General features: G+C 40.5%; 2 protein-coding genes across 8 annotated transcripts; both read right to left on the reverse strand.

The window, feature by feature from the left end:
- Nucleotides 1–1,272: 1,272 nt before the first annotated feature.
- On the reverse strand, nucleotides 1,273–38,430 carry LOC134212944 (serine/threonine-protein kinase TBK1). 7 transcript variants are annotated; one of them, XM_062691322.1, is made up of 6 exons: nucleotides 38,348–38,430; nucleotides 36,813–37,932; nucleotides 36,462–36,741; nucleotides 36,326–36,401; nucleotides 1,595–2,221; nucleotides 1,273–1,529 (listed from the first exon to the last, which is right to left on the reverse strand). In XM_062691322.1, the coding sequence occupies exons 2-6, from the start codon at nucleotides 37,924–37,926 to the stop codon at nucleotides 1,413–1,415; spliced, it is 2,214 nt and encodes a 737-aa protein (XP_062547306.1). In that variant the 5' UTR covers nucleotides 37,927–37,932; nucleotides 38,348–38,430; the 3' UTR covers nucleotides 1,273–1,412. The 7 variants fall into 7 exon arrangements, with proteins under 7 accessions (XP_062547306.1, XP_062547300.1, XP_062547301.1 ...); XM_062691316.1 differs by having other exon boundaries at nucleotides 38,209–38,416; XM_062691317.1 differs by having other exon boundaries at nucleotides 36,813–37,968; nucleotides 38,209–38,416.
- An 11,528-nt stretch (nucleotides 38,431–49,958) lies between these two features.
- LOC134212949 (mitochondrial inner membrane protease ATP23 homolog) lies at nucleotides 49,959–52,042 on the reverse strand. Its single transcript, XM_062691332.1, has 3 exons — nucleotides 51,630–52,042; nucleotides 50,277–50,583; nucleotides 49,959–50,203 (listed from the first exon to the last, which is right to left on the reverse strand). The coding sequence occupies exons 1-3, from the start codon at nucleotides 51,911–51,913 to the stop codon at nucleotides 50,003–50,005; spliced, it is 792 nt and encodes a 263-aa protein (XP_062547316.1). The 5' UTR covers nucleotides 51,914–52,042; the 3' UTR covers nucleotides 49,959–50,002.
- Between the last annotated feature and the right edge of the window lie 3,070 nt (nucleotides 52,043–55,112).

Consider the following 55,112-nt stretch of genomic DNA (forward strand, 5'->3'; position numbering starts at 1 on the left):
CGTGGGCTCTTTTCGTGCCTATTGTTCAACATTGCGTTAGAAGGTGTCATGCGGAGAGCCGGGGTACGATTTTCAACAGATCCAGTAAATTTATTTGTTTCGCGGATGACATGGACATTGTCGGCCGAACATTTGCAAAGGTGGCAGAACTGTACACCCGCCTGAAACGTGAAGCAACAAAAGTGGGACTGGTGGTGAATGCGTCAAAGACAAAGTACATGCTTGTGGGCGGAACCGAGCGCGACAGGGCCCGCCTGGGAAGCAGTGCAGTGTTACGATAGACGGGGATACTTTCGAGGTGGTCGAGGAATTCGTCTACCTTGGATCTTTGCTAACGGATGATAACAATGTTAGTCGTGAAATACGAAGGCGCATCATCCGTGGAAGTCGGGCCTACTACGGGCTCTAGAAGAAACTGCGGTCAAAAAAGATTCGCCACCGTACCAAATGTGCCATGTACAAGACGCTAATAAGACGGGTTGTCCTCTACGGACAAGAAACATGGACAATGCTCGAGGAGGACTTGTAAGCACTCGGAGTATTCGAAAGACGGGTGCTTCAGACCATCTTTGTCGGTGTGTGGCGGTGAAGAATGAACCACGAGCTCGCCCAGCTCTACGGCGAACCCAGTATCCAGATGGTAACTAAAGTCGGAAAGGTGCGATGGGCAGGGCATGTTGCAAGAATGCCGAACAACAACCCTGCAAAGATGGTGTTCGCTTCCAATCCGGCAGGTACGAGACGGCGTGGAGCGCAGCGAGCGAGGTGGGCAGACCAGGTGCAAAACGACTTGGCGCATTCGAGGATGGAGAGATGCGGCCTCGAACCGTGTATTGTGGCGTCAAATTGTTGATTCAGTGTTATCTGTTTAGATGTAAACTATTTTTTCTTTGGACCGATTCCGAACAGAAGGGGTTTATTTGCACCAACCATATGTCGAGATGGCTTCGCTAAGGGAAATTTGTTGCTCGCTAGATGCTTTAGTCATAGATATAATAATTCTGCGTAGAGAAGCGTTCGGCAAGGTCGCTCGTTTACTATGCATAACAGAGCGCCGTTTCCATAGTACAGTAATATTATCAGCTAAAATGACGTCGCCCAGGTTTTTTTTTAATCTTTATTAAAGTGTTTTTTTTAACGTCGTCCAGGTGATCTAAAGACTGTCACAGTTTTCCGTATCGGAATGCCTTGAGATCGTCAGTAAAAAGTCGCGATGGTAGAAAATATTACACAGTTTCAATTGGACAAACTACTATGAATAAAATGTAAATGTAAAAGTAAAATACTTTTATTATAGAATAAAATAAGGATACAACTTACAATTAACCAAAGGTAGTTACTTAATCTGTATATAGTTTCCGGATAAAATATAATGCAAACGAATGTGCATTGCATTTAGAGAGTTGCAATAATCAGTCGAAAATTTCCTCTTTCGAAGGATGTTCGCTTGTCAATTTGCACAAATCGTCAACTATTTCGTTATTTTGCAGAAGACTTTTCTTGATTTCCCGTTGTAAGTTAAACATCGTCTGAAAAATATCCACAAAGCATTAGTAAAAGTTTATTTGAAGAAACAAATTTCTAATAAATTTACCCGCAAATAGCATTGCATCTCTTTGGATTTCTTCATATACTCAATATTCTGTTCATTCGCGCTCGTCTCGTTGGCAATCTTAGACACCTCACTGTCGTTCTTGATGTCCTCCTTCAAATCTTCCTTCATCTGCACTAAGCGCACCCTGACATCGTACAGGGTCTCCTCATGAGAGCTGACATCCTTGAGCAAAAACTGCGTCTGCAAAAAGATTGTTTGGGCCTTTTTATACCAATCGGCCAGACACTCAGCCTCCAGCTCCACCGCAGGGCGCACATCCTCGTTCAAGAGCGTCTTGACTCGCTTTCCCGTTTCGGTGATTTTGATTTTCTCGAGGGCATGGAATTGTTCATCATTGTAGGTGAGCGATCGAGTGGCGCGGTCACGTAGCAAATGCTGCCACGAGTCACGTAGCCGATCCACCAGATATTTGGCTTTTTCGTTGACACGATTTTTGTTGGGGCTGCGTAGATCGCGGTAAGCAGTGATCCACTCACGACTTAGCGATTCCTCCAAGACGAACCGATTGTGGAGTTGCTGAACTGGATCTGCTACTCGTTGGAATGTGGCTTTGAGGCTGCTCATTTCGGTGTGGATAGTTGAGGCCTTGTCCTGGTATGTTTCATTCTGGAATATAAAATACGGAAAATTATGAGGCGTTCAAATTTTTCAATTGATTTTCTTCGTACGAAGCATAAAAAATGGGGCACATCCCTCCCCTTTACGTAATCTCTGTACGGCCTCTATAGTCATTCGGCTGTTTAATATCTGAGATGCAAGGATAGTTGCGATTGATTAGTTTGTTTGACCAGATTGTTTAATATCTGAGATGCAAGGATAGTTCCCATTAACCAGAGACCGGGGAGTGAAAACTGTCGAAATAGCAACGTATGAAAAAGTAAATTCTTATGATGGATGAAAAAAATTAATTTAATGTAACCTACCTTCAAGGTAATTTAATTTAATATAAATTACCTGACAACAAATATTGATTGTACTGAACTCGAGTGGCGATCTATTTCCTCGCTTATGTGGTCGGGAAGGGATCTGACGACCAACCTGGTACAATCACACAGCCTTACTTCATTAAGCACAATTTCCAGACATAACTAAATACTCATCCTACTCGGTTGGCATTGCACACAATAATACGTGTGAAAGATTTGGTTTTTAAAATAGATTGCGAGAGTTCGGCTATGTGCCTAGTGTTGGAAATTTGATCTCATTAGTAGCCTTATGAGCTGCGGAGAAAGATGGAGCAACTGTACCGCGCTAATAACGCATTCTTACGAAAGAGCGTGGTGTGGTGATCCAAAGATGGCTTCAGGACTACAAAAAGCACTTATATGGCGATGTGGCAGATCACGGTGGCGGTATGGTAATGAACCTGGGAGCACGCGCGCAGCACAAACGTCTTCTGGATTCAAATATCTAGGAAATCCAGGAGGAGATCGGCCGGCTGAAAAACTTTAAAGCCCCTGGGGTTGAAAATTGCCCTTAGGGTCGATGCCCACGAAGCGTTTTTTCAAACTGCGTGCACGCCGCGTCCACGCAAGGTACCCAGCAATCCAGCATCAAATGTAGTCATGCAGACGTTTACGTGTGCATTTCTCCATTTGATGCTGGGTGCCTTGCGTGAACGCGGCGTGCACGCAGCGTAAAAAACCATTACATGGACATCGGCCCTCAACCGCCAAAAATGTGTATGGCGAAAGACATCTAACGCGAATTTTCTCAACAGTAGGAACTTTTCACGAAAAACTATTTGATAGCAGTTATGTAGGAAAGTGTCCGCTTCTACGCTTACCAAATATGTTTTCAATTAAGACGTTTATTTTCGAGGTATTAAACATTAGATGCCTTTCGCCAAACTGATTTTCCAAAGTTAACTCCTAGTGTGTCGCTGTAAACACGCTCAAAGCAGGCGATTTATTGAGAAAAAAAAAGATACGACACGGTGTGTTTGTCCGAAGAGGCTTATTTTCAAAAAATCAGTATCTCTAAAACACTCACTACACGAAAGAATAGATTTTCCTTTCTTCACGTAAGTGCATTTTTAAAATGTTCTATCGGGGGTCATTTTTCCATACATTTTTGGGGGTTGAATTGGCTATCATTTGAGATTTCTATGGAATTTGCACCAAAAACAGTGAATAAAATTAAAATTGTTCTAGATCCTCCGATAGAACATTTTAGTTTACCCTAGAGATGGGCAAAACAGCTCATTGCAGTGAGCGGATCTGATCCGTTCAGTTCATTGAAAAGAGTCAGCTCCTTGGATCAGCTCTTCAGTTCTTTAATGCTACATATAATAAAACATAATTGTTAATATTATTATTTTAATTATTGTTCAAAAATTTGAAAAATTTATGTCATTCATTGATTTATTCATTCGTTCATCATTCATCTATTTACCTTTCTTTTGAAATTTTTAAAATGTTTAGCTACAGTGAGGTAATGATTTCTATTGAAAAACCGACAATTTTAAACTAATAACATTTATTACGCTTTTTCTGACCGTCTAGTTTTTGAAGTCTAGGAGTTCATTTAGAACTATCACATTTATTTCTATACAAAACTAACTCAACATTATTTTCTATTCATAATTCTAAGTTACATTTTGTTGATAACGTTTCTCAAATCGTTAATTTAAATAATTCCGTCCCTAGTCTCTGATATGTATATGAACCATATCACGTGTCATAAGTTTTCTCTTCATACTGGGTGCAGTAGGAATCAATGCCTTGTTTGCGCGCGCTTCTAACCCTTCTAACCATGCGTAGTTGACATTTTCATACAAGCGAGCCCATTCATCTACACGGACAGATAAATCAACCCAAACTTTGAGTTCAATATACGCACTATTGAGAATATCGCAGAAAAAATTTACCCAAATTTGGGTAGTTTTCCCTTTTTTTCCCATGATTGCTATCAAAACTAGAGCAAGATGCAAACACCTCACCGAGGTTGCTCAGCCCAATAACCCAAATTTGAGTAAATTCAATATTCTCTATTTTGGGTTGATCAAGGTCCGCTTTGGATAAATTAAACTCAGCTTTGGGTAAATTGTTTACATGGGATTAAAGGCAAACTACCTAGTGCCAGAAAAGCCATTTTACTCAAATTTGGGTTATTGGCCCAAACCACGGTTTTGAGTGTAAACAACCCACTTTTGGGTAGTTTTAGTTTTCAGTGTATATTGGTTCCCGAAATGCGAGAGAAATAAAAACAAGAGAGTAAAAAAATACAGAGCACGGTGTTACAAACAAACCGAGTACACATGTAGCAGTATGCTGGCGGGAAAACCCGTCGCAAGTAAAGATCCGCTCCGTGCAAGACACAGCACCCAGCTCGGTTCGTTTGAACCACACGGTTCGGTCGCTAGAATCGGTCGCGACTGATCCGGTTTGAGATCCGTGTCGCACGGATCTGAGCTAGTGGCGCAGCTCTCGCTTCCATGTCACAGCAATTTCGAGACGGACGACGACATGAGCGGAACTGAGAGTTGTTCGGATCTTCGGATCTTTTGCTTAGTACGGTTCGTTCGCTACCGCACTACTAGGTATCTTTTGTGTGTCCGTTCGTAGCGCCGAGTATGTGGGTATGGGTTAAGAAAAAGGCGGCAAGCTAGATTATTTTTGCTTGTGTGTTTCTTATTCCTCTCTGCAGCAGAAATGATTTCTGTTGCTTGGCTAGATGGTTCTGTCGCTTGGCTTGATGGTGCTTGAGGTGCAAATAATAAACGATCAGCACGTGCGCGGTACTGGACTGGAATGCTCATACAAGCTCGCTTGTGTTGTGTACCGAGAGCGTGGTATTTTCGTTTGTGCTGTACAAAATACAACAGCGCGCGTACTCGAGTGCGTACGCTCGAGGGAGTTTCTCTAGGCGCGTGTTTGACAATGATTTCATCAATTTATAGTGAGCTGCTGAGCTGGGCTTCTTTAAAAAAGATCCATGGCTCATCAGCTCAATGTAAGGAAGCGAATCTTTGGAACAGCTCCTGAGCGGAACGCCCATCTCTAGTTTACCCACTATATGAAAGAGGAGAGCATCTGAGGCATTCCACGGGGGCATGTCAGTCGATCCTGAGCGACCATTTCGAAAATATTTGAAACTCTGCACAGTTTTTCAATTTCATCTAAATCGTCATTTTTCGATATCAAATCTTCATATTGAGTCACGACTAACTTTTCAAAAGGTGTATGTGAAAATGGTTCAAAAATATTTAAAAAGCTGCACAGCAAAAAAACGGAATGTTCGATTGTTATGATTTTTCAGCAAAGTTAGACAACTAAATGGTGATTCTTAAGAAAATGTGCACAGTAAAAAAAAATTTTTTTGCCTTTAAAAATATCATTTTTGTCACAAAACTCAAATATCTCAAAACCCTATCTTTTTTCGAACGTAATTTTTTAGGAAAACGGTCCATTATATTAGTTATCTACCATAAAAATTTGGTGATGGTAAACTAATAAACAAAAAAGTTATGACATTTCAAACATTTCACAATTTTCACATTTAGTAAAAAAAATTTTTTCTGTGTAAGTTATTTCGAGAATTGCAGTTTGATGCAGATTTTATTGTTAAGGGACGTGATTTAAACAAGTTGTTTTCATGATATTTTGATTTAATTATTCATAGCATCTATAAGAAACTTAGACACGATCCAGTGTTGTGATCAAAAGTATTGATAGTGTCATAATTTTCATTGCACGTGACTGGCGAAAAATTCTTTTAATAGTGTTGAAACCTGTTGATAATAACGTTGATAGAAACATATCAGAAATGTTATTTTTAAGACAAAAGCTGCAAAATCAAAGATTTATATACACGTGTACGTCTATAGTTTACCTGCAAAAAATATACCTCTTAGAGAATAGACTTTTTGATCGGGAGGAAACGGGTATCTTCAACAACAACAAATGCATTTTCAGAAAAATATATTAAGCTCGTTTAGTGGAATGTATTAAACCGTCTAAGACGAATTAAGTACTGTCCATTTAATTCCACCAGTTAATTTTCGTTATCTTTGCAGATACGTATTTCGACCACAACTGTGTGGTCGTCTTCAGTGTCTTGTACTTGACTCGACTCGAGTCGAGAAGTCGAGTCAAGTACAAGACACTGAAGACGACCACACAGTTGTGGTCGAAATACGTATCTGCAAAGATTACGAAAATTAACTAGTGGAATTAAATGGACAGTACTTAATTCGTCTTAGACGGTTTAACAAATGCATGATAGGTACATACCATGACAATGCTCACGAAAAAGCAAAAAAATTACTACTACTAAGGTTGTTAAAGATCTTATAGTAATTTTTTTCTTGACACCAAACTAGTCAGTAAAAACTTAAAAGTGATTTTGTTTATTGAAATATTACGAACAACATGAGTAGCCGCTTTCTCAACTGTTGTAGGCCGTTTGATGGAAAAAAGTGTTCAAAAGAGTTACGAAATCTCACCGAAAGCACCATAGATAAACTGAAAGCGACTGGTTATGCTCCAATGTCCACATTGAATACAAATTTACGCATTTGCACGTCCTGCCGTCTAAACGTTGACAAAAGAGCAATCTGTATATCATCGGTTGAGCAGAGCGCAGGAAGTTCGAAAACGACAGCAACTGAGGAATTGCCAGATGTATCGACAACAACTGAGGAATTACCAGAAGTATTAAGTGCTGAGAGCCTTGCCACCGTACCATCAGCGAAATCTGTTTCAACAAATCAATCGGAAGATGAGTGTATCCAAAAGGTCAACATCGAACGCTTTAACGAGGGCATAGCTGGGATAAAAAGTGACTCCGATTAAATGGAGTAAGATGGACTACGTTTATTACCCGGAGAAAAATACCGTGAAATAAACGAAGCTGTACGAAGAAACCTCTTCAAATTAGGGACCTGATGATGTGGAAAATACAGACTACGATGAGGTAATTATAAATATGAAGGAAAGGTTCTCGAATGCAGCCACGACAAGGAAAGAAAAATTATTGATTTTGTCGATGCTGCCAAGTTCGTGGTCTATTCAGGATGCCATTGATGAGTTCAAACCAATAGAAATACAGTAAAAGAGGCAAAACAATTGAAGAATAACTGTCTTTCAACCAAAAATACTAGGTCTAGTACTGCATTAACAGATGAGACAAAAGAAATAGTAGTTCAATATTTTGAAGATGATGAAGTAAGTCGAGCTATGCCTGGTCAAAAAGATTATGTATCAGTAAAACAAGATGGAAAGCGTCAAGCAATCCAAAAACGATTAATGATGACGACTTTGAAAGAAGCGTACACACGCTTCAAGGAAATTCACGATAATATTAAAATAGGTTTTTCCTCATTTGCAAGCCTTCGGTCAAGGCAATGTAAGCTTCTTTCCAATTCAGGAACACATAATGTGTGTGTGTGCACAACCCATGAGAATATTAATCTTATTTTACATAGTTTGAAAAGAATCAATTTAACAAAGGATATTAAAATGTTAACTGGTAGTCTTTTGTGTGAAAAATACAACATCAAATTGCTATCTACGATCTTGTTCGGATTGTCCAGATTCTTCATCATTGGAAAATACTTTATACGCTGAGTTTGAAGAAAAATATATTGATCAGTTATCATTTGAGCAATGGGTGACCACGGATAGGTGTGACATAGAAACTATTGTAAAACCTGTAGATGAGTTTGTGTCATATTTTTCTTGAAATTAGAAAGTTTAATCCTCAACGATTTCATTAAAACAGAACAATCCAGCTTTTTAAAAAATACGAAAAATACATTACAAAATGGAATTTTTAGTCATTTGTGATTTTTCTGAAAATTACAGCTTTGTATTGCAAGATGAAGTGCAGTCCCATCACTGGAACGTACAACAAGCTACAATTCATCCATTCGTTATTTATTTTAATGGAAGTACGCAAATTGAACACTTAGGTTTTATTATAATTTCCGAAGATTTAAGACACGATTCAGTATCCGTAAACTTGTTCATTGAAAAAATGATTAACTTTTTACGCGTTGATAAGCATAAAGAAGTCAAAAAGATATATTTCATGTCTGATGGAGCAGCGTCGCAGTACAAAAATCGTAAGAATTTTTCGAGCCTATGTCAATTTAAATCAATGTACGGAATTGATGCAGAATGGCAGTTTTTTGCTACATCACATGGCAAAGGTCCTTGTGATGCTATTGAGGAACAATAAAGCGCATGGCCACAAGAGCAAGTTTAGCCAAAGAACGTGAGCATCCAATTAAAACTGCGAAAGAACTTTTGATTGGGCAAATCGTAGAAAAGAAAATGATTTAACCAAATTATCATTTTGTTTTACTACTACTGAAGAGTACGAAATAAAGGCTTCAGAGCTCAGCGAGCAATTTAATAACGCGAAAACGATCCAAGGAACCCAAAAATTTCACTGTTTCATTCCATTGTCGGAAAATAAAATTAAAGCAAAACTATACTCAAACTGTGCTGATAATAATTCAAAAGTGTTCGATATTTTAAAAAATTTGAATAAAAATAAATAAAAAATAAGTATTAATAAACTGTTTTCATGATATCATAACCCATACCAAAATTCAAACCCAAAACTCTTAGAGTTTCTATAACAACATTGTGTAACTGCCACATTTAATTTAATACTTGTGATAATATTAATTCATTTTTATTTATTTATACATATAATATTTATACATATAATATACATAATATCGATGAATACATAAATATGGAATATCATACAAACAACTTGTTTAACTCACGCAAGGCCCTTAACAATAAAATCAGCATCAAACTGCGATTCTTGAAAAAAATACACGGAAATTTTTTTGTTTACTATATGTGAAAATTGTGAAATGTTTGAAATGTCATAACTTTTTTGTTTATTAGTTTACCATCACCAAATTTTTATGGTAGATAGCTAATATAATGGACCGTTTTCCCTAAAAAAAATTACGTTCGAAAAAAGATAGGGTTTTGAGATATTTGAGTTTTTGTGACAAAAATGATATTTTTAAAGGCAAAATTTTTTTTTTTACTGTGCACATTTTTTTAAGAATCACCATTTAGTTGTCTAACTTTGCTGAAAAAATCATAACTATTGAACATTCCGTTTTTGCTGTGCAGCTTTTTAAATATTTTTGAACCATTTTCACATACACCCTTTTGAAAAGTTAGTCGTGACTCAATATGAAGATTTGATATCGAAAATGACGATTTAGATGAAATTGAAAAACTGTGCAAAGTTTCAACTCAATAGAAAATCATGAATTAAAAATTTTCTTAAATTTTGATGCTGTTGCTTGGAATCGCTCATCTACTTTCACGTGGTGGGTGTTTCAGAGATACTGATTTTTGAAAAATAATGTTTCCCCATAGACACACCGTGACGAGTATGTAATGCGAAAATGTAGGGGATACTACGAGTAGTCCCGCTCCATTAGTCTATTTGTTATTAATTGAGAAATGAAGGGAGCACTACGATTGGCTCCAGTCCATTATAATTAAATATAGGAGATTTGTTATCTCAGTCTATTAAATAAAATACATGAAATGCAGAGAACACATGAGTGATTCCAGTACCAATGAGACATACTTGTACCAAATTCAAAAAATGCAACTGAGAAAATCGCATGTAAAGCTTCCAAGTCATGCGCAATTAACTTTGAATGTACTGAGGAGGTGTTGTGAAGTTCCTCCGTACGCCCTATCTTGATCCCGAATTCGAAGGTAGATTTTGTCTAAAACTAATTCGTACATACTATAGATAGTGGAATATATAGATGAGCGAAGATAAATCCTCTGTCTCCAAACGAACTGTCAAACGTGTCTCCAAACGAGCATGACGTCACGATTTCAATGGAAACGTTAAGGGCTGTGACGTCATATGCGCGTGTGCACGGGCAAAAAAATCGACTCAGCCATGCTTTCGCTCATCTATAGATTCTACTATCTATAGTACATACTATTTTTGGTGAATTAGAAATAGAGTAGGCCTTGAACGAGGAGAGTCTTAGTTTGGAAAAACAGTTCGGATCGTGGACACAGGTTTAAACTCCGGTGTACTGAAAGTAGTGCTAAATAAACCGAAATAAATTATAATTAATTCGCGGACCATATTAGGTTCACATCACATAATCTGGCGACGAGGCGAACCCAAGTGAAATCTAAAAAAACTGATCCTGTAGGTATAAAAAAATCTTCTTTTTCGAAAGCTTGGGACATTCTCAGGCAAGTGAAGCAAAGTCATGGGTTACCTGGGCAATGAAGCGTTGACCTAAACAAAAACGAAAAATGTTCACTCAAAAATGTGAACCGCCGTTGCTCAGGCCGACCCGATACGGTCCGTTGGCTAGGCAGAAAAAATAGTTCGCCTTAAAAGGGAACCGCTTTAGCAACACAAACAATTTGTTGGCTAAGCATAAAAAAAAAGTTCGCCTTAGAAGAGAACCGCCGCAGCAACAGACTAATTCTGTTGGCTGGGCAGAGAAAAAACCTCCTTTGGCAAAAGAACCGCCTCAGTAACGGCATGTTCCGTTGGCTAGGCAGAATGAAGTTCGCCTTAAAAGGGAACCGCTTTAGCGATAGAAGCACTCTGTTGGCTGGGCAGAAAAACTTCGCCTTCAAAAATGAAACCGCCTCAGCAACGGCATGTTTCGTTGGCTTGGCAGAAAGAAGTTCCAGGAACCGTCAGAGCAACAAATTCTGATGGCTAGGCAAAAAAAAATACCGGTTGCCATTGGTAGCAATGACTGTTAGATTAGCCTAACAGACCACCAATCTACTACGGTTGCCAATGGCAACGTGTCATTAAGAAATGATAATTCTCACAGCGTGTTGATGTCCTAAGGCTCGAAAGAGAAAGTAATATTGAATGCTAACTATTCTTGTTATTCTTGTTATACTCAACGTATCCCCGGGCCGTGGCCAATCTACGTTGTATGACATTAGGCAATACGTTTACACTGCTGGCTTAAATTTTCAACGTGACGATTAATTTATAGAACTCATGAAATCAATGTGAACTCGACTCGTGGAAAACTTATTCCAGGTTATCCGAGGCTTGTGATAGACCCTTTATCCCCCCGGACCTTTCCATCCACTGACTGGTAGGCTCGAGCGTCCAGTCCTCTGCTTCAGACCCATAAGGGGACGGAAACAGTTCAGTTTCAGGGTAGTAAATTTGTGAGATAATAGAAGATAGGGGAGGAGAGTATGGAGCGGCTTGTTGACCGCTTCCGGCTCTAGCGACTGCTATGGAACCTTTTTATTAGAGAAATGTTTGTAGAGATAGAAACGGTTGTGTTTATGTTCATAATAGATGTTTAGACAGTTCGGGATCGCTACGATAGAGTTTATTATAGCTTAGATGATTTATACTTATGGTAGAAGGGAAATGATTGAAATCCGTTTTCTGGTGATTGTCGCTTCTTGTATGTAGACTCGTATGTAGATTGATATGATAGAGGTACGTGCAGTTTGGGATTAGTGTTATCACGTTGGTTTAAGTTTGGAAACATAAAATAGAAAAGGAGGGAGCAGGAGGGGTGGGGGAACAAATACCTAACCATTTGACGCAGAAAGATTAAAATAATTAAACTGAATAAATCAATTAAATTTTACAATTTTGGTCGAACTTAAGTAAAAAATGTGTTCCAAGCGTGCCCACCGAATTAAGTATATTAGGAGTACTGATAACCTATGCTACTAATAAAGCTCGTGATTAAAAAGTGGAGGATGGCATTGTTATTGCTCATCAAAATATAATATTATTCTAGATATTCTTTTAAGTATGAAAACTGAATCCTAACTGTCCAGAAACTGCTTTCACCATACTGCCGCCCCGAGCACAACCGCCTCTGTCACTCATAGGCAATGTCCCTCCCACCACCTTGACAGCCTCCAGAAGTATCTACTACAAGATTTGAGAACTAGAATGAATTATTAACATGTCCAGCCATTATATAAAATGATTTGTTCAACCAAAGGCGTCATAGATGCGAGAACGACATCGCCATAAACGACACGGGACAACCATGCTCCACACGACAGTGCAGCAATGCACCGAATCGGGGACCTCCTAAACTGTTCTATGCAACGCAGAGTTTTACCCTCTCTTGCGTTATGAGATGCTGAAAATAAGCTCCTAATCATTTGATGGCAAAAATAAAAATAAAATAAAAACAATCAGACAAAATTCAAATATTCTAGCTAAATTTACTATTTTGGTCGAGCATGGGTCAGCCGCCTGACACCCGCGTTGAAAAATATGTTCCATGCGTGCCCCCCCATAAAATAATAACGCATGCTAATCACTAAGTATACTAAAAGATTCAAATGGAATTAGGTATTGTTCCCGCTTATCATTTTAGCACCGCCAGGGGGAACTTGGCCGATACCCACTGCACTTTTCTTTCCCTTTCCACAAGCAATTACCATCATTTGTGATATTTCAACGGAATCTTATTGGGAATTCTGAAAAGGCAGACAATCAATGCAGTTAGATTGCCAGGTAATACGTGCACATCGTAGCACTGGTGATGCATCACAATCGTATATATACAGGAATATATGTACTATATGATGACATTGACCGGAAGATTAGATAAGCATTTCCCCCCAGAAAGTAATATTGAATGCTAACTATAACAAAATACTACAATGTCATCTGTACAATTCTACAGGTATGGAGGATCAAATATTCAAGCTCCCACCATTTGAATGCGACAATGTACCACTAACAGAACTCAGGCAATAATGGATCGACTACAAGAATCAATTCGAATACATAGCCGCTGCTCTAGGTAAAAAGCAGAAAAAAAAAGCTCAAAAATATTTTCTCGCCGTCGCTGGTCGTCAACTGCAGCGTATATACGAAGGCTTACCAGAGGACAACCATGCAGCGATCGGAAATAAAGAGTAGGGGAAAGTGGGGCAAGATGGCCATACTAAGCGGTAACCCTTGTAAAATAGTGACACTGCTTCAAATTCTGCTGATTTCTCCATGAAACACCTTTATGATGACCCGTCTTTGACATAAGTATCAATAAACACTGATTAATAAAGTTTCAGTATCTTATAAACTGGTTTTAAAAAGGCTGTTTTTATGATGCCTATATTTACCATATGGGGCAATATGACCACCCCCTCGGGGCAAGACGAGCCTGGACCAAAAACTATATCAAAAGTGTGCTAAATTTATTTAGAATAGGGGACACATTTCTTGCACTTCTATGGATTATGTTCAAATGATGCTTCGTTTAAAAATGTCGTATTTTATGTTGATTTCTTGACAACTGGCACTACGACAATATCAGAATTTGCCTAAAATTAATTTATACTGTTAAACCCATATCCTTTGTTTTAAATCATCTCTGATTCAAGCAGAAACTATTTTGATCATTTTTTAAATGCATTTAAGTGTTAGGCGACTCTTAATCCTGGAGATGACCTTGTTCCTAACAGTTGGCAATACCGCCCCAAGCCGACGTGTATACAAAGATTTATATCCTATCGAACCTAATTACTGTGAATCTCCTCAAATTATTATTGTATATATGCTATAGTTATATAAAAGCTTCGGTAAATATCAATTTGTCCTGAAAAATGAGTAATTTAGGCTTCAATTGTTAAATTATGTAACTAGAAAATTATAAGAAAATTCAATTTCAACTAAACCATCTTCAAATCAATATTACAAGAACAAGTGAGGTTGTCAAAGTGCATTTTTCAGTTGTATAGCCCTTTTACATTATTGTGAACCATCCCTTGTAATAATAATGTAAATATAATGCTCACTTGAGGCATAATTAACGTTGGCTGTCTTGCCCCATATGGCCATCTTACCCCACTTTCCCCTACGACTTTGACAAGGTAATGCGCCAGCTTGACAAATAATTCGCTCCCAAACGTCACGATACATTCGAAAGACATTCATTCTGGAATGAAAAACCAGTCGCAGGTGAAACATTAGACAAGTTCTTGCTGCGAGCGAAAGTATTGGCCAACAAGTGTCAGTTTGGAACCACCGAAAAAGAAAGTAAAGATGCAGCTGTAATTGACAAAATTGTAATGCTCGCACCGCCAGAGCTCCGGCGGAAAATTTTGGAGAAACCCAACATCAACTTGGATCAGCTAACAAACTTAGTCAACACCCATCTATCCGTCCAAGAGCAGATTCGCGAGCTCAACCAACATACTACCGGTTCATGGAACATGCCCGAGGGCAGTCGGGGAAACATGTTCGTCAACAAGATCACCGGAAATGACAACAAATCACGTCGGCCAGAAAATCGTTTCTCAACCGAGTGTGGCAGGTGCGGCAATGAGCAACATAAGCCCAAGGAACAGTGTCCAGCCATAAATGTTTCGTGTCGTAACTGCAACCGTTTCGGACACTATGCCAAAAAGTGCCGTTTTCTCGCAATTAGAGGAACGACAGAAGCAGTTAGGCCAAAACGCAAATTTACCACGGAGAACCAAAACTATCATCCATCAAAGATACCGAAACTCAACGCCATCAATACAAATGAACCGGTGGCTCAGCGAGCATCTAACTTCGAACGAGAAAATCAGCATATGCTCAACGCATCCCGCTGGCCATCATATGCACATTTGAAGCAGAAATAGCAGTTGTCGAAGGAAAAAACTTCAGTTTCACTACCAGCTTCTACGTTGTGCTGGGGGCAGCAGGGACTATGTCCAAGGGCTTGACGATCCCTCCCCATGCCATCTGCGAGTTGTGGCGCCTGCCTAGGATGTGGTGGGGTTTGACAGTGGGCCCTGTTATACCTCTATAAAAAGCTGCATGTATCCGCAAGTAGGCTCCGCCAAAGCGACCGTGTGCCGCTCAAAGCGCACAAGCCCAAGTCCTGGTGTTAGGTGGGACGCTAAACAGCCCTGACACGACGGCTCTCCGACGAGACAGGAGGTTTGCGCAGGCCCAATAAGCCGCCTTTAAAAACAACTATTACGAACGACATAGAAGATAATACGACTCGATACAATCGGCAACGACCTAGGCGACGAATAAAGGATCACGATTGGAAGCTTGGAACATGGAACTGCAAGTCGCTAGGCTTCGCAGGTTGCGATAGGATAATCTACGATGAATTACATCCCCGCAACTTCGATGTCGTAGCGCTGCAGGAAATCTGCTGGACAGGACAGAAAGTGTGGAAAAGCGGGCATCGAGCGGCTACCTTCTACCAAAGCTGTAGCACCACCAACGAACCTGGGAACCGGCTTCATAGTGCTGGGAAAGATGCGCCAACGCGTGATTTAGTGGCAGCCAATCAACGCAAGGATGTGCAAGCTGAGGATAAAAGGTCGTTTCTTCAACTATAACATCATCAACGTGCACTGCCCACACGAAGGGAGATCCGACGACGAGAAAGAAGCGTTCTATGCGCAGCTGGAGCAGACATACGATGGATGCCCACTGTGGGACGTCAAAATCGTCATCGGTGACATGAACGCTCAGGTAGGAAGGGAGGAAAGCGGAATGGTAGTCCGAAGCACTTTCTTCCCCCGTAAGAATATCCACAAGGCCACATGGAAATCACCTAATCAAGTAACGGAAAACCAAATCGACCACGTTCTAATCGACGGTAAATTCTTCTCCGACATCACGAACGTACGCACTTACCGCAGTGCGAATATTGAATCCGACCACTACCTCGTCGCAGTATGTCTGCGCTCAAAACTCTCGACGGTGATCAACACGCGTCGGAGTCGTCCGCCGCGGCTTAACATTGGGCGGCTACAAGACGGTAGACTAGCCCAAGACTACGCGCAGCAGCTGGAAGTGGCACTCCCAACGGAAGAGCAGCTAGGCGCAGCATCTCTTGAAGATGGCTGGAGAGATATTCGATCCGCCATTGGAAGCACCGCAACCGCTGGACTAGGCACGGTGGCTCCGGATCAGAGAAACGACTGGTATGACGGCGAATGTGAGCAGTTAGTTGAGGAGAAGAATGCAGCATGGGCGAGATTGCTGCAACACCGCACGAGGGCGAACGAGGCACGATATAATACTAATGACACACTGGTGGTACAAGTACCATGGTACAAGAATCTTGAAATGAGTTCCGTACTGATTATTGTCTTTATCAAAGATAGTCTTGGAATAATTTTCTTGTCCTCTTGTACCATGGTAAAAGTACCACAGGTGTGTCCTTAGTATAAACGGGCGCGGAACAGACAAAACTCGACTTTCCGGAGGAAAAAGCGCCAGCAGGAAGATCGAGACCGTGAAGAGACGGAGGAACTGTACCGCGCTAATAACACACGAAAGTTCTATGAGAAGTTGAACCGTTCACGTAAGGGCCACGTGCCACAGCCCGATATGTTTAAGGACTTAAACGGGAACCTTCTTACGAACGAGCGTGAGGTGATCCAAAGGTGGCGGCAGCACTACGAAGAGCACCTGAATGGCTATATGGCAGACAACGGTGGCGGTATGGTAATGAACCTAGGAGCACGCGCGCAGGACATGCGACTTCCGGCTCCGAATCTCCAGGAAATCCAGGAGGAGATCGGCCGGCTGAAAACAACAAAGCCCCTGGAGTTGACCAACTACCAGGAGAGCTGTTTAAACACGGTGGTGAAGCACTGGCTAGAGCGCTGCATTGGGTGATTACCAAGGTTTGGGAGGATGAGGTTCTGCCGCAGGAGTGGATGGAAGGTGTCGTGTGTCCCATTTACAAAAAGGGCGATAAGCTGGATTGTAGCAACTACCGCGCAATCACATTGCTGAACGCCGCCTACAAGGTACTCTCCCAAATTTTATGCCGTCGACTAACACCAATTGCAAGAGAGTTCGTGGGGCAGTACCAGGCGGGATTTATGGGTGAACGCTCTACCACAGACCAGGTTCCCCATACGTCAGGTATTGCAGAAATGCCGCGAATACAACGTGCCCACACATCATCTATTTATCGACTTCAAAGCCGCATATGATACAATCGATCGGGACCAGCTATGGCAGCTAATGCACGAAAACGGATTTCCGGATAAACTGATACGGTTGATCAAGGCGACGATGGATCGGGTGATGTGCGTAGTTCGAGTTTCAGGGGCATTCTCGAGTCCCTTCTAAACCCGTAGAGGGTTACGGCAAGGTGATGGTCTTTCGTGTCTGCTATTCAACATCGCTTTGGAGGGAGTAATACGAAGGGCAGGGATTGACACGAGTGGTACGATTTTCACAAAGTCCGTCCAGTTATTTGGTTTCGCCGACGACATTGATATCATGGCACGTAACTTTGAGAGGATGGAGGAAGCCTACATCAGACTGAAAAGCGAAGCTAAACGGATTGGACTAGTCATCAACACGTCGAAGACGAAGTACATGATAGGAAGAGGCTCAAGAGAGGTCAATGTGAGCCACCCACCACGAGTTTCTATCGGTGGTGACGAAATCGAGGTGGTTGAAGAATTCGTGTACTTGGGCTCACTGGTGACCGCCGATAACGATACCAGCAGAGAAATTCGGAGACGCATAGTGGCTGGAAATCGTACGTACTTTGGACTACGCAAGACGCTTCGATCGAATAGAGTTCGCCGCCATACCAAACTGACTATCTACAAAACGCTTATAAGACCGGTAGTTCTCTACGGACACGAGACCTGGACGATGCTCGTGGAGGACCAACGCGCACTGGGAGTTTTCGAAAGGAAAGTTTTGCGTACCATCTATGGTGGGTTGCAGATGGCGGACGGTACGTGGAGGAGGCGAATGAACCACGAGTTGCATCAGCTGTTGGGAGAACCATCCATCGTTCACACCGCGAAAATCGGAAGACTGCGGTGGGCCGGGCACGTAGCCAGAATGTCGGACAGTAATCCGGTGAAAATGGTTCTCGACAACGATCCGACGGGAACAAGAAGGCGAGGTGCACAGCGGGCAAGGTGGATCGATCAGGTGGAGGACGACTTGCGGACCCTCCGCAGACTGCGTGGTTGGCGAAGTGCAGCCATGAACCGAGCTGAATGGAGAAGTCTTTTATGTGCAGCACAGGCCACTCCGGCCTTAGTCTGATGATAAATAAATTCTACGTTGTGAAAGGTTGAGAGCAAAATTTACTCGGCAGAGATACAGCTAAACAACTTGGGGTGCTGCTAATTGGTTTACCCAGCGTCGTTTGCTCAGAACCACTTCAACACATCTCCGAAAATTCAGTTGACAGATTCCCTGTAATTAATGGTAGTTCACCTGTCATAAGACGAGTTTAGACAATCCCATTGAATTCCACCACTTAATTGTATCTTGACAGATACGTATAGTACGAGACACTGAAGACGGCCTTACCTTTGAGGTCGAAATACGTATCTGTCAAGATACAATTAAGTGGTGGAATTCAATGGGATTGTCTAAACTCGTCTTATGACAGGTGAAAACATTCCACTAAAAAGCTCAAAATAATTTTCTTATCATAATGGTAGTTACCAGTTTATAATAAAGAACAATTACTAATGATTCAATAATAATTAAATGTGTAAAAATACGTACCAAGAATGACAAAAGCGCCACGCCCGTGGCACAGCATGTGCGACGTGTTCCAATAGCCCTTCGCCAACAGGTTGAAGATCAATTAAATCGTCTTCTGAATCAAGGTATCATTGAAAAAGTCAGCGGCCCAAGCCCGTGGGTGTCTCCCGTTGTAGTTGTCATCAAGGACAACGGAGACGTACGGCTGTGCATTGACATGAGACGAGCAAACACTGCTATTTGTAGGGAATATCATATGATACCCACACTTGACGATCTTCTTGCAAGGCTAAACGGATCTAAATGGTTTTCTCGGCTCGATATTTTAAAGATGCCTATCACCAAGTTGAATTGCACGAATCAAGCCGACACATAACGGCGTTTATAACGCATCTGGGAATGTTCAGATATACCAGTAGTGCATCAGAACACTTCCAGAGAATTATGGAACAAATTTTAAGCAGTTGCCCCAACTGTTTCAATTACCAAGATGATATCTTCATCTATGCTAAAACGGAAGCTGCGCATGATGCTGCATTGAAGCGTGTCTTGGAAACGCTCGAGGCTCACAATGTTGTTTTGAACACTAAAAAGTGCAAATTCAAGGTCATTGAAACTGAATTTCTAGGTCACCACATTTCTCAACAAGCCGTTAAACCCACAGAAAGCAAAGTATTGGCCGTTCAGCAGTTCAGATCGCCAAAGTCTGCAGAAGCAGTTCCCTAGGACTTGTAGGGTATGTAGGACGTTTCATTCCTGATCTGGCCACAAAAACGTTCGATCTGCGACAGCTGACCATTGGCGGACAGCAATTCGAATGGACCGCAAAACAGGAAGCTGCATTCAATAACCTGAAACAAGCTGTATGCTCCGCCCCAGTATTAGGCTTCTTCGATAATTACCGTCGAACCCGGGTTATTGCAAATGCTTCCCCTGTAGGTTTGGGTGCTGTTTTAATCCAATTCGAGGATGAATTCGACGACAAACCTATTGTGATTTCGTACGCCAGTAAAAGCTTATCACCCACAGAACGCCGATACTGTCAAACAGAAAAAGAGGCACTGGCAATAGCTTGGAGCGTTGAAAAGTTTCAATTATATCTACTTGGTAAAGATTTCGAATTCGAAACCGACCACCGACCCTTGACCGCAATTTTCAAGCCAACATCGCAGCCTCCAGGTTGCAACCGTTCAGGTTCAAAGTAATATACAAACCTGGGAAGCAAAATATAGCAGACCCGCTATCACGGCTATCCACAACAGCAAAGATAATATATTAACAATATAGCTCACTTTATAAATCTCCATATATTAGGCAACGGACAGCATAATCACACCATCTTGCGTCACAAAGGGTAACTAACGCCTGAAAACGATAGCCAAGGGGTGCCATAATTGCAAAAAATACACTTAATTTACAATGTTTATAAATATTTTTTAAATTTTATTTTCAAACTAAGGTATCAAAATGGGGTCAAAGGATAATTTCTAGCATATTATTTCGACATGTTATACTGCATATTGCATTCTACTTTTAAACACCCCTCGGAAGGTCTCTTTATTACTTTGATTGCCCTTTGTGACACCGCGTCGCTACTGTGTTGTCCGTTGGAATCAGCCAGAGTGAACTATATTGTTAATATAGTATATTTGACAACAGCCAATTGTGAAAATATAGACCAATGCGACGACCAAATCTACATCAACGCAATCACTGACTCAGCAGCAGTTGATGTATCGGAAATCAAGGAAGCACTCGACACCGATCCTGAGTTATTGCTGGTCAAGGAGGCCTTGTTGTCCTCAGATTGGACGAGCGAAGCTGTGAGAAGCAATGCGAAGAGATATGTACCATTCCAGAAGGATCTCACTTGAAGGCTACGTAATCCGCGGATGTAGGATCGTTATTCCACAATGTCTACGTGCAAGGATGCTACAACTCGCTCACGAAGGCCATCCAGGTGAGACACTGATGATATCGCGCCTTCGTAACAGAGTCTGGTGGCTAGGAATGGATGGAGATGCAAGATCGACAGTACGAAAATGCGAAGGATGCCGCCTAGTAGGTAAACCAACAGCACCCGAATCGATGCGCCGCCGAATAATGGTAGACGTAGGAATGGATTTTTTAGGACCCCTACCGTCAAATGAGTATCTCCTATAGTAGTTGTCGACTGCTACAGCCTGTACAAGGAGGTATGCGCCATGAGGAAAATCACGTCCGAAGAAACTATTAAGCGAATCGAACCCATTTTCGTCCGGCTAGGATATCCACGGACCTAAATAATGGCCGCTAGTTCATCAGCACAGAATTCGATAACTATTGTCAGTAAAGAAATATAAAGCTAAACCACAGACAAACAGACGTAACACCACAGAAATTACCATCGACCATGACCTCAACGATCCATTTGAATTTGATTGATTGCGCATTTCACGCATAACGTCTTACAAAAATTTCACAAAATGATAAATTGGTATTTTAATCAACTCTACCTTAACTTTCTTCATAGTACATGAAAATACTGTCAAATTTGAATTTAATTAGCAATTTCATTTTTTATATTATTTTATTATCATAAATGTTACCCGTAACAGAACTGAACAAATCCCCCCCACTTCCTAGACAAACCGTAACGATTTGTAACGTAATATTGTGTACACTCCCATCCCTTAAGGCGCTATGTAATTTGTGAATGAGCCCTGTGGGTTCCGAATCTCACGACCGAGATACAACTCTAAAGTAGAGTAGAGTGGGGCAAGAGTGCGCGTGGGGTAAGAGTACGTTTTCGATTTTTTGAAGTAATAAAAAAAGATAAACTAGCAGCACTGCATCAGTTTGGCAGGTATTCTGGCCAACTATTATCATGTGTAATTGTAAACGATTTGAATAAACAACAAGGGAGATATGGAGTTAGATAACTTTATGGTCATTTTGCTAAAAATAATTGGATTTCCGCAACTAGTATTTCATTACCATATATACGTTCAATCAGGTGAACATTATACCATTTCGATAACCTATTGTATAGAGTACTTTATGGCACTGAACACCAATCCGGTTGGTTTTCCAAGAAGTCAAAACCATTACTTGAATATTTTTTGGGACTGTGGGGTAAAAGTACGCAGGAACCGGTGGGGCAAGAGTACGCATATGAATCTTCAAGTTATGATGTGAAACCCGTATCTCCGGCCGATATAAGACTTCTTCCAAAGCGTAGAGATCCACAACTAAGAAAAAAGGGACAGAATTTGAAATTATCACAAGATTTTAGGATAAGTTGAAGTAATTTGGTGTTAGAAAGGACTTAGCGAACAAAGCATTAAAACGAAATAATTGTATTAGGACTTGTTGTACACCTAAACATAGTACGAAAACACAATTTCATGTAAATGATAATTTCATTTAATCAAAAGAAACATTCATAAATTACGCAACGTTTAGCTGGGAGGGGTTGTGAGATGTTTGATGATCCATATAATTTTTAGAGGATTCATACAATACAACAACTATACTACAACTATAGTGTAAGATAGGTGGAAGGGGTGATGAAATAGCCAAATTTAACGTTACGTGATTGGTGGACTTTCTTGCCTTTGTATACGCCACGCGAAACCTGATATATATTTTTACCTCTGTAGTTTTGAATCAGTAGGTACAAATAGCGCTGAGAAGCACTGTTGAAATTAAAATTGCATCGGTTAGTATTAATAACTTCCTTCAGCAAAGAGAGAAAAAACCGCACAGCACGAAAGCACGATGCGGTCTTTTGATCGTCCATATAAAACTTGTTCCCCCAAGAAATCAGCCTTGACTTACCTTGCAGAACGCGCCCATACCCCTTTCTGAACTAAAGGGCAGGGAATTAATTCCGATAAGCACTACTTGAACTCATTAACACCATTTTTGGAAAATGGCGTACCTAATACGTATTTTTTTTAGATTGCGGCAGCATGGTCTTGTACAACAATCAACTCAGTTTGACAAAATGTGTGCTTTATTAGCTTTTAATTTGAAATGTTCTACAACACAATATCCTCATCTGAGATAAGATGGGGAAACAATTGCATTTTGTCTCGGAATGCGACCAAAGATTAATTACTTCACTACACAATAGCTTAGCTTGGCAAGCTAAAAGATAATATGAAATATAAGGGTAGAGTGCACGCAAAATTAGGACACGGTAAATACTATTGTGCACAACGATTCAAGACCCCTCGCCATCGGCTAAAACCGTTTAGCTCATCCCTGAAATCAACCGGGCGAATGATAAACTGACAACGTCAAGAGTAAACGTCACGGGAAATGATTGGCAGAAATAGCTATCCAATACGAAGAATAATAGTCAAGAGAGAAGATTAGATTCGCTAAACCTAAAACAATTATTCTAAAGTTAAAGTTATCCTAAAATCTTATATTCTAAAGTGGTAAACTAGAATTTGTTCCTAATATTACAAGTAAGTACTTTGATGCTTAAAATTATGAATTTGATCTTAATTGTAATACTTAACTTAATAGGGACATTCACAACCACGAATTACCTTTGTTACAAGTAGACGGACAGTTAACGTAGAAGACAACAAATGTAAGTTAGCTTAAAATTAATCATGCAAAAGAAATTATAATAAATAACAATTTCAGCTTAAAGCCTACTCAAAGCAATAACGAGTTTGCTGGTTAAGAGTCCGGAACGTGACCGTCTTCGTAACATAATCTTTAAGATTTGTTTGTATCCTTCGGCGTGGAAAACATAACCATGTCTAGTGGTGATCCAGCGGCCGCCGACACACACGATCGTTTTGATGGACAAAATCAATGCATCGTGTGTAACGAACCAAACTATGCAGATCGCAAGATGGTCCAGTGCGACGGATGCGATCGCTGGTTCCACTTCAGGTGCGTCGGTGTGAACGACAGCATCGAAGGAGAGGACCGAAGCTTTAGATGCACAGCGTGTTCTGTTTCCGATCCACCAGCCTCTACAGTATCGACTTCAGCAAGTATGCGGGAAGCACGCATACAGTTGGAGGTGCAACGCCTAGCCGAGGAGAAGCGGCTACAGGAGAAGATGCAAGAAGAGCGAGGAAAGCAGGAGCAAGCTATTCAGGAGATGACGTTGCGTTTGGAACGAGAACGGAGAGACAAGGCCATCAGGGAGATGTTTGCCTTGGAGAAGGAATACATCCAACGAAAGTACGACCTGCTTCATACCCAATTGGATGACGATGGAGATGCAGTTAGCGTTCGTAGCCGTTGCAACCGTGGAGCGGAGAAAGTTGAGGATTGGATCACCCGTAACCCGGCTGTGACCATGAGTGCCAATTCTGGAAACAAACCCACTGGACTCACATCGCAGCTGAAACCAATCACGAGTTCTGCCCCAGGAACGGCAACAGCAACTATTGAAGAAGTAGGCCAAGTGAATCCACATTCAGCTTCTGCGGTCACTTCGAGTATGTTAGCTACTCTTTCGTTGCCATTATCCCATTCTGCAAACGCCTCGATCTCGCATCCTACTACACAACGACCACCTATAGCACAGAGTACCATGCAAGGGAACAATGTGATGCCAATAGTCACAACGGTGGCGAGCGTGCAACAGTTTCCTAAACCCTCTGCGTCTTCTTCTTCTTCTTCGACTCTGGGTGTGGAAAGTTTCCACCAATTTTGGCACAGCAGTACAGCTATATCGCCACTAATGCTCTTTTGAGTCCCTTGGACTTTCTGTTCGCCTTTGTTTGTTTACAGCTTCGGCTCGTCAATCTTCGCGGTCGAGACTGACATTCGCGCCGTTCGATGTTTCGCGTTTAAGCTAGGTATGCACCTAACTTATAATATTTGCTTTATCTCCTTCAAGAATCGTGTTATGTTTTTCAGTACGTTCACATCTTTCGTTGCGTATATTTCTTGTAGCGAGTTGTATTTGTCTAAATTATATTTTGCTCTAGTGTTCAGGTATTTGATACAAAATAAAATTACATGCGTAGCGTCTTCAGTTTCGTCACAAAGATCACATCGGAAGTCGTCTTCCAGTTTGATTCTGAACAGTCCGTATTTGGAATAATCATGACCGGCAAAAATTCTATTTAGAGTGCGTACCTCTCCGTTTTCTAGTTCTAGTCCATAGTGCCATGGCTTGCTTGGTATTGTGTTTTGCATCGCAAAGAATTTTCTGCCTTTGCCACATTCAGAGGTGTAGTTGACGTACCATTCCTGGGATCGTAACTCTGTTACGTGTAGGAAGTATTGCACCGCGTCGTGCTTCAAGATTTTGTTCTGTGCGATTGATTCTTGAGTCACACCCAATTTTGCCAGCCGGTCTGCTACTTCATTCCCGGCAACGTCGACGTGTCCAGGTATCCATTGAATGGTGGTGCAAGTTTCGTTCGCTGTTTGCAGGATTTTTTCAGCCACTTCATCTCGCAATTTTTCGTTCTTTGCAGACATCAAGAATTCACACCCAGCTTTAGAATCAGTCATTATCACTGCCTCTACGATATGGCTCTTCGAGATGTATTGAAGCGCGATGTATATGGCCTCCAGTTCTGCCGACATTATAGAGACCGAGTTTCGTAGTTTTAATGATAGACGATAATTCCTGTGTTCATGATATATTCCTACGCCACATTCTTCGTCGGATTTTGAAGCATCCGTATAGATGATCTCTCGTCCTGCATATTTTCCATGGATAAGCCCAAGTGTCAGCTGTTTGAGGATCTTCGTTGATGTATTTTTCTTAGCCCAAACTTCTTCGTGGAGCATAGTTTCTATATTTACGGAGTCCCAGCTTTCTAGCGATGTTAGCGATGTTGACATCTGCGTGAATAAGTGTTTGTGTTCTATAAGAACTTTCTCCAAGTATGTGCTCTTGGCGGTCTCCACTCTATCTAGGTTGTTCCACAGTTGGCGCCAAACTACAGAGTCGTTGTAGCGATGATTTATTAGTTCCTTTCCTGCTACCAGCAGTCTTCTGAATTGTGTTGGTTCTTGTGCAGCTATTGCTTGAAGTGTATTGAGAGGCGTACTTTTGGTGCATCCTGTTACCTTTCGTAGACATTGATTATTTAAGATGTTGAGAGAGTTCAGGTTACTTTGGCACGCTAGACTGTAGATGGATGATCCATATTCAAAAAAATTTCTTATCAGGGCCTTATAAACCATATCCATCGTTTTCGGATGGCCACCCGTTTTGATTCCACTTATCACTTTAATCATATTGAGGCGCTCTGTTGTCCTTTGTTTCAGATCACGTAAGTGGCATCCGAAAGACAGTGCCTTGTCCATAGTTACTCCCAGATATTTGTGATTACGGACTGTTTCGATGGTTTCTCCTTTGATTCGAACTCCAAGTTCTTTGTTGTTAGCTTGAAAGATGATGCTCTTTGTTTTATTGGCATTGATGATCAAGTTTAGTTCATCGGCCTTTTCCACGAATTTGTCCATAAACTCCTGTCCTCGCAATTGCACGTCCTCTACATTTTTACCTTCGATGATAACTTCGAAATCATCTGCGTATTGAACAAGTGTGACACCTTGTACTTTTATGGTATGTAGGTTGCTGGTGTAGACGTTAAATAACGTTGGTGACAGGATGTCACCCTGGGGTAGACCGTTGCTGACTGTTCTCATGATTGTGTCTGCCCCTACCTGTAGGCACAAACGTCTGTCCCTAAGAAAAGCGGCGAAGTAGTTCAGGTATTGTCTTGGCGTATTTTGATCTGCTAGCACTTTTTCCAGTTTCTCCAGTTTCACTGTATTAAACGCGTTGGAGAGATCTATGAAGATGGCAGCTGCTACTTTTTTCCTTCGTTTGATTCCGAGGATTTCGTTGACTACATAACTTAAACATGTATTCGTGGACCTCTTTTTGCGGAAGCCGAAGGACAGTTCCGGTAGTAGGTGATTTGTCTCCAGATGTTCTTGGTACTCCACTAGCACCGCTGCATTCAGTGTCTTTAGTGTGCAATTTATCAATGATATGGGTCTAGTTCCTTCTACCGACTCAGGATTTTTCCCCGGTTTGGGAATAGCTTGAATTTTCACACATTTAAGGTCGGTTGGGAACCTTCCCGTTTTCCATATGTCGTTCAATTCTTGAATTATCAGGTTTTGTACTTCCTGAGGTATTAGTTTCAGGATTTCATAACTGATCCCGTCCGGTCCAGGCGCTGATGGTTTTTTTTTTCGCAGCAGAAAGTTGTCCCATTTTTCCCTCGTCAGGACTTCCATCTTGTTTTGGTATTGCAGCTCTTCAACGCAGGATACTTCTTCGAATGGAAAATGCTGATCCAAAAATTGTTGTGCAAGTTTCTTGTCTTCGTGAACTAGTACATTTCCTATCGTCTTCTTCTTTCGTCCTGTGATTTTTCGAATGTCATTCCATATTTGTTTAGCTGGTGTGCTTGGGTCTATCGATTTTACGAAGCTTACAAAACGTTCTTTCGTGGCTTTCTTTTTTAGATTGTTGAAAAGGCATTCAGCTTTTTTGAACTCTATCAGCTCCGATATACCACTTGTCCTGTTGAAGTTGACACGAGCCTCCTTTTTTTTAATCCAGGCTTGTTCAATTTCAGTGTTCCACCAATGCTTCGGCTTGTACTTGTTTTTCTGCATTGCGTTTTTTGTGATGGTTCTTATTTTTGCCTGTAGATTTCCTATGTTTTTTATCTCACTGGCTTTTAGTCCCTGAAGTGCTTCTTTGATTTTTTTCTGGTTGGTGAAGTATCCGGTAGGGTTGATAGCTTCCTTCGCGTATGTCGCTGAAAGTGCTAAATGCCGACTGCCTCCTATCCCAAAATCCAGAACTGTTAGATCTAGATCTTGATAGATCGCTGGAGTCGCCAACATCAGGTCTATAGCTGACGGTTTCTTATGAAGTTCCGTAGGGATGAACGTAGGTTCTCCTTGGTTCAATAGCAGAAAATGATTCTCGATGATTAGATCCATTACAATCGATCCCTTGCGATCCGAGTGATTAGCATCCCAAGAATAGTGATGAGAGTTGAAATCTCCTCCAAACACAACTTTAGGGTACCCTTTGATTTTCTCAAATATTAGTTTAAGACTATTGTTCATTTCGTTAGAGCTGATGCTAGGTGATACATAAATCGAAACTACTACTAGGCCTAACCTCAATATTTCTCTAGCCAAACATTGTATGAGATCGAATTTAGGAAGCTGTATTTCTTTTGACCTATATTTCTTTTCTATTAGAATGGCCGTTCCGCCATACCCATCTGCTCTAGAATCAAGATAAGTATGAAAATTTGGGATATTATATTTTGTCTTTTCTAATTCTATTTTGCTCCATGTCTCCGATAAAATAGCTACCTCATATCTATCTTGTGCTAATATTCTAGTTAACTCGTCCTTATTTTTTTGGAAACTTTGAATATTACATTGAAAAAATTTGAAATTTGTACTCATATTTCGTCCCTCATGTATTCTGCTTCGTCCGGCCACGATACACTCGGTTTCACTTGCTTGCTGTTCGTCTGTTTTTCTGTTGTGAGTTTAGGGTTCGATTTGATGTTACCTGTTTTCGGTTCACTATGTTCGGAGTTCAGTTCCTGTTGTCGTTGTTCGAACTGTGCTGCGAATCGTTCAAACTCTGTTACGGAATACCGGTTGAACAGTGCGACTCCGGTCCGTTCCTCTGACTTGTTCTCCTGTTTGTCGGTTTTCTGCTTCTTGTCCGCGTAGACCGTGACACTATCCGCAATGTTCACATCCTTCATAGCTCTCTTTTTCTGCCCCTGTGGTCGGTACTGATGTTGGTCTCTCGTTTTAAACTTTCCTGCTACCATGTCAGCGAAGCTCTCGGCTGGTGTCGGTGATTCTGTCACTTCCTCGAGGAGCTCGTATCGATTCTGCGTTAAGATTGGGTTCATCTCTTTCGCCTCGAGATACGTTACGTTGGATTTCGCCATGATCGTTTTGATGTTCCTTTGCTTATTCCATTCTGGACAGGTAGGATCGGTTGTCTTATGTTCCTTTTTGCAATACAGGCACAACTTCTTGTTTTTGCATTCCTCCAATTCCGTGTTTTCGTGTTGTTGTGTGCATACTGGACACCGTTTCTTTGATCTACAGGATTCGGTTTTGTGTCCGTATCGCAAGCAGTTGTTGCACAAGACTGGTTTGCTGATGAAAGGCATGACTCTGTTATTGCAGCAGTACAATTTAACTTCGTCTGGGAGTTTGTTTGTTCGGAACGATACACTAACTCTGTTGCTTGGAATCCTCTGGTTGTTGATGAAGCGGTGTAGACGATACACATTCATGATGGGTACTACACATGACATGTTTTCCATGATTTCGTCGTCTGTCATGTCTGCCGGTACGCCGGCAATGACACCTGTTACCGACAGAAAACTCTTCGGAATGTAGAACTTGTAGTTATTTTCTTTCAGCGTTTTGTCCCCCTGCAGTCGGTTCGCGATGCTGGCATTTTTGACGAAAACTAACAGCTTTTTCAATCCCATTGGTCGCATGTTGATGACATTTTCTTTGTAATCCTTCGTACGGCTCAGCAGCTTCCCTAATGTTAGTTTGTTGATGCGGGTGTTTCCTTCGTTGTCATCGATTAACTCTGCGACCAGCCGATACGGACCGGTGTCGCTTTTTTGGTATTCGTAGACTTCGTGACTTCGTAGTTGAGTTCTGTTAAAGCCGGCGTCGGGGGGCGGATCCCCGGCCGCCATTTTAGAAGTTGTTAGGCGATCGGCACAAAACAACGTTTCACTTCACTTAAAACGTTCAATTCACACAAAACAAACTAATTCCTATGTTTGCTTTCACAAATATCACAATTCGCGTTCCAAATAAAAATTCCTATTTTTTTGTCACTCCGATTTCAAACACATGTGGTTCGGTTGCAGGCGGCGTCTTTGAACCCTCTGCGTCGGTCGATGCACACAATATGTTTGTGATTTCACCAACAACAGCGTCGATGGTTTCGTTTTCGTTGCCGTCACTGACCACTACACAGCCGGTCAGTTTCATGCCATCATACGGGAACTCATTTCTGCCACAGTCGTCGTTAGCAACCTACACACCACAAGCGCAAGGTATATCATCGGTAACATCAACATCGTCGTGCCGGCCCATCGTATCGCACACTGCCGCACCGTCTTGTTTACCAGCGAATGGTATATCATCGATGTGGCAATCACCAACACACCACTCAACACCAACGATACGCAAACACACAACCGATGTGCTCTCAGGTAAATGCTACTTCAGTTTCGACCCGTATGACCAGTATGAATCTTGGTGGGAAAGAGAATGTTTCATCTGCCAGTCAGCATGTACAAGCTCCAATGGGGTAGGTAGTGGTTATGGGATTGCTAATTTGCCAAATATGTACCGAAAATATGTTCAAAATCAATGGTTAGTTGGAGATAATCAGATTCCCCAAATGCAAGATAATATAGCTAGTTATTTGCCAATGTCATGTTCGGGTGGGTACATAGGACAGTCAGGGAATCAGGTGCCAATTATTCCGAATACAATTCCCCAATTTTATCAAATTCCACCGTCAATAAGTGGTGTTCAATCGAATGCGTACGCGCCTGCAGTGTCGTTTACGTCCGCGCACCCGGACTTACAACTGGGTCCAAATGCTCAGCAGCTTGCAGCTCGTCATGTGGTCCCAAAAGAGCTTCCAGTGTTCGGAGGCAATCCTGCGGAATGGCCCCTGTTTTGGAGTAGCTACAATACTTCAACGCAGATGTGCGGGTACACCGAAGCAGAAAATCTCCTCCGTTTGCAACGCAGTTTGAAAGGTGAAGCAAGAAAAGCAGTGAACAGTTTTTGCTACACCCTTCGAACGTGGGTGATATTATGTCGACACTAAGCACACTGTATGGCCGTCCCGATCATCATTAACACGCTGTTAAACGATGTCAGGAGTACCCCACGCCGAAACCAGACAAACTTGATTCTCTGGTAAACTTTGGTTTGGTAGTTCGCAATCTCTGTGCACATCTAGTGTCAACTGGGCAGCAAATGCATTTGGCCAACCTGATTCTGCTCCAAGAGCTGGTCGACAAACTGCCGGCCAATATCAAATTGGGGTGGGCGATGCATAAGCAGTCAATAGCGGTAGCAGATCTTCGAGCGTTTGCAAATTACATGAACGTCATCATAAGTGCAGCTAGCAGTGTATCGAGTGGGGTTACAGAAAGTACCAGGGCGGACCGACAGAAAGGGAAGGCGTTCGTCAATTCCGTTCGTTCGAATCTTGTGGTCGGAATGATCAACGTCATCCCGAAAAGGTAACCGGTAGGAGTAAAAGTGTGATGGATTCAAAGTCAACGGATCCTCCTAAAGTGCGTCCCTGTGCAGTGTGTCAAGTACATGGGCACAAACCAAAAGAATGTCCGATCTTCAAGGCGAAAACACTTGGTGAACGCTGGAAGGCCGTGCAAGATGCACATCTGTGCAAACGTTGTCTATACCCTCATGGAAAGTGGCCATGCAAGGCTGCTGGTTGTGGGACAAATGGATGCCAACAAAATCACCACAAATACCTCCATCCCGGCAATCCAAACGTCGGAAATGGCTCGAGTGAGAATGTATCAAATTCGACTACAGGGTAGTAACGGTGCATCAACATATGCAGCACAGAGTCCTGTTTCGCGTCATTCCGGTCAGTCTTCACGCCAATGGGAAATCGGTGCATACCTTTGCCTTCTTGGATGGCGGTTCGGATTCAACGTTATTAGAAGACTCCATTGCCAAGAAACTTGGGGTCACTGGAGCTGTGTTTCCTCTCTGTATGCAGTGGACTAATGGTGTGAGGCGTACTGAAGAAGAATCAAAAAGAGTGATGCTGGAGATTTCCGGTAACAACGGCAATCGTTTTATGATGAAAGATGTCCACACTGTCTCTAGTTTAGATCTGCCACGACAAACAATTGACTTCGAAGAACTTCAAACAAAATTCCCTTATTTGAAAGGACTCCCAATCGCAAGTTATGATGATGCTACTCCGAATATTAATTGGACTGGACAACACCAAGCTGAAGACGACGTTGAAGCTTCGTGAAGGAAGCGGAAGTCAACCTGTGGCGGCGAAAACTCGTCTTGGATGGCTGCTGTACGGAAGGTCTGGAGAATCGGATTTAAAACTGGTCCACCGAGTACTGCACGCATGCAATCGGTCAACGAATGAAGACCTTCATGAGCTCGTCAAATCGTTTTTCACTGTCGAAGGTTCTGGTGTAGAATCTAACGAAATGGTAGAATCACCTAGCGAAAAACGGGCACGGAAAATATTGGAGGATACCACGGTTCGGACCGAGTCGGGAAAGTTTCAAACAGGGCTGTTGTGGAGGTACGACTTGGTGGAGTTTCCGGACAGCAAACCAATGGCGGAGCGGAGGTTGCAGTGCCTTGAAAGACGACTATCAAAGGACCCAACGTTGTACGACAAGGTGAGGGAACAAATTGATGACTATCTGTCCAAGGGTTACACCCATAAAGCAACAGAATGGGAGTTGAAAGAGACCGTGCAAAATCAGACATGGTATCTACCATTGGGTGTAGTAGTAAACCCTAAAAAGCCGGAAAAGGTTCGAGTTGTCTGGGACGCTGCAGCAACGGTAAAAGGAGTTTCGCTGAATTCCGTTCTGCTGAAAGGGCCGGATTTTCTACAGTCCTTACCAACGGTACTTTGTCGATTTAAACAGAGGGAGGTGGCCATCAATGCGGATATCAAGGAGATGTTCCACCAAGTGATTATCAGACCGGAGGATCGTCAGGCACAACGATTTCTGTGGCGGAAAAATCCGTCGGAGCAAACGGAAGTGTTTGTTATGGACGTCGCCATATTTGGAGCTACGTGCTCCCCAAGTTCTGCGCAGTTTGCGAAGAATAGAAATGCAGTTGAATTGTCCAGAGAGTTTCCTCGAGCTGCAACCGCGGTTTTGGAGAACCACTATGTGGACGACTATCTCGATAGTGTCGATAGCGTCTACGAAGCAGTGGAGCTTGCAAGAGAAGTCAAAACGTTACATCAATACGCCGGGTTTGAACTCCGACACTGGTTGTCCAATAATGTGGATGTGTTGAAGCAAATCGGAGAAAAACCGTCAGAAACTCCGAAAAATTTCGTGATGGGCAAGGACGTTGGGACTGAGAGAGTATTGGGGTTGAGTTGGTTGCCGCACGAAGACATCTTTACGTTCGCAATACAGTTCCGCGAAAATCTGAAGAGGTTGCTGGACGGGAATACGTATCCCACCAAAAGAGAGTTGTTGAGCCTGGTTATGAGTATTTTCGACCCTCTTGGATTGGTAGCTAACTTTGTGATACACGGAAAAATTCTTGTTCAAGAAGTTTGGAGATCCGGCAGCACTTGGGACGACAAAATTCCAGAGTTACTGTTTGCGTCGTGGAGTCGTTGGGTACGGGCACTACACAGCCTGGAGCAAGTACGAATACAAAGATGTTATTTTCCCGGATATGGTCCAGAAGCCTTGAAAACACTAGAATTGCACGTTTTTGTAGATGCAAGTATGGCTGCTTACGCTGCAGCTGCTTATTTTCGGATTGTGGACCGTGGAACCGTTCGGTGTACTCTTGTAGCGTCCAAAACCAAAGTGGCGCCCGTAAGCAACTGTCAGTGCCAAGGCTTGAGCTCCACCCAGCTGTTATCGGTACAAGGTTGATGAAGACAATTACGTCAAGTCATACCCTTCGGATAAATAGGAAAATACTGTGGACTGATTCTAACACCGTGTTAGCCTGGCTCAGAGCGGATCAACGAACGTTCCACCAGTTTGTGGCGTTCAGGGTAGAGAGAGCTTTTGGAATCCACCGACGTAAACGATTGGAGGAAAGTACCCTCAAAATGGAATGTTTCCGACGAAGCAACAAAATGGGGTAATGGTCCAGATGCCTCTGAAGAATCCCGGTGGCTTCGTGGACCATCGTTTCTCTACCAAGATGAAGCAGAATGGCCAGGTCATAAGGAAGAAGAATGGAGCACAGCAGAAGAAATGCGGAATATAATAACGATCCATCGATGCAGCGTAACCGGAACGGTGCAGTTTGAGCGCTTTTCCAAATGGGAACGATTGTTGCAAGCCATGGGATATGTTCGACGATTCCTAAATAACTGTCTTGGAAAGAGAAACAACTTGCCGTGCCTGACTACAAAGAATCTTTTGCAGTAAAGAGTTGCAGGAAGCAGAGATTATGGTGTTGAAATTGGTTCAACTTGAGGTCTACCCGCAAGAATTTGCTGTGCTTGAAGCGCTGCAGAAAGATTCGTCGCATCATCCGAAACAAATCGAGAAGAAAAGCCGTATCTACAAGTTGAATCCTTTCATCGGAGCAGATGGATTGATCCGCAAGGACGGGCGAATTGGTGCAGCTCCCGCAGTAGCAGATGACGCAAAATTTCCGGTGATACTACCGAAAGACCACTACGTAACAATGCTGATTATCGACGGATATCACCGAAAGTTTGCACACGCAAACAATGAAACCATCGTGAATGAGCTCAGGCAACGATTCCATGTGTCGGAGATAAGAGTAGCTGTGGTAGCGAAGTCCTGTACATTGTGTAAGGTACGCAAAGCAGTTCCACGACCACCTCGGATGAGCCCTCTCCCGGAAGCACGTTTAACTCCCTATATCAGGGCGTTCACTTTTACCGGGTTGGACTACTTCGGTCCCGTAACTGTACGAGTAGGGCGCACGAACGTGAAGAGATGGGCAGCATTATTTACCTGCCTCACAACAAGGGCAATTCACCTTGAGGTAGCCTTTACGTTGTCGACCGAATCATGCAAACTTGCCATTCGTCGGTTTATAGCTCGCCGTGGTGCACCGTTGGAGATATACTCTGATCAAGGACTAAATTTCCAAGGAGCAAGGAAGGAGTTGCGCGAAGAAATTCGAAAGCTGAATCAAGAGTTTTCTTCAACCTTCACAAACGCAGCCCACACAGTGGAAGATGAATCCGCCTTATGCTCCTCATATGGGAGGTATATGGGAGCGGTTAGTACGCTCAGTGAAACTGGCATTGGCAGCCATGGAGACATCGAGAAACCCTGATGATGAAACCTTTCAAACCGCATTGACAGAAGCTGAATCCATCGTAAACACACGGCCGCTTACATATCTACCCTTGGATTCCGCAGAGAGTGAAGCGCTGACACCTAATCATTTCCTGCTTCTTAGCTCGAATGGAGTATGCCAGCCAGTCGCTAATCCGGTCGAAGTGAAGTCCACGCTTCGTGCCAACTGGAACCATGTGCGCGTAATGCTGGACCGTTTTTGGACAAGATGGGTTACCGAGTATCTACCGGTCATTGCAAGGCAGTCGAAGTGGTTCGGGGAAACTAAGCCTGTACGAGTGGGAGATTTGGTGATAGTGGTGGATGAGGCAAGAAGGAACAGCTGGGAACGAGGAGTAATTGTGAAGGTGAATCTTGGAGAAGACGGGCGCATACGGAGCGCAGATGTGAAGTCGAAGGCAAGCATACTCGTCTAGCTTGCGGTCTTGGACGTACTGGATCAAGATGGTAGGACTGAAGACATACCTTCAAGCAATACGGGTCTGGGTATGTGCACAACGATTCAAGACCCGCGCCATCGGCTAAAACCGTTTAGCTCATCCCTGAAATCAACCGGGCGAATGATAAACTGACAACGTCAAGAGTAAACGTCACGGGAAATGATTGGCAGAAATAGCTATCCAATACGAAGAATAATAGTCAAGAGAGAAGATTAGATTCGCTAAACCTAAAACAATTATTCTAAAGTTAAAGTTATCCTAAAATCTTATATTCTAAAGTGGTAAACTAGAATTTGTTCCTAATATTACAAGTAAGTACTTTGATGCTTAAAATTATGAATTTGATCTTAATTGTAATACTTAACTTAATAGGACATTCACAACCACGAATTACCTTTGTTACAAGTAGACGGACAGTTAACGTAGAAGACAACAAATGTAAGTTAGCTTAAAATTAATCATGCAAAAGAAATTACAATAAATAACAATTTCAGCTTAACGCCTACTCAAAGCAATGACGAGTTTGTTGGTTAAGAGTCCGAAACGTGACCGTCTTCGTAACAACTATAAAACTAGTTTTGGAAATTGTGTACCGTGTAGGGTTCAACAGTATGGACACAAGGCACAATTTTCAATTAACAAATCGTTTACAAAAAAGTTCTTTGCCTTTTGCCTCTCTGGGATTAAAAAAAATGATAAAGAATACTTACATTTAATACGGCGATTTCAACCAAATCAGAAATCTCCCAAATAGAGCCACTAACGTCTTCTTGGTGTTTGACACGTCTGTAAAATGTAATCCAGATTCAAAGCAACAAAGGAATACTCCCAAACAAATTGACTTACTCGAACAATTTGATCAACTGATTTTTCAGTAGCCCTGCAAACTGCTCAACCGCTTTGTTCATCAGCGTGTCCAACATGGAAAAATTCTCCACACGTCGTTTGCATTCGTGTCCTACGCTGCATGCGATCTTGGCCATGCTCGCATCATTCTCCACGGACACTCCACTCGGAAACGACGGAAACTTGGGCAGATCCAATTCACCTGGGAGTGTAACGTTGTTGTTTTCGATGTTGAACAGCATTACCGGGCTGTCTGTCTCGGTTGTGGGATATCCGCGTGCTGAAAAATTAGACACAGGTAGATTTGAAACAATGTTCATTCAGGCTTATTTTATGCAAGTAAAAACTAACCGCTGCTGTTAGGGCCAACCTTCAACTCAAATCGCTCTGAATCGAGCAGCAGTAACTGCGCATTATGAGGGACTTTGGTCTGCACCAGGATGTGCTCCTTTAGGTTAAAGAAACTCTCCTCTGGATCCATGTACACCTCAATGGAAGTAGCTTGATTGGTGTAGAAAACGTGCAAAACTTTTTTGTTCAGAATATGTTGTACCTCGTAGAAAAAACGATCAAAAGACCACATGCGTTTTTGATTTTCCTCTAGCAGGCCGGCCAACAGTGGAGTCACAAGGAACTTTAAGCCAGCCTTTAGTTGGCAATGTGGAGGCAGATGCCGGGCCCATTCGATTGGTCCATTTTCGCTTGTTTGCGTGCCGGCAATGACGCCAGGTGCTTTCTTAGTCGTAATATGATGCATAGTTTCCTTATTTTTTCGTCCCCCGTAGGGACGGAATGGAAGATTTCCAGTAGCAACATGGTACAGTGTTACTCCGATGGACCATAGGTCCACGTTGGCTGTAAAGCTCCGATTGATTGATTTCCTCAATACGGCTCGTTCGTACATGTCCGGGTGGAGGTATTCCTCTGTTCCGTAAAGGGAAACAAACTGCTGATTTTCCTCTAATTCACGGGCTGCACCGAAATCGGTCAACTTGTAGATCGTTTGACCGTCTTCGGAAATATACTTCATTATGTTGCCCGGCTTCAAATCTCTATGCACCAAATTGTTATCTCTCAGATGTTTCATTCCGGCGGACAGATGTTCCAGCACCAACAAGAATTCTCTCTGTGGCAGTCCATACGTATTTTCCGGATCGTCTAGAATATTGAATAAACTTCCTCCAGTGCACAATTCCATCACGATCACCTTTCCGCGCCCTTCCTGGTCATCTTCAATATCCAATAATTTGACAATGTTGTTGTGCTTGACTTTGCGCAGCACTTCAAATTCTCGCATTTGTACATCTTGTGGTCTCATATGACTCAGCTGGTTGAACGTCTTCACGGCCACTGGTTCACCGTTGTGTTTGTTGACACCTTGGAATACTGCCCCGGTAGCACCTTTCCCCAGGACACTGGTAGTGCACCAAACATAGTTCGTTGATCCTCGCAAAAATGAACTCATTTTAATCTAATTCAAAGACCAGGAAAAATGTATAATAATGACCTTCAAGTTATTATTAATTGATATACTGTATAGATTAAAAGAAAAACCAGAGACGGGTCGTTCACTAACTACGTAAGCATATATGGGGGAAGGGTGTGTCATTTTCTTACTGTTCGTATAAAAAAATAATTTGTATTGGAAAAACCGGAAAAATCTTACAAGGGGGGGGCCCGAAAAACCAAGAAAAAATGCTTACGTTTTTATTGAACGACCCCAGAATTGAATCTATAGGTACTTTACAGGAATCGCTTCACTCCAAAAGAATCGCTTTAAACGAAGGAAATGTATTACTCGTTGAATTGTTCGGAAAAAAACTTTTATAATACTCTCAACACATGATTACTAAAACTTCTTAAAGAATATTATTGAACTGCTTTACCTAAACATTAGGTAAAATTAGTTTACTTTTGATTTTCTCTCGCAAGTGCATAACAAAATTTGTTATTTAATATGACGACATTGTTGTTTCATAAGGGCGAAAGTCGCAAACGTAAACATTGACTTCTTTTGCTGATTTCAGGAAGATTAGACTTCTGGCGGTATTTTCCACTTCCGTTCGAAAGAAGGCGCGGAGCGCCACCAGTTCCAACCACTTGAAACCTGGGAGCGATTCTAGTTGTTGAGGAATTTGCAGGAAAAGGCATTGTTTACGTTTGCGACATTCGCCCTTATGAAACAACAGTGTCGATATGATGTCATGTCATCAGTCCAGATGACACACTGTAAACCCGGCAATACTCTTTAAAGAGTAAAAATCACTCCTTATTTGACGATATATGGACCTGTCAAAATAATGGGTGATTTATTTTTTCATATAATGCGTATTTTATGCCCATTTACAAGTTCCAGGTTTTTACCCATTAATGGGTGAAAAACGAGTTGAGCTTTGCAAACAAGTTTCCGTAAATCAGCCTTTGTCATGCATCATTCCCAGAAGCAGCGGCATCAACACTTCGCAATCAACAGACTTCTTCGGAAGGTGTGCAAAAGTGGGACAGGCGATCGACTCGGTCCAGTAGGGTTATCCTATTACGCCACTGATGAGAGCAGGAAAATCTGTTTCAAGATGACAGATTGAGAAGCATCCGAAGAATATGATGGTTTGGTCTTCCCGCCTCAACAAGGATCGAGTCTCGAGAAATTTCCCTTGAAAATTTGGATCGGATGCAACAAACAATTTGAATTTATGGAATAGATGGAGGAAGAATTGTAAGAACTTTCCATTTTCTTTTATTAAATACAAATTAAACAATCTAACCTATTTTAGCTCATGAACTTCGGAAAGGCGTCGATTCCGGGATTGGTCTCAGAGGCAGCCGCTGTAGATGTTCTTTGTATCCCCGCTGAGGCTGGCAGAACCCATATAGATAAAAAATATCGATCTAAATAGTACACTCGGTCCGGTGGGTGAACGGATAACCATAGTATGCGACCCGGTGAGGCAGACAGGCGAACATGGAATTTTAATATTTATTATGAAGCTAAATCGCTTAATTTGTATTGAAATAAAATAAATAGGAATTATTACATTAACCCGACCATGAACCCCCTGTAATGCGACTTTTGTATGGTAAATTTCCTAAAAATCAAATTTCAAATGATTTCTGAAAACAAGTGTAAAAAATACCCATTCACGCGAAAATAATTTTTCTGGTAATGGGTAAAAAATACCCCTGAATTTGACGTACAGGACTTTTACTCATTAATGAGTAAACGATGTTTACTCTTTTAATGAGTTGAACTATTTAACTTCATAGTGGGTACCTTTTTACCCATTAAAGAGTATTTTGCTGGCACAGTGCAGTGAGGCCTAGGAATAGGCGGTACCGATACGATATATCGGGAATCGATATTTACGCTCCGATTAATCGATATTTTTTTTATCGATTTTTTTATGTTCGGTATTTGACCGTATCGTTTTGCCTTTCTCGTATACTAAGTATACGGAAAGGCTATAGAACTGCTCCAAAACCGAACTTTTTTTTTAGCTGATATCGGATTTCGATGGCATTCATTATCCGTAATACAAAAAAGTGAAAAGTATAACAAGCATTGAATACAATCCGTTAAAACAGCGAAACTTTGATGAGTGATGAAAAGATATTTTTGTTACTAGATAAAGATTGTTGCTTCAGTTCCCTTCACGTAAAAAAAAAATAATGTTATATATTATTAGGATTTCTAATACTTTTTTGCCGAAGCAGGCGCTTAATGATATGTATAAGAAAACACTTATACATCGCATTAGTCACATACATTCCGAAACTTATACTTTTCATTAACTTATGAATGTTATTAGCTTTTTGATATGGGATCATTCATTAGGTGGCATAATGAAGAGTATAAGTATTTTCGAATGGTTTTTTGCCATAACATATAAGGTTATTTTTTACGTGTTTGTTCTGCTGTCCGAGACATGTTGGGTGCCAAGCTGTCAAATCGTATGGATTTTCCTTCTTTGACATTTAGCTCCCCTATCAACGCCGGCAAAAGATGTTCCGGACAGCGACAAACTTTATCTTGTAACTAAAACATCTTTTGTGTGATGCGATGATCTGAAATAGAAAAGCTATAGACGAATCCAAGTAAAAATAAGAAGAAGACACACGACGGTGTTAACTTTGACAGATCCTACAGCACAGCATAGAAAGATCATTTTAAAATGCTTAGTTATAATAAATTCTAGACAAATTGTAATTAAAATCTGATTAATGTAGGGTTCGGAAAAAGTTCTGAATTACATATTTGGAAGCTTATCTCAATTTTTTGAATATTTTCCAAAAATGTATCTATTATTGTAGATCCAGTTGAAAACCGAACTGAGCTCTCGCGACAATCGCATTTTCTCGCATTTCCGAATGTCGCAACTGCATCGCGAGCGGTGCGCATGATGGCGCACGACTAAAGCATAGATGCGCACCACTCGCGATGCAGTTGCGACATCCGGAAATGGGAGAAAATGCGATTGTCGCGAGATCTCAGTTCGGTTTTCAACTGGATCTACAATATACAGTTCAGAACATATTTTCCAAAAATGTATCTATTATTGTAGATCCAGTTGAAAACCGAACTGAGCTCTCGCGACAATCGCATTTTCTCGCATTTCCGAATGTCGCAACTGCATCGCGAGCGGTGCGCATGATGGCGCACGACTAAAGCATAGATGCGCACCACTCGCGATGCAGTTGCGACATCCGGAAATGGGAGAAAATGCGATTGTCGCGAGATCTCAATTCGGTTTTCAACTGGATCTACAATATACAGTTCAGAACTTTTTCCGTATTATGCTTCAATTAGATTTTAATTACATTTTGTCTAGAATTTATTATAAGCATTTTAAATGATCTTCTATCTTTATGCTGTGCCAGTAGGACAAAGTTAACACCGTCGTGTGGCTTCTTCTTAATTTTACTTAGATTCGTCTATAGCTTCATTTTTTTTGCTCGTGCTTTAATTTTTTTGGACGTATCGATAAAAGATATTTTAGTTACTAGATAAAAATTGTCGATACAGGGTGACAAATGAAAATTTCCAAATCCGAGACCGTCACGAAATAATGTAAGATTTTGAACGTTAATAGCGCATTCATCTTTCGATGGATTTTTGAGATTTATATATCAATCGACTCGGAAACTCTCCACGAATTTTCCAGTTATATTGAAACATTTGATTTTCAACGTTAAAGTAGGGTATTGGATTATTTTGGCAGCATCTCTTTTTCCCGTTCGCAACGTCATTCGGCCGTCGTTCAGTGTAGTTGGTTTTTGAGCTCTTCTTTTTGTGCGGTGCTTCGCACCAGTTTGCCACAAAAAGTAGGGCCACAGCAGTGACTGCATACAAGCGCATGTTTGTGCAAGGATAGGATGATCGATTGTTAGCAACGGCAATGCAATGTCATAATGCGATAATCGCAATGCAAATGAACAAACATTTTCGATTCAAAGATAACTTAGGAAAATGGTGAGCCATTTTATGATAAACTGCAAATTATTAATTATATTTTTATTATTAAATATGCGCCAAAATCAAAAGAATTCAATTTTAATTCAGGAAGTTTGATACTCTGTGGATACAATCATGCGGGGCTTATTGTAAACGGCTATAGCTTCGGAACGCAAACGGGCTATAGGTTACAATAGAACTATTACTTTCTAGCTCCCGGATCTAAGATTCTTGAAATTATATTAATAATATGGTTGCACGAGTATGTTATCCATAATGCCACTGAAAGATAGTGGGAGTTAGATTGTAATAAAATAGCACAAATACCCTATTCCCATCCGCAGCGTTTACTACTCTGGCGCATCTCAACCGAATGGCTTGGTTTTTGGTATCGTTCTGACTCAAATCCCGAATATGACTCATATTCCGAACACTGGCGTTTTAGCGCCCTAAGACTAAAACTAAATTGGTTTTCCGCACTGAGGATCAAGATAACAAACGAATTCTAACTCCTGTGGAGAAAATTACACGAATAAAGTTAAAATGGGCATTTAAAAGCTAAAGTTCGGAATATGAGTCTTGTTCGGAATTTGAGTCAAAACGGTACATGGCTAGTATTTGTTGATTTCTAGTTGGCGCAACCGGCTTTTATCGACTCGCGCTTCTTTGTGATGACTCGATGTGATGACTCGATGCTCTGACTACCATTGGACAGAGGCACCTGTTTGTCCGAAGCCAGAGCAGAGATTCTTTGCAAGGTCCAGGGCCGATGCGTATCGTCTCGCATCTGTCGTAAAATCGCTAAATCGTGGTACACGCACTCACCAGTATTCACCCCAGCAACAAACATATAGCACATCGATCACAGTAACTTGTATATGCCCGAATTCTCTCACAATATGGTTACTGCAACAAGATTGGCTCAACGTGTGTTGCTTGGGATATCATAACCATGTAACGCTAGTGAGTTATTTTTATTTCAGAATAGTATTATTTAATAATCATACTCCACTATTTCCACCTATATATTACTACAAATAAACTAGATTAGTGGTCAAAAATTTGGAATGAAACTGAATCCCTACTAATTTTACTCTCAGTCGAATGCAACAGTTGGAATTGCGAAAAGCATTATTACCACTTGGGGTTTTAAAGGTAAAATTTTTAGTAATCGTACCGTCGTCGGGGAGACAACAGGTCAAATGGGGATGAGAATGGGTCACTGTTTCAACTACATAGCTTGTAGAATAGATTTAATGTATCTGAGAACAATAAAACTGAATTATAAGAGACCTTTTTGAACGATTTTGTTATCCGACCTCCAGACTGTCGGTGAGGGCTCGGATGTCATCCCTGACTACGGTATCCAACACTTTTTTATATTTTAAGTAATTGTAATTTTGTTCTAAACCAGTGACATAAGTAATCAAATGAATTATCTTAAAAAATGACTACATTCCTCAATGCACCAAACTGTTCTACGTAGTTTACGTTGGGCGGTCGTATCTTGTAGGTATCCAAAATAGTACAGCCAAAATCCAACGAAACAAACGTAGCCGAATCAAAAATGAACAATACAAGCAAAATTTAGTTGCAGCTACAACGTGTGTGGCACATAAGCAATTCTAAGACAGTATGGTGTTTGTCCGACTAAAATGAATTCACAGACTTCATAGAGATGTCATCATTGCATTAGCATGGCAAGCAAAGAACACTAGTTTCCGAACCATACTAAGCTACATATGTATAAACTGCAACGTATGTCGGTGATCCTTTCTATTCGGCCCAGCTTTTTGCTGTGATGTTGATAAAAATGCACTTTGGGTAATGCATAGCGAGACACAATCCACGTTACTGTATCGAATAAAACAAAAATAGGCAGTCACACCAAAAAATAAAAGCAAAATGACAAAACAAACGAACACTGGAATTTATCCTCTCCGCCACAGTATACCATGATGATGATGATATACAGAGGAGGTATCGTTTGAAATGATGGCGTTTCAATTCCACACATATGTGCCATTTGCAAAATGATGCCTAAAAAGTAATTATAAATGCACAAAAATAAGAACAATATAGTCATATAGCTTCCAATACAACAAAAGACCATTCTCAACTGTTCGAACGAGTGTGTTTGCGCTTCGCATTAAAAAATTGGTCATAGTTATTGTAGGGATCATGAAGAATTATAAAATGAAATTAAAATATATATATATATATATATATATATATATAAAATGAAATTATTAAAAAAATAATATAAAATAATTTGAAAGTGCTAATTATTCTTATTAAAAATGTATATATATATATATATATATATATATATATATATATATATATATATATATATATATATATATATATATATATATATATATATATATATATGTAACAAATAATAATAATAATAATAATAAATAGAGAGTAGAGGTAGAGTAGAAATAGATAAGTAAGATGAGTTCAAATTGCGCAATCAAGTACGTGCGTCGCTCAAAGGAAATTCAAAAAAGCGGATCGCAGTAGGCGCTTCATTCAGAGCAACAATTTTGAAATCAGTTTGTTGGTTGAGCTTGGAGAAATAAAAACGTTTAAAAGTTACGGTGTGGAGTTTTGTGTACTACAAAGGAAATGGCTGATCACTACAGTTATAAAAATAGTTTCTAAGCAAACAACTCAAACAAAACAAAAAACACGATTTCATTGTAAACGTTCACCGATTTGAAAAGAAATAAAACAGATCACTGCACATGACACACTTCAAAAATGTTATTTAAAATGTAAATTAAAACATACATGTTCAATTAAACTTATAACGAGAAATGATTCATACTATTGAAAAAAAACTAATAGCATCGGTTTTATCCTCGTCGCACAGAAGAGTAACTAGAACAAATTCGTGGAGAAAACCCAAAAAAAAAAAAATTTCAACATTTATACATTCTTATATTTTTTTTAGATACTTAGAAACATTCTGCATACTATGGCTATTTCAGAAGTGACCCAAAATTTTGTAAAAAAATATAATTAGGGCACAAAAATGAGGTATTGAATTGGATTTTATTCACTTTATTTGTGGAGTATTTGGAAAATCTGATTTTTACACAACATAAATGTTATCAACAAGCTATTATTAGTACACAATGAGTAGATTATACTTGTATGTCTCTATTTTGTTCATGTGAATGGTCAAATTATAAATTTTATGTTTCAGGTGATGACCACTTGAAAATCACAATTTTTTCTATTTTTTATAAGAAAATTATTTTGAGCTTTTTAGTGGAATGTTTTCACCTGTCATAAGACGAGTTTAAACAATCCCATTGAATTCCACCACTTAATTGTATCAGGATTGTCAGGATACAATTAAATGGTGGAATTCAATGGGATTGTTTAAACTCGTCTTATGACAGGCTATTTTTATGTTTTTCTTCATTATTATTTTTATTTATTCAGACTAAGGCCGAAGTGGCCTGTGCGGTATATAAGAGTCTTCTCCATTCGGCTCGGTCCATGGCTACACGTCGCCAACCACGCAGTCTACGGAGGGTCCGCAAGTCATCTTCCACCTGATCGATCCACCTTGCCCGCTGCGCACCTCGCCTTCTTGTGCCCGTCGGATCGTTGTCGAGAACCATTTTCACCGGATTACTGTCCGACATTCTGGCTACGTGCCCGGCCCATCGCAGTCGTCCGATTTTTTGCGGTGTGAACGATGGATGGTTCTCCCAACAGCTGATGCAATTCGTGGTTCATTCGCCTCCTCCACGTACCGTCCGCCATCTGCACCCCACCATAGATGGTACGTAGCACTTTCCTTTCGAAAACTCCAAGTGCGCGTTGGTCCTCCACGAGCATCGTCCAGGTCTCGTGTCCGTAGAGGACTACCGGTCTAATTAGCGTTTTGTAGATTGTCAGTTTGGTACGGCGGCGAACTCTATTCGATCGGAGCGTCTTGCGGAGTCCAAAGTACGTACGATTTCCAGCCACTATGCGTCTCCGAATTTCTCTGCTGGTATCATTTTCGGCAGTCACCAGTGAGCCCAAGTACACAAATTCTTCTACCACCTCGATTTCGTCACCACCGATGCCAACTCGACGTGTTGATGACTAGTCCGATCCGCTTAGCTTCCCTCTTCAGTCTGATGTAGGCTTCCTCCATCTTCTCAAAGTTACGTGCCATAATATCTATGTCGTCGGCGAAACCAAATAGCTGGACGGACTTATTGAAAATTGTACCACTCGTGTTAATCCCTGCTCTTCGTATTACATACCCCTTCCAAAGCGATGTTGAATAGCAAACACGAAAGACCATCACCTTGCCGTAACCCTCTGCGGGTTTCGAAGGGACTCGAGAATGCCCCTGAAACTCGAACTACGCACATCACCCGATCCATCGTCGCTTTGATCAACCGTGTCAGTTTATCCGGAAAACCGTGTTCGTGCATTAGCTGCCATAGCTGGTCCCGATCGATTGTATCATATGCGGCTTTGAAGTCGATGAATAGATAGATGAGATGATGTTTTTTCTTCATAGGAAAAGTTAATCTATACGGCAAGATCCGGCAAAGATAAATCACTTGGGTGTAACTTCAAGATATGGACTAAGCATTCCACGTCTAAACTCGTCCGCAAACGTCCGCAAAATAGATTCTGAGCTATTTGAATAAAATGCGATTTTTCATCATTTTGAAACAAAATTTTACCATTTGCTCAAAAATAACCACATATAACGAACCCAGAAGAAAAAAAATTATATTCATTACATCACCTTGTAGATCAACAAACAATGTGATATAATTTTGGGATATTCTGGGTCATCTAAACTGTTCTTGAGTTCAGAGCTTGTGGAACTTTTTTTGTTACATATATTTTATTTATATTCACAGCATCTCCTGGACCAACCAACCAACCTGGACGAACCAATACCAACTATCATTGTAAAATAGTTATGGGATAAACTGTCCTTGATTTCAAGACTTACAGCTGCTAAAGTAACCTTTTCTGTCACACTCATTACATCTCTCGGAAGACCAACAAACACCGCAAGACAGCTTTTTTGAGTCATCCAAACTGCCTTTGAGTTCAAAGCTTGCGATCTACAGTCATGACAGTATCTTTTTTGTCACTCAAGGCTCCGATATATATCCGATCTAGCGACGTTTTTTATTTGTAATGAATTTTCCAAAGCTCTTTTCCGATGTGTATTGATCTTCAAGGCGCATAAAGGAATTTTGAAAGAAAAAAACTTTTTGTAGCTGTACATCTAAAGTCCTGAACTCAAGTATAGTTTGGATACCCTAGGGCGTCCAAGGGATATTAAAAAGTAGATTGTTTACCGCAGTACCTCTATAGGTACGTTTGAATGATAATCTTATTTTGGAGCAATACAGATGCTGCTAATGTACTGAATATTTTCTGTTTCGAACTCTGCTATGTTTAGGACGTTCTAGGTTGTTGTAAGGCTTCAAACGCCCATACCTGATATTATTCCTGATAAGGGAGTTAAGGAGAAAATAGTGTTCAAGCAGAAAACAGTGTTTACTATTGTGCATGCGAATTTAAACAACCATTTTCTTTTGGGATCTTGGGCATGGGTTAAAATAAGTTAGATGTTTTTTTTCCTATGTAAATGTTAGAAAATCCATTTAAGAACAGAGCTTTAACTACGGGTGTCTTCCTACTTTGTGAAATATAGCCATTTTAGAATTGTTCACGTAGTGGCAGCAAGAGATTTTGATTTTACATAAAACGCGAGGTTTCATTTGTAAACATATGTATTTTGAGACTTTTATTTAGTTTTACGCTGTTAGGTGGATAGATTTGGCCAAAAAATTACGTTTTCCTGCATAGTTGGCAATTATTACTTCATCCTAGGAATATCAGGCCCAAATAACCAAAAAAAATAGTTTTGGCCAAGAATTGGCTTATTTACTCCTATGTGGCGTCGCCACTACTGTTACAACCCGTAAAATTAAAGTAAATTGTCTTTAAAAGAGGGATATGATTGTCTAGTCAGGATTAAACAGGAAGTCTTGTCGGCTCCATGATCAGAATATAACTCATTTATTTTACTTCAGATCGTACGCTCAATCTCATACATTTAGCCACTTCTCTAAACCTCTCTAAATATCGACAGCGAGAGAAATCTCGCTTTTCGGATTGTATCGAATGTGGGGCTGTTCAAGTAGCCACCACAGAAAAAAAACAATGGTTATAACTATGCGAAATCTTCCGTTGACAGTGCAAACAATCTATTTATTCTACAATAGATCAACAGGTTTTGTCTTGTGTTTTGCTATTTTTAAACTTCGCATCAGATTAACAGATTTTAAGACATGAATTGGCCATTTCGTTCTATTACAAATTTACAACACTGCGCATCGCCTGAATAAAACGTTCCTTTTGAAGTTCTTATTTATGTAATAATTTGTTTTCTAAACAGAGAAATATTCATTCGAAAAGTGAACAAAGATTTACTTATCCTTTCCATCTAACACATTTGGTAAGAAAGTAAGCTAATGTAAAGCCAGGTAACACCCAATTAAACAGTAAACCGGCTGCTGTCTTGTTTTTATATCTGCTACCTTTCTAATCCCTTTCTTTTTGCAAAAACAAAAGTCTGACAAGCAATAAACCTCCATCCATGATCTGAAATACTACGACTCAGAAATTACATGAACATTATATCTACATTCTTCAAAAAAGTTTCATTCGACAGTATAAAGCAGAATAGGTCCCACTTGCCCCGTTTGAAGGGTAAGTGGGTCCCGCAGGTAAATTTATTTATGTCACTAACCATATTTTTGTAACTGAATAAATGGCTTACAACACGTCTACACTTCAACAGCGGAAGCATATAATTATGTATCCGTGGTTAATGTCCTGAAATACCCTGTTTTCTAAGTATGCGTTAACAATTTTGCTAAACTAGCGTTTTTTAGGTCCCACTTGCCCCGGAGTACCTTATAGTATTTAACTTTACTGATGTATGACCTTAAATTATTGTTGTTATTGATACACAATCGATTTTTAGAGTGCTGTCAAAATCTACTTTTGAAATATTCGGGGAAATTGATCCTCTCCAAGAACTTGCTTTGATAAAATTAGAAAGGTGCCCCTCAGATTTTTAAATATTTTTCCTTCAAAATACGCGCAATTTTCGAATTGCTGCGCGTATACATGAACGATTTTTGTTATTGAATTCGACAGCACATGCAATTTTAAAATTTGGGGAGACTTGATCCCCTTTCTATGATATCTACGCAATAAATATTTTTTCCTGCCAACACTTCATCAAATCTGTCAAATCTACAAAAAAAATTAAAAGCCTGAGAACAGATTTATATTTTTTTTTTTCGCCGAATTTTTGTATGGGTGACTAACGGGGGATCAAATGTCCCCATAATGAGGCAATAACTTCAAATCCAAATATCCTAAGACTTTGATGGAATTTTGACATTTTCATCAGTACAAATCATAAGGCACATTTATGGCTTTGTGCTGTGAGAAAACGAAAGCATTTGGTCATTGTTATGAATAGTTATTCAAATTTTGCGTGGCTAATAAAAAAATCTTTAGGAAGGTCAAAACATACAAACCGCCCTGCAGAATAAATAAGGTTGTCAATCCAAAAAATAACTCACCACATAAAGGTCATTTGTCTAGAGGATAGGTACTAAAAATACGCTAGAACAAAACTACTTTAGTTCTCGATAAAACAGGGCGTGATCAAGTCTCCCCGGGGATCAAGTCTACCCACCTTCCCCTATTGATCGATTTCTCTTTATCGATGTTTTCTTTTTATTATTGTACCAAATTGCGCTAGATTGTCGATGATTTAATGGTTTGGTGTGATAAAGGATGATTAAATCTTGCACCAGAATCAATAAATACGGTTGTAGCTTTTAAAACAATTGAGTTATTATGACAATATAAAATCGATTAGGAGAAATATACTATATTTGAAAAAAAAAACAAATAAAGAGGCCATTTGAAACTAGGAAAGTGATATTACGAATAATTTAAATTGTTACACGATACTGTACTATTAAAATGTGAAGAATTTACTAAGCACAAAACTTACCAATCAATCAACATCATATCCATACATAGGGCCTTCCATGTAAGCTTTGAACATGTCTTTCGAATTTCTTCGTATCCGGCGACCAACCGGTTCCAAGTCGTTGTAGCATTTGGGAAAAACTCTCTCGACTGCGTCGATTGCTTCTTCCGGTGTAACTTTTCTCACCGCCAGTACCGAGTTCAATGCCTTTGTTTTAACGCAATCCTGTAATAAATTTAAATTGGAATTATCTCACATACCAATATTTATTAAAGCATTTCTGGTGGTCTGTATCTACCTGATGTGCTTGTTTGATCTTGAAGGGCGAAGCATCACCTTGCGTCCAGGCACTCAAGAATGAACAGTGCGTTAGGTTGGCTGCCCGGATTTCTGTGCAGGCCAGGTGATCAATGTTCTTGAAGTCCAAATCGTTGCGGCAGTAGTCGAACATGTGTATCATCTCGTGTGTTAGCACCCCCTGAACGATTCCCTCGTTGCGTGCAATATTCTGGCAAACTACAACTTGATTCAACACTGGGTCGTAACCCCCGCTAACGGACACATCGCACACCTCGCAGGCGATATGCCGTCGGATGTCAATCGCGCTAAAATTGAAGAATAACAAAGTTTTATTAAAAAATGTTCTAAGTGTTCTATTCTAGAAAAATAAAACCTGATTGATCCATCTAGCATAACACTGCCCATTTTCAGTAAGAAACAGGATTGCCCGTCGTTGTGAGCAATTCAGTTAAGAATAGATAATGATAATACTACCATCAGCTACCATCTATTGTAGCAAGGCACATGCCGATAGCCCTGACCATATCTGACAAACGATTTGATCATGATTACCTATACTATTGTTTGTATTTTATCAATCTTTTGTATGAAGGGCCAAAAATGGGTGGGGTGATTACATGAGAGCACACACTCATGCGAATCCATGAGATAAATTGAGATTCTCCTTCCAGAAGAAAGTCCGTGCATACAATATAAGCTAGCCCTCGTTTCCCAGATTGACCCAATAGATAGGTAGAAGAGCCCGCCCTTTATCCACAAGATGTTAACAATAGAAAGTTGGCAATCCCCTCTTTCTATCCAAATCGCTTTAATTGGGTGAACAAATCAATTAAGAATAATAGCCAAAAAATGTGTGAGCTCTTTTCGCACGTACATACAGACAGACATCACCTCAATTCGTCCAGATGAGTTAATTAGTTTTCGGAATAAATATTGTATCCTATTCGTACGAAAAAGGCTAAAACGGTTTTTGGTTTTTATGAAATTAATTAATGGCATAAAACCTCACACTGTTGTATTACGCATACACTAAGGGTTTACCAGGCATTTGCTTTCCAATATTTGATTTCGAAATTATGCTTACCCTCAAACCGCAAAGTCGACAACAGTCAGATTTTTAATTTGATACAAGCATGCCTAGATCGGCAGAACACTTCGGCGGAGTTCGAAACGGAAAAATGGAAATTTCCTTTTTGAAATAGGTTTAAATGTGAGCAGAAAATCGTCGAAATTTTTTTTTCAAAACACAAATTTTTGATATCCAATTTTCTGCATAACCACGTTTTTAAAAATTATTAAACCCTATAAAACCGGTAGTGATCTTCTTCATAACATACATATATTTACTTACCATCCCGAACTTTTTAAAGCGCCCATCATAAGTTTAACCATGGGGCTGTTCTTGATGCATGAATAAACGTTGCGTTCGCATTTGATTTTGTCCAGATTCTCGGTACCTTCTATTCCGAGCAGCACCCGACCCCAGCTAGGTTTGTATTTTTCACCACGCCGCTCCGGATATAAGTCATAGCCCCACTGTTTTCCTCCGTCGTCATTTCGTCGGTCGATTACCGCGTTCGGGATAGGCGGTGTTCCTTTTTGATTAGATTTATCAGACGAAGTTTTCTCAGACATTACATAAATGGAAAGGACTTTAGTAAAAATCTAACGAAATCTTAACTTTGCCTAAAACTTGTGATTAGCTGGTGATTAGTACTCTGATGTAACATATGCATGAAAATTAGGTACCAAAACAAACCAAATCAAAATATCGTCGAAATATACCGGTCAAGAAGAACTTATTGACATCGCGCTGAGTGAGATGTGAGACGAGACTATTACCCAATGACTAGATAGAAGGTGAGGAAGAAGACCAAATGCAAGTGTACAGTCAACTTTCGCTCGTTGGGCTAAACTCGTAGCCCATAGTGAAAGACTTTCGTTAGTTGGGCTGAGATTATTAGTAGATGATGAAAATGTAAATAGCAAATGGTGACGTATACATATTTGCGCGGCTTCTTGCTTGTAGATGTGCAAGATTCTACGCCATACACGAAAGGCACGCACACAATATCTGGATATCCATACCTTCGTATTTAATTACATTGACTATTACCATCCCGCATAATTACAAACTGTACATGGATATTTTCCCGTGCGGTCGACAACAGTATCCTTTACTGTTGACAACTGTAAATGAACAATCTCATAATATAAAGTTTTAACAGTTTGTGGTACGGTTATTTGACAAAAATTGTAATAACAATATATTGAATGGGTTGTTAAGTTATGTCACCATAAAAAATCGTCTGTTTTCGCGTGCAAAATTTTCGCTCAACAGTATGATAAAATGTTGACATATAATGCAGGAAATAAAGAACATTTTAGAGACAGACAGAGACATTTGTTGACATTTAGTGATGATGTCGAGCAGTTATGGTTGAATCGATCGAAAAGTATTCGATAACCGCAACGTAAACTGTGAAGCTATATCTTACATCGTAATAATGATTCTGACCATATAACATGTTGTTTTTTATTATGCGGGCACAGCTAATCGTTTATCAAGCAATACAGTGAACGTTCGCTAATTGGGTTTTTTTCTAGTTGGGGCGCTTTTTAGTTGGGGGTTCGCTAATTGGGGCGAAACCCAATTAAAAAGCAGCTAAACGTCAGAATGTGATGTCAAAAACGCGTTGACGTTTGCTTTCCGTGTTAGGTGGGATCGATATTTTCTGGCGCGTAAAATTTTCCTTTGTTCAATTCAAAAAGTAAACAACATTGACGCTTGTCAAAACGCCCCAATTAGCGAACGGCATTCGCTAGTTGGGGTGAGGTCGTGCCCCAATTAACGAACGATCACTGTACCAACACGGAAAAATATAGAGTAGAGTGGGGCAAGAGTGCGCGTGGGGTAAGAGTACGTTTTCGATTTTTGAAGTTATAAAAAAGATAAACTAGCAGCACTGCATCAGTTTGACAGGTATTCTGGCCAACTATTATCATAATATGTAATTGGCGATTTGGCGTTGCAAGAAAAGAAGAAGCAGAATTTCGCGTATTCAAAAAATCAGCACGGGAAAGGATAGGAAGAAATTTCTTAAAACACTTCTCAAAATTCAAGAAGTAATTTAATTAAAAAATTGATTTCAGCGCGGGGTTGGAATTCTTTTGCACTGCGTAATATAGCTATGTACAATTTAGATTTCAAAATTTTATTTTCGATGTTTCGTTTTATTCAGAGTATTAAACATTTCCAACCGTTTTTAAATCAATTACTTCTAGAATTTTTGAGAAGTCTTTTAAATTGTTCTTCCTATCCTTTCCCGTACTAATTTTTCGATTGCACGACATTCTGCTTCTTCTTTTTCTTGCAACGCCAAATCGCCAATTGCAAACGATTTGAATAAACAACAAGGGAGATATGGAGTTATATAACTTTTTGGTCAATTTGCTAAAAATATTTGAATTTCCGCAACTAGTATTTCATTACCATATATACGTTCAATCAGGTGAACATTATACCATTTCGATAAACTATTGTATAGAGTACTTTATGGTACAGAACGCCAATCCGGTTGATTTTCCAAGAAGTGAAAACCATTACTTGAATCATTTTTGGGACTGTGGGGTAAAAGTACGCAGGAACCGCTGGGGCAAGAGTACGCATATGAATCTTCAAGTTATGATGTCAAACCCGTATCTACGGCCGAAATAAGACTTCTTCCAAAGCGTAAAGATCCACAACTAAGAAAAAAGGGACAGAATTTGAAATTATCACAAGTTTTTAGGATAAGTTCAAGTAATTCGGTGTTAGAAAGGACTTAGCGAACAAAGCACTGAAGCGAAATAATGAAATTGAATTAGGACTTGTTGTACACCTAAACATAGTATGAAAATACAATTTCATCTAAATGATAATTTCATTTAATCAAAAGAAACATTCATAAATTACGCAACGTTTAGCTGGGAGGGGTTTGTGAGATGTGTGACGATCCATATAATTTTTAGAGGATTCATACAAATAGTGTAAGATAGGGGGGAAGGGGTGATGAAATAGCCAAATTTTACGTTATATGATTGATGGACTTTCTTTAAGGAAAATGCCTTTGTGTACGCCACGCGAAACGTGATATATATTTTTACCTCTGTAGTTTTTTGTTTATATAAAAACCAATAGTTTATCGTATGAAAGTGCACATTTTAGGACCCCCTCTCCCTTTAAGAGTTACGTAATCTTTGAATATGAATATATGCTCATTAAACTACAAATAAATGTAAATAATTCTTATTTGTGTTAATATATACTTAAAGCACATGATTGGATAAATGCGTACTCTTACCCCACCCGATGCGCACTTTTACCCCACCGGTGGGGTAAGAGTGCGTTTTTCACTTGTCTTGCAATAAGGGTTCTACTAAAACGAATCTCAAAAATTTCAATATTTTTTCCACTGGGTAACATAAAGGAAGAGTATATGAATCATCCACACTGATTTGATATGCAGAAGCTTGCTTCATGAGGGCCACATGATCGATTGAAAACTAAGTGCGTACTCTTGCCCCACTCTACTCTATAGTACACGGAGCTAAAACAGTCAAGGTTCATTACAATATTGTCAGATTTTCTGGATATGATACACTGCGCGGCGTTTGTAATGTTCCCAAATGGGTCTTTGCACAAAACTTCACGCGGCGAATGACTGTCGAAAGGTACGGCCGCGCCAGACGATACACCGCAATGCTATTCACCCATAAGAATCAAGTAAACGGGATGCAGAAAGTGCGGCGGTACCTTTCCTGAAGGGTACGCCGCGTGCAATTTTGAGAAAAT

The sequence above is a fragment of the Armigeres subalbatus genome, chromosome 2 (genome assembly GCF_024139115.2).
Source record: "Armigeres subalbatus isolate Guangzhou_Male chromosome 2, GZ_Asu_2, whole genome shotgun sequence".
Taxonomy (NCBI): Eukaryota; Metazoa; Arthropoda; class Insecta; order Diptera; family Culicidae; genus Armigeres; species Armigeres subalbatus.

What these genes read in the sequence shown, in the direction of transcription:
- LOC134212944 (XM_062691322.1), bottom strand. Translation starts at nt 37,926, where the DNA reads ATGAGTTCATTTTTGCGAGGATCAACGAACTATGTTTGGTGCACTACC. An exon ending in GGTTGGCCCTAACAGCAGCG is followed by an intron (nt 36,742 to 36,812) that starts GTTAGTTTTTAC and finishes CTAATTTTTCAG; the next exon opens with CACGCGGATATCCCACAACC. An exon ending in TTGAAATCGCCGTATTAAAT is followed by an intron (nt 2,222 to 36,325) that starts GTAAGTATTCTT and finishes TTTATATTCCAG; the next exon opens with AATGAAACATACCAGGACAA.
- LOC134212949 (XM_062691332.1), bottom strand. Translation starts at nt 51,913, where the DNA reads ATGTCTGAGAAAACTTCGTCTGATAAATCTAATCAAAAAGGAACACCG. An exon ending in GCTTTAAAAAGTTCGGGATG is followed by an intron (nt 50,584 to 51,629) that starts GTAAGTAAATAT and finishes CTTCAATTTTAG; the next exon opens with CGCGATTGACATCCGACGGC. An exon ending in AGATCAAACAAGCACATCAG is followed by an intron (nt 50,204 to 50,276) that starts GTAGATACAGAC and finishes AATTTATTACAG; the next exon opens with GATTGCGTTAAAACAAAGGC.